This window comes from Cetorhinus maximus, chromosome 20, assembly GCF_964194155.1.
Source record: "Cetorhinus maximus chromosome 20, sCetMax3.hap1.1, whole genome shotgun sequence".
NCBI lineage: Eukaryota > Metazoa > Chordata > Chondrichthyes > Lamniformes > Cetorhinidae > Cetorhinus > Cetorhinus maximus.
The window spans coordinates 1193524-1263950 of record NC_135898.1 but is presented as its reverse complement, the minus strand read 5'-3'; the positions used below and the strand labels follow the sequence as shown (position 1 = coordinate 1263950).

At 47.5% G+C, this 70427-nt stretch overlaps 1 protein-coding gene across 4 annotated transcripts; it reads left to right on the top strand.

Annotated features, from left to right (window-relative positions):
• The first annotated feature begins 11401 nt into the window (after positions 1-11401).
• Positions 11402-37022, top strand: npy8br (neuropeptide Y receptor Y8b). Of its 4 annotated transcripts, XM_078565354.1 has the most exons (5): positions 11402-11674; positions 13163-13220; positions 30858-30931; positions 33342-33437; positions 34043-37022. In XM_078565354.1, the coding sequence occupies exon 5, from the start codon at positions 34208-34210 to the stop codon at positions 35300-35302; it is 1095 nt and encodes a 364-aa protein (XP_078421480.1). In that variant the 5' UTR covers positions 11402-11674; positions 13163-13220; positions 30858-30931; positions 33342-33437; positions 34043-34207; the 3' UTR covers positions 35303-37022. The 4 variants fall into 4 exon arrangements, with proteins under 4 accessions (XP_078421480.1, XP_078421478.1, XP_078421479.1 ...); XM_078565352.1 differs by lacking the exon at positions 30858-30931; XM_078565353.1 differs by lacking the exon at positions 33342-33437 and having other exon boundaries at positions 34034-37022.
• Positions 37023-70427: the final 33405 nt, after the last annotated feature.

Here is a 70427-nt window from a genome sequence, read left to right as displayed (position 1 = left end):
GTGAATGTGTGAGTGTGTGTGAGAGAGAGGGAGAGGTGTGAATGTGAGTGTGTGTGTGTGAGAGAGGGAGAGGGGTGAATGTGTGTGTGTGTGTGAGAGAGAGAGGGAGAGGGGTGAATGTGTGTGTGTGTGAGAGAGAGGGAGAGGGGTGAATGTGAGTGTGTGTGTGTGTGAGAGGGAGTGGGGTGAATGTGTGTGTGTGTGTGAGAGAGGGAGAGGGGTGAATGTGTGTGTGTGTGTGTGTGAGAGAGAGAGAGGGGTGAATGTGAGTGAGAGAGAGGGAGAGGGGTGAATGTGAGTGAGAGAGAGGGAGAGGGGTGAATGTGTGTGTGTGTGAGAGAGAGGGAGAGGGGTGAATGTGAGTGAGAGAGAGGGAGAGGGGTGAATGTGAGTGTGTGTGTGTGTGTGAGAGAGAGGGGGAGAGGGGTGAATGTGAGTGAGAGAGAGGGAGAGGGGTGAATGTGAGTGAGACAGAGGGAGAGGGGTGAATGTGAGTATGTGTGTGTGTGTGTGTGTTGTTATGACCCAGCAGTTGGGATAGCTCAGTTATGTAGGAATCCCAGAGGGAAACTTTAAACAACTGTCATAACCTATATTTTCAAGTGGTATGTTTGAGATGCAGCTCTAACTTCTGGAGTAAGACCACCAGTTCTCGAGAGGTTTTTAAATCAAACTACATGCGACTTTATTAATTTACACAAGTTAAACATATACACATGGTTACAAATTACTATCATAGCTTTTTAACAAATTCCCAAATTTATCTCCACTAAGGCAACAACAACCCATAGGCTTTAAGCAGACACCAGGCAAAGCATTTTCACCTTAGAATTTCAAAATCAGGTTCCTTTCACTTTGGTTCCTTTGCAGACAGTTGTAGCCTTACAGCTGCTTTGATGTTACATGCCTCTGCCTTGCGCAGACAACTGCTTTCTGTTATGCCCAGCACTCCCCTTTGAATGCAAATTCTCATTGTACCAACAGGCCCTTTGAACTCCACCTCTTCTAACAATAAAACCCCTTTCATAGTACCAATTTTATTAGTAATATAAACATTGATTGGTCTCATCTGGCGAGGTGCAAGATTTCACCCCTAGTCTTTCAACGCTCTATTCAACCAAAGGCAAGTGTCCTCTACCTCTGTATTTACATCTCAAAACTGCTATACATCAAAGCTCCCAGACTAGCTGGCTTTAATCCAGTTAAACCACACACACAGACTAAACCTCTATTTTAAAAAAAAATCCAATAACATTATATATATTAACGGCTTCATGACATTGAGGTATAGTCCATAGTATGGGTGCATTGAAATAAGCAACCAGTGTCACTGGAGTTTGCCCATTGGTAACGTGTAAGAGAGTTACAGTCTGTGACAGAAACAGTGCACACAAAGGTTGTGCTTACAAGGCTCAGTCCAGCAGCAGATCTTTTCCTCACTGTCAATGAGTTATATATTTGGATCCTTTAGTCACTTCATCAATTGCCTTTACTCCTAGCTCTTGTTTTCCAGTCATAACCAAGTGCTTAACTGTTAATGGCCTCAGGACAACAAGTGATGGGCACGAAATGTGGCCTTGTCAATGTTGGCCACATCCCAAGAACAAAAAACGCAAAAGGTGAGTGTACACTTCTTGGACTCAAAATGTGAGGGGGTTGGTGGTGTCCTTATTTTTCCTTCACTGATGAATGGGATATGGTCATCTCTGGCAAGGCCAGCATTTATTGTCCACCCCTAACTGCCCTTGAGAACTGCCTTCTTGAACCGCTGCTGTCCATATGGTGTAGGCATACCAACAGTGCTGTTCAGGAGGAAATTCCAGGAGAGGGTTTATAGAGAGAGTAAGAGGGTGTGGGTGAGGGTATGGGAAAGAGGGTGGGAGAGAGGATGGGAGACAGGGTGGGAGAGAGCGTCTATAGAGAAAGTAAGAGGGTGCGAGAGAGAGAAGGGAGAGAGTGTGAGAGAGTGTGTGTGAGTGAGAGAGAGGAGAGAGAGTGTGTGAGTGAGAGAGAGGAGAGAGAGTTTGTGAGTGAGAGAGAGGAGAGGGTGTGTGAGTGAGAGAGAGGAGAGAGAGTGTGTGAGTGAGAGAGAGGAGAGAGAGTGTATGAGTGAGAGAGAGGAGAGAGAGTGTGTGAGAGAGAGGAGAGAGAGTGTGAGTGAGAGAGAGGAGAGAGAGTGTGATAGTGAGAGAGAGGAGAGAGAGTGTGTGAGAGAGAGGAGAGATAGTGTGTGAGTGAGAGAGAGGAGAGAGAGTGTGTGAGTGAGGGAGAGGAGAGAGAGTGTGTGAGTGAGAGAGAGGAGAGAGAGTGTGTGAGAGAGAGAGGAGAGAATGTGTGAGTGAGAGAGAGGAGAGAATGTGTAAGTGAGAGAGAGGAGAGAAAGTGTGTGAGTGAGAGAGAGGAGAGAGAGTGTGTGAGTGAGAGAGTGTGTGTGAGTGAGAGAGAGGAGAGAGAGTGTGTGAGTGAGAGAGAGGAGAGAGTGTGTGAGTGAGAGAGAGGAGAGAGTGTGTGAGTGAGAGAGAGGTGAGAGTGAGAGAGGAGAGAGTGTGAGTGAGAGAGAGGAGAGAGAGTGTGAGTGAGAGAGAGGAGAGAGAGTGTGTGAGTGAGAGAGAGGAGAGAGTGTGTGAGTGAGAGAGAGGAGAGAGAGTGTGTGAGAGAGAGGAGAGAGAGCGTGTGAGTGAGAGAGAGAGGAGAGAGAGTGTGTGAGTGAGAGGAGAGAGAGTGTGTGAGTGAGAGAGAGGAGAGAGAGTGTGTGAGTGAGGGAGAGGAGAGAGAGTGTGTGAGTGAGAGAGAGGAGAGAGAGTGTGTGAGTGAGAGAGGAGAGAGAGTGTGTGAGTGAGAGAGAGGAGAGAGTGTGTGAGTGAGAGAGGAGAGAGTGTGTAAGTGAGAGAGAGGAGAGAGAGTGTGTGAGTGAGAGAGAGGAGAGAGAGTGTGTGAGTGAGAGAGAGTGTGTGAGTGAGACAGAGGAGAGAGAGTGTGTGAGTGTGAGTGAGAGAGAGGTGAGTGAGAGAGAGGAGAGAGTGTGAGTGAGAGAGAGGAGAGAGTGTGAGTGAGAGAGAGGAGAGAGTGTGAGTGAGAGAAAGGAGAGAGTGTGAGTGAGAGAAAGGAGAGAGTGTGAGTGAGAGAGAGGAGACTGTGTGAGAGAGAGAGGAGAGTATGTGTGTGTTTGAGAGGGGTGAGTGTGTTTGTGTGTTTGAGAGGGGTGAGTGTGTTTGGGTGTTTGAGAGGGGTGAGTGTGTGGGTGTTTGAGAGGGGTGAGTGTGTGTGTGTGTTTGAGAGGGGTGAGAGTGTGTGTATGTTTGAGAGGGGGGAGTGTGTGGGTGTTTGAGAGGGGTGAGTGTGTGTGTGTGTTTGAGAGGGGAGAGTGTGTGGGTGTTTGAGAGGGGTGAGTGTGTGTGTGTGTTTGAGAGGGGAGAGTGTGTGGGTGTTTGAGAGGGGTGAGTGTGTATGTTTGAGAGGGGTGGTTGTGTGTGTGTGTGTTTGAGAGGGATGTGTGTGTGTGTGTTTGAGAGGGATGTGTGTGTGTGTGTTTGAGATGGGTGGTTGTGTGTGTGTGTGTGTTTGAGAGGGATGTGTGTGTGTGTTTGAGATGGGTGGTTGTGTGTGTGTGTGTTTGAGATGGGTGGCGTGTGTGTGTGTGTGTGTTTGAGATGGGTGGTTGTGTGTGTGTGTGTTTGAGAGGGATGTGTGTGTGTGTGTTTGAGAGAGGGTTGAGTGTGTGTGTGTGTGTGTTTGAGAGGGATGTGTGTGTGTGTTTGAGAGAGGGGTGAGTGTGTGTGTGTTTGAGAGAGGGGTGAGTGTGTGTGTGTTTGAGAGAGGGTGAGTGTGTGTGTGTGTTTGAGAGGGGTGGTTGTGTGTGTGTGTGTGTGTGTGTGTGTTTGAGAGAGGGTGAGTGTGTGTGTGTGTGTTTGAGAGGGATGTGTGTGTGTGTGTTTGAGAGAGGGGTGAGTGTGTGTGTGTTTGAGAGAGGGGTGAGTGTGTGTGTGTTTGAGAGAGGGTGAGTGTGTGTGTGTGTTTGAGAGAGGGTGAGTGTGTGTGTGTGTTTGAGAGAGGGTGAGTGTGTGTGTGTGTGTTTGAGAGAGGGTGAGTGTGTGTGTGTGTTTGAGAGGGTTGTGGGTGTGTATGTGTGTTTGAAACAGGTGTGTGTATATGTGTTTGAGAGGGGTGAGAGTGGTTATGTGTGTCTGTGTTTGAGAGGGGTGAGGGTATTTGAAAGGTGTGTGTGTGCTTTTGAGAGGTGAGTGTGTGTTTATTTGAGAGGATTGGGTGAGTGTATGTGTGTCTGAGAGGGGTGAGTGTATGTATGTCTGAGAGGGGTGAGTGTGTGCGTGTGAGAGGGGTTGAGTGCGTGTGTCTTTGTGAGAGAGGGGTGAGTGTGTGTGATAGAGAGGGTGAGTGTGAGTGCCATGAAGATATTAATGTATATGATGTTATTGGAATTTATTTTAAATTGGACTTGTATTCGAGTCTGTGTCGGTGGCTGTGAGCATGTGTGTGTGTTAATTGGATTCAAGCCAGCCAGCCTGGGTGCTTTTATGTAGAATAGTTTTGAGATGTTAAACAGTAAGGTAGCGGGTACATTTGCATCTTGTTGAATAAACTATTCAAGGACTTGGGGGGGTGACATCTTGTACCTTGCTGGGAGACACCAAGCAATATGTTTGTATTACTAATAAAATTGGTATTATGAAAGGGGTTTTATAGTTAGAAGAGGTGGAGTTCAAAGGGCCTGGTGATACAATGAGAATTTACATTCAAAGGGAAGGCTAGGTATATACAGAAGCGTTTTGTGTGTGGAAGTCAGAGGCATGTAAGATCTAAGCTGCCTGTAAGGCGACAACTGTCTGCAAAGGAACCAAGTTGGAAGGAACCTCATTTTGAATTCGTAAGATAAGATGTGCTTTGCCTGGTGTCTGTTTAAGTCTATGGATTATTGTTGCCTTGGTGAGGATTTACCTGGGAGTAATTCATTTGGGGATTTGTTTAATAGTTATTATGGTATTATGTATGGTAGTAATTTGTAGATGTGTATGTTTTTAATTTCTTGTTAAATTACTAAATCTTTAATTTATATAAAAAAACCTCTTGAGGCTTGGTCGTTTCATTTCTGAATTTACAGAATCAGAATCACAGAATTACAGTGCAGAAGAGGCCCTTCGGCCCATCGAGTCTGCACCGACACATGACCTACTTACCTATTCCCATTTACCAGCACTTGGCCCATAGCCTTGAATGTTATGATGTGCCAAGTGCTCATGCTTTTTAAAGGATGTGAGGTAACTCACTTCCACCACCCTCCCAGGCAGTGCATTCCAGACCGTCACCACCCTCTGGGTAAAAAAGTTTTTCCTCACATCCCCCCTAAACCTCCTGCCCCTCACCTTGAACTTATGCCCCATTGTGACTGACCCTCCAACTAAGCTGCTCCCTATCCACCCTGTCCATGCCCCTCATAATCTTGTACAGGAGCTGCATCTCACACATACAACTTGAAAATGTAGGTTATGATAGTTGTTTAAAGTTTTCCTCTGCGATTGTAAATAGCAGCCTTTGCCAACTGCTCTGTCATAACAGTGAGTGTGTGTATGTTTGAGAGGGGTAAGTGTGTGAGAGAGAGAGGGGTAAGTGTGTGTGAGAGAGAGGGGTAAGTGTGTGTGAGAGAGAGAGGGGTAAGTGTGTGTGAGAGAGAGGGGTAAGTGTGTGTGAGAGAGAGGGGTAAGTGTGTGAGAGAGAGGAGTAAGTGTGTGTGAGAGAGGGGTGAGCATGTGAGTGTGTGTGTGTGTGCGAGAGAGGGTTGAGTGTGTGTGTGCCTGAGAGGGGTGTGTGTGTGAGAGAGGGGTGTGTGTGTGAGAGAGGGGTAAGTGTGTGTGAGAGAGGGGTAAGTGTGTGTGAGAGAGGGGTAAGTGTGTGTGAGAGAGGGGTAAGTGTGTGTGAGAGAGGGGTGAGTGTGTGTGAGAGAGGGGTGAGTGTGTGTGAGAGAGGGGTGAGTGTGTGTGTGAGAGAGGGGTGAGTGTGTGCGAGAGAGGGATGAGTGTGTGTGAGAGAGGGGTGAGTGTGTGTGTGTGTGAGAGGGGTGAGTGTGTGTGTGTGAGAGAGAGGTGAGCGTGTGAGTGTGTGTGTGTGAGAGAAGGGTGAGTGTGTGTCTGTGAGAGGGGTGAGTGTGTGTGTGAGAGAAGGGTGAGTGTGTGTGTGTGAGAGAGAGGTGAGCGTGTGAGTGTGTGTGTGTGAGAGAAGGGTGAGTGTGTGTGTGTGTGAGAGGGGTGAGTGTGTGTGTGTGTGAGAGAAGGGTGAGTGTGTGTGTGTGAAAGAAGGGTGAGTGTGTGTGTGTGAGAGGGGTGAGTGTGTGTGTGTGTGTGAGAGAAGGGTGAGTGTGTGTGTGTGAGAGGGGTGAGTGTGTGTGTGCCTGAGAGGGGTGAGTGTGTGTGTGCCTGAGAGGGGTGAGTGTGTGTGTGCCTGAGAGGGGTGAGTGTGTGTGTGCCTGAGAGGGGTGAGTGTGTGTGTGCCTGAGAGGGGTGAGTGTGTGTGTGCCTGAGAGGGGTGAGTGTGTGTGTGCCTGAGAGGGGTGAGTGTGTGTGTGCCTGAGAGGGGTGAGTGTGTGTGTGCCTGAGAGGGGTGAGTGTGTGTGTGCCTGAGAGGGGTGAGTGTGTGTGTGCCTGAGAGGGGTGAGTGTGTGTGTGCCTGAGAGGGGTGAGTGTGTGTGTGCCTGAGAGGGGTGAGTGTGTGTGCCTGAGAGGGGTGAGTAGATGTGTGCCTGAGAGGGGTGAGTGTGTGTGTGCCTGAGAGGGGTGTGTGTGTGTGTCTGAGAGGGGTGAGTGGGTGTGAGTTTGAGAGGAGTGAATGGGTGTGAGTTTGAGAGGGGTGAGTGTGTGTGTGTTTGAGAGGGGTGAGTGTGTGTTTGTGTGTGTGTGAGAGAGAGAGAGAGAGAGATGAGTGTGTGGGTGGGAGAGGGGTGAGTGTGTGTTTGTGTGAGAGAGTGGTGAGTGTGTAAGGGTGGGAGAGGGGTGAGTGTGTGTTTGTGTGAGAGAGGGGTGAGTGTGTGTGGGTGGGAGAGGGGTGAGTGTGTGTTTGTGTGAGAGAGGGGCGAGTGTGTATGGGTGGGAGAGGGGTGAGTGTGTTTGTGTGAGAGAGAGGGGTGAGTGTGTGTTTGTCTGAGAGAGGGGTGAGTGTGTGTTTGTGTGAGAGAGAGGGGTGAGTGTGTGTTTGTGTGAGAGAGAGGGGCGAGTGTGTGTTTGTGTGAGAGAGAGGGATGAGTGTGTTTGTGTGAGAGAGAGGGGTGAGTGTGTATGAGTGGGAGAGGGGTGAGTGTGTGTTTGTGTGAGAGAGGGGTGAGTGTGTATGGATGGGAGAGGGATGAGTGTGTGTGGGTGGGAGAGGGATGAGTGTGTGTTTGTGTGAGAGAGAGGGATGAGTGTGTGTGGGTGGGAGAGGGGTGAGTGTGTGTTTGTGTGAGAGAGAGGGGTGAGTGTGTATGGGTGGGAGAGGGGTGAGTGTGTTTGTGTGAGAGAGAGGGGTGAGTGTGTGTTTGTGTGAGAGAGGGGGGTGAGTGTGTGTGGGTGGGAGAGGGGTGAGTGTGTGTGTGTTTGAGAGGGGTGAGTATGTGTTTGTGTGAGAGAGAGGGATGAGTGTGTGTGGGTGGGAGAGGGGTGAGTGTGTGTGGGTGGGAGAGGGGTGAGTGTGTGTTTGTGTGAGAGAGAGGGATGAGTGTGTGTGGGTGGGAGAGGGGTGAGTGTGTGTGTGTTTGAGAGGGGTGAGTATGTGTTTGTGTGAGAGAGAGGGATGAGTGTGTGTGGGTGGGAGAGGGGTGAGTGTGTGTTTGTGTGAGAGAGGGGGGTGAATGCGTGTGTCTGTGTGTGTGAGGGATGGGTGAGTGTGTATATGTGAGTGTGGGAGAGAGGAGTGTGAGTGCCTGGCTCCAGTCTCAGGGTTCTCATTCACCCTCACCCCGACACACCGAAAGGCACTCTCGCACTCACCCACAGTGAGAGTGGATGAGTGAGTGAGTACCCAAGACTGAGAGTGAGCCGGACACATGCCCCCTTTCACACTCTAATGGTCATCTTTATTTATCACTCATTCTTTATAAATTCGCAATTTATTGTTTTGACATTTTTTTTTGCTCAGTAAGTTGTTTCTATTCATAGGGCAGCTTTTTAAAAAAATTCATGTTTAATGTTGTGCCAAACCTTACCTTAGCAAAAGTTGCTCATCACCCTCTTGAGGGAGAAAAAAATTGAAATGTGGCCTCCCATGGGGAAAACGTTAGACAACCCTGGTGTAGCGGGAGCTTTACTCTGTATCTAACTGGGACACAGAATAAGTCTCCCTCTACACCAGGCTTGTCCAACATTTTCACATGCGGGGCCATGTTTCCATTTTTCTCTCAATCAAGGGGCCATTGAGCAAATTTCAGTTCTGCACAGAGTAAAGACTCTGAATCTCATCAGTGTTGTCTGCCTTCAGTCACTTGTATTTCAAACATTGTTGGCAATACAGAAATTGTATGTTTATCTAGATGTTTATCTCTGGAGACTGTTTCTGAAACGAGAAACTGTCAACAGTCAGATACAGAGCTAACACAAAAATTAGAACATCCCACACAATCTACATTTGGCCTTTGTAAATAAAATTATGAGAGGAGATAACTGGAAGAAATGGAGATAAATGCGTCTGTGTGAATAGCTCTTGGAAATGGAAGAGGATGGAACTGCAGGAAAGGATCAGTGCTTATGATCAAGATTTTGACAGCTGCCATCAAATCATGAGCATAATTTTAAGATAATAAGATGTTCATTTGACGAAAAGTTGAATAGAGACATCTCTCTCAGCTCAGCACCAGAACCCATGGAACAGCCTGTCAGTCCTAATAGCTGGTAAATGATGATTTTTTTTTCTCTTAATTATGTGGTACACTATACAGCAAGGAGGTATGTCAGTACCATTGTCATTCTTTTATCACACACACTGTCCTTGTTACAGGCAGGAGGAATGCCACAGCCTCGAGGCTGTGTTTCAGCTTGGCTCAGCGAGTAGAGTCTAAGTCAGCGGGTTGAGAGTTCAAATCGCACTCCAGAGGTTTGAGTGCGTAATTCAGGCTGATGCTCCAGTTTCTTGCTGAGGGATTGCTTTACCATCAGGTTTACAATCATATTTACAATCTATATTAATGACTTAAACAAAGAGACGGAGAGTATTTTATCTAAGTTTTCTGATGATACAGAAGTAGGTGGGAATGCTAGTTGTGAGGAGGCCACAAAGAGGGTGCAAAGAGATATAGAGAGGTCAGTGAGTGGGCAACAAGTTGGCAAATGGAATATCACCGTGAGGAAGTGTGAGGTTATTCATTTTGGCAGTAAGAATAGACAAGCAGTTTTTTTTGAAAAAGGCGTGAAACTTACATATGCTGATCTTCAGAAGGACTTGAGTGTACTTGTACAAGGAGTGCAGAAAGTTAGCATGCAGGGGCAAAAAACAATTGGGAAGGAAATGGCATGTGGCCTTTATTGCAAGATCAAGGAAGTCTTGCTACAATTGTACAGGGCTTTGGTGAGGCCTCACCTGGAACACTCTGCATAGTTTTGGTCTACATATTTAAGGAAGGATCTACTTGCCTTGGAGGCAGTACAGCGAAGATTCACTAGATTGGTTCCTGGAATGAGAGGATTGACCTCTGATCAAAGACTGAGTAAATTGTGTCTACATTCTCTGGGATTGAAGCATAGAAGTTTCTGAAGGGGCTTGACAGGGTAGACACTGAAAGGTTGCTTCCACTGGCTGGGGTTCTAGAACACAGGGACACAGCCTTATGATAAGGGGCCGATCATTTAGGACTGAGCTGAGAAGAAATGTATTCACTCAAAAGGTTGTGAATCTTAGCAATTCCCTAGCCTGAGGTTTGTGGATGCTGCATTGTTGAATATATGTAAAGCTGAGATTGTCAGCTTTTTGGTCTGTCAGGGAATCAAGGGACATGGGGAGTGGGTAGGAAAGTGAAGTTGAAGCTGAAGATCAGCCATGATCGTGTTGAGTAGCAGCGCAGGCTTGATGGGCCACCTGGTCCATTCCTATTTCATATGTTCTAATAATGAAAAGTTATAACATTGATGGGTCTTGGTACATAGATTATTAAAATGTCATGAACTGGTATTGAAAATAATCAGAAAGGCTAATGGAATTCTGGACTTTATGTCTCGAGGAATAGAATACATGCGGGTAGAAGTCACGCTTGATCACACAAAGCCTGGTGAAACCACATTTGGAGCACTGTGAACATCCTTGGAAGGATATGTTAGCCTTGGAGGGACTGCAACGAAGATTCCACCAAATGATTCCAAGACTCCCAAGGTTTAAACTTTGAGAAAGGTTACAGCAAGTTGGTTTGTATTTCCTGGAATTTAGAAGGTTGAGGGACGATACGACCAATGTTTTAAGATATTGAGGGGAACATATAGGGTCAACAGAGAGAAACTGTTTCACTGGCTGGGGAATCCAGGACTGAGGGCAGAGGTTTCAGGAGAGAACTGAGGAACCACTGCTACACACAAAGTGTGTTAGAAGTTTGGAACTCTCTTCCACAAATGGTTAGATCAATTGTTACTTTTCAATCTGAGATATATTTTTGTTAGCAAAAGTTGTGAAAGGATATGGGACAATGGCAGTTACAGGTGTAAATACAAGCGAAATATGCTGGAGATCTGAAATAAAACCAGAAAGTGCTGGCAAAACTCAACAGCTCTGGCAGCATCTGTGGAGAGAGAAAAACAGAGTTAACGTTTCAAGTGCACTATAATTCTTCAATAGACTTTTAATATGACCCTGTATGGCTCGTTCCAAAGAAGTCAGATTGGAGTGGAAACATTGACTCTGTTTCTCTCGCTACAAATGCTGCCAGACCTGCTGCGTTTGTCCAGCACTTTCTGCAGACATAGGGAGGAAGGTCACCGATCACCTGTGTCTTCTGGAACAGTAGAGTAGGCTTAAGGATCTGAATGGCCTACTCTTGTTCCTGTGCTCCGATTTGAGATACTAAATAGAGGCTGCCTTGGGTGGATGTCAACATTTTCGTGGCAACTGTGGCACTGTTCAAAACAGAGTCCTCCTCGCTGGTATCTGTAGCATCATCACATTGCTGTTTGTGAGATCTCCCTGTGAGCAAATTGGCTGCTTTGATTGCTACAGTGATTCCACATTTAAAATCATGTCCTGGATGTAAAATGCTTTGCGGCGTCCTGAGGTTGTGCGAGGCGCTATATAAATGCAAGTTGTTCCTTTGAGTCTGCATCACAGTGCCCGGAAAGGCCACTGAACAGGGGATTGGAGAACTGCTGCTCCCAGGAGGTGGGAGCAGGGGATGGGCTTGTGCTGGACCCCAGTGTCATTATTTAAGCGCAGTACACGATGTCCATCACAGCCCAGTGACATCCTGCACCTCAGCGTTGGAAAAAACACTGTTGCTGCACATTGATTTTGCTCTAATTACCTGCGAGCGAAATCCCTTTCGAGCCCAGAGTCTGGGCTGCTTTTCTAACCTATCACAGCACATTGCGGAGTTGCACTCAGACGGAGGCTAGGGACTGCAGTATATTGCAATGAGTATGAAATCCATGCAGGAGAAAAATCTCGGCAGCAGCTGAAGGAACTTTCCCACTGGCTGCGATCAGCATGAACTGGAGGAGAGGTAGGTCATAAAAAAACAGCTCTCGGCAGAAATAAGCCAGGCTGCTGCTTTCTGCTGACACTTGCTGTCGCTTTGTGTATGTGTATGTGTGTGAGAGAGAGAGACTGGAGATTGCATCGCGAAGATGGGCTGAGGCCTTTCGGACCAGTCGCCTCCCCCCTGCATCTGAATAGACGTCAGCTCTTGGCAGTTCTACAACTGGAAATGCAAAGAAAGAAGCCACAGCAATATCATCCCTCCCGCCATGAGTGTCAGAGACAGACAGCAGGGCAATTAAATCAACAGACCTGTCCAAACAAGACGGTGAGAATCGCAGCTGTTGCTCTGTGACGGACTCCAGGTAAGGGCCATGCTTCAGTACACGGACACTCTGCGCTTGGCAGCTTCTGAATGTAGTGCTCGTCGGCCAGTGGCTGTTTCCTATTCATTGAATGATTTCTTCTCCGGCCAGTGACTGCATGTGGATCTTGTTTAGCGCTCTGCATGCCTCTGATTTGTCAGGTCCTGGCGATGAGGACAAGGAAGAAAAGTGTGTATGCTAACGAGAGAAATTTAAACAGCGCATTCTCATCTTTTGAGCAGTTTAAAAACCCCAGGGCTTGCCTGTGTGTGATTTTGTTTTGGTTTCTTGTAGTGGTTCTGATGATTTTTTTTCCTGTAAACTTTACCACAGAAAGAACAGATTGTGAAACTCAGGTGTAGCAGGAACAAATCTCAGCTTTGTGCACAAGGTAGTTGAGAATTTGGAGGTGTTTTGTGCAGGTGATGGCTTGAGTGATTTAATAGCATCACAGAATCTTACAGCACAGAAGGTAGTCACTGTGGGCCCATGGCTTTGCTGGCTCTTTGAATTCAATTTCACCTGCTGTTTTCCAATAGCCCCGAGCACCTACAGAACTGTTCAAGCGAGTAAGACTGTGGATGATTGAAGTGCTTAAAATGATCAGGGGATTCCGTTGGAACGAGAGAGAAAAAACTATTTGGTGGGGTGGGGTGGGGGGGGGCGGGTGAGAAGGAGATTTTTTTTCACATAGCAAATTGTTGCATGGAGCTCACTGCCTGAAAAGGTAACGGACGTAGATACAATCGTCACTTTCAAATGGGCATGGCTTGTATTTACATACACCTGTCATGAGCACAGATCACTTTTAAATGCTTTACAAGTCAACGAAGTACGTTTTGAAGTGTAGTCACTATTGTAAGGTAGGAAATAAGGCAGTCAAATTGTGCACAGCAAACTTCCACAAACAGTAATGTGATTTATGAACCTGATGTAATGAGATAATCTGTTTTCACAACGTTGATTGAGGGATAAATATTAGGCAGAATATGCTGTATAGTTCCCCTGCTTCTTCCCTGGAGGGGAATAAATTGCAGGGCAATGGGGAAAAGAGCAGGGGAGTGGGAATTATTGGATAATTAAGAAGCTGTCTCAGGTTCAGTGGGCTGAATGACCTTTTTCTGTCCTCTATGTTTCTCTGATTTTAGAAAATAGCTCCCTGGTGGGAAAAGAGCAGAAGAAGGAGGCATCATCTTTAAAATACAGGTATGTCAATCAGGAATGAAATTGCAAAGAACTTTAAAATCTAAAGAGACTCTTGTCTCCAACAAATTGTGGATGCTGGTGTTCAATTGAAATTTTCGTGACTAAGACTGATAGATTATTATTGGATGATTGTATCAAGGGATGTTGAGAAAAGGAGGGTAAACAAAGTTTAGTAACCAATCCTATGTCATCTGATTGAATGGGAGAACAGGCTCGAGGGACTGGCTGGCCCCTTCTTGTTCCTACAATGCTGGCTCAAGGTATTGAACTTCTGTCCCTGTGTAACTGCCTGAAAGGCCATGCCCACCTCTGTGACACCCTTCGATCATACTTCCAGCTGAGATCTCTGGATTGCTCTTCCTCTGTCACTTTGTCTCACTATTAGCGGCTGAGCCTCAGTCTTCAGCCATCTAGTTGGTAGGTAGTGGACTTTCTTCACATAACATGTCCACCTTTCCACCTCTCTGTCCTCCTTTTAAGATCCTCCTTAAAACCAACTGTTCGATCAAATTTTTGGTTGTCTATTATAAGAATTCTGATGAAAGGTCACAGACCTGTTATGTTAACTCTGTTTTTAGTCGTTTGGTGGTACAGAACTTGAGTATTGCTGGAAAAAGTAGACATTTTTGTCAAAGCTTTTCATCTTGCACTCATCAGGACAATTTGCAAGAAAACCAAATGTAAAGGGAACAACAATTTATACCATATGAAAAGAGGGTGCTTCTGATTGGTAGAGGCGTTGCCATGGAGAATGCAGCAGTTGATAATGATTGACAGTTAACTGCCAAGCATTGTTTGACATTTAAGCCAGGCAGCTTGACTCTGACTGGTCAAAGCATTGCCCTGAGGAATGAACCAGTGAATGGCTGTCACTTATTTTATTTAGCTGAAACAGGCGCAATGTGCGGACATGTTCTTTCTGCCTGAAAAGAGCAAGGCCCCGTGTATTAATATATGTATCTTCCAGTAGACACAATGAGCCACACTGTGAGCACGACTGACAAACTTAAATTGGTTGTCAGCGTAATTCTTAGCACACTGAGGATTATTTAGCAAATGTTGTCCAATCGTGGAATCACTTCTAATGTTGGGACACTGTGTTTTGAGTTTTGCAAGCATGGGCTGGTTAGGTATGGTTCGTACCTTGCCCATTGCGACAGCGAAAGGGACGTGCTGTTGATCTGATCCGCCAGTCTTTGGGACGTACAGCCTACATACCCAGCATCACACTGGCACTGAAATTCATACACCACATTACTCATTTGTGTGAAAGGCAGAATGTATTTTTGGCTTGACGGCAGCATGGTTAGTGACGAACACCACTCATGTTGCTACTGCATAGTAGCAGTATGAAACAGTTAGCTTCACCCATGGCTTAAATATTTGAGATACCTACCGTGCCCTTCCAGGGTAAGCTGAGGTAAACTGGGCACTTTTCAGGGCTGAAAGTGACAGCCTTATGCCCTTTCATGAGTTTACGTGGTATACAGCGTAAAATGATCTGATCAGCGTAGCCATTATCCTGCAGGATGCCTTTGATACGCCTTCTTTCAGCATCAAGCTTGCATGGTGAACAAATGGATCGGGCCTTGTTTACATGGTTGCTGATATGGCCAATCTTATACAGCATGGAACTGTAAGAATCCCAACGCGTGGATTGACCAGTGAAGGTAGGCTTGCGGTAGACCATGGTAGAGAATCCCCTGGCAAATTTCTCAACTAGCACATCAAGGAAAGTGAATTAATTTGACTGCTCCATTTCAAAGGTGAATTTGAGTGCAGGATGGAGCCCATTAAGACGTCATGAAATTGTGACATGCAGCTGCAGTTTTAGATATAACAAAATATAGCCAGCTCTGTTTTTTTTCACTCCTCAGATGCTGCCTGACTTGCTGAGTATTTCCAGCATTTTCTGGCTATATGTCACATTTTCAGTATCTGCTTAATTTTGCTTTTGCTCTAATAGTTCCTTGGCTTCTGTGACAATGTCTTATGCCTATGTCAAGTGCTATGACCTCTTTTGTAAGTTGAAGAGGCTATATAAATGCAACTGTTTGTTGTTGGGGTTAAGTCATATTTTATAAGATGGAGAGAGAGACTGTGAATCAGCATCAGTTCAGTATTGGTTGCTTTGTGGGTGGCTATCGATTCAAATAGTAGCCATTTCCACTTTTTCTTTGTATAAGTCTGCTAAGGAGAATTCCGCAAACAGCCATTACATCGGATTCGATGAGTACAAGATGCACTGTAGGAATTCACCAAGGCTCCTTCGACAACACTTTCCAATCCCATGACCACTACCATCTAGAAGGACAAGGACAGCAGACCCATGAGAACACCACCACCTGGAAGTTCCCTCCAAGTCACTCACCATCCTGACTTGGAAATATATCCCCGTTCCTTCACCGTCGCTGGGTCAAAATCCTGGAACCCCCTTCCTAACAGCACTGTGGGTGTACCTACACCACATGGACTGCAGCAGTTCAAGAAGGCAGCTCACACCAAGGGCAATTAGGGATGGGCAATAAATGTTGGCCCAGCCAGCGAAGCCCTCATCCCATGAATGAATAAAAAAGATATACAGCTCAGAAACAAGCCTTAAAGCCCAACCAGTCAATGTCAGCTTTTATACTCCCATTGAACCTCCTCCCATATTTCGCCTTCTAAATCTATCATTCTAATCCTTTATACCCCTCTCCCTCACATGCTTGTCTAATTTTCCCTTAAATGTAACTGTACTATTTGCTTCAGCCGCTCATTGTAGTTGCAAGCTCCACATTCTCACCACTCTTGGGAGAAAGAAGTTTCTTCTTAATTGCTGATTGGTTTTCTCAGTGGCTATCTTACGTTGATAGCTTCCAGTTCTGCTCTTCCCTACTCTTTGCATCCATTGTGTCAAAACCTTTGGTAATTTTGAACACCTCTGTTAGGTCACCCCTTAATATTTTTTCAAGAAAAAATAGACTCAGCAATTTCTTGCATATCTGGTCTTATCCTTGTAAATATTTTCTCTACCCTCTCCTGTGCCTCTATATCCATTTCACAAAATGGCAAGCAGAATTGCATGCAGTGCTCTAAGAAGAACAGTTAAAAACTGCAGATGCTGGAAATCTGAAACACAAACAGGAAATGCTCAACATTTAGCAGGTCTGGTAGCATCTGTGGAGAGAAAAATAGAGTTACCTTTCAGGTCGATGATCAGGTTCTGATGAAAGGTCATCAACCTGAAGCATTTACTCTATTTCTCTCTCCACTGATGCTGCCTGAGCTTCTGAGTATTTGAAGCAATCTCTGTTTTTATTTGAATTTTACCTCTGTATTCTTAGTGTGACCTAATCAAGGTTCACTATAGGTTTAGCATTATTTGCTTACTATTCAATTTTATCTCTTTAAAAATAAAGCCTAGTGTCTGGTTTTATTTTTCTTAAGGCCTCACTCACCTGTGATGCAACTTTAGTGATTATTATATTTGCACTCCATTGTTCCTCTCCCACATCTAGACTGACATCTTCATGTACAGACACTTCCCTATTCTTCCTACCAAACTGTACTTCCTCACACTTAACTTTGTTAAACTTAATTTGCCAATTATTTACTCACTCTTCACGTGTATTCACGTCCTCCCGTAATTTGTTGGAAGTCCTTCTCAGTATTAACCATCTCCCCAATTGATGGTGTCACATGTAGGTCAGACCCGGATGGCAGATTTCTGATCCTAAAGGACATTAGTGAACCAGGTGAGTTTTTATAACAATTAACAATGGTTTCACAATCACTATTATTGAGACTAGTTTTCAATTCCAGATTTTATTAATTGAATTTAAATTCTATCAGCTGTCATGGGGATCTGAACTCATGTCCCCAGGATTTCTAGTCCAGTGACATGACCTTGATGCCACTGTCTCCCTTATTATGGAGCACCTTATCGAAGGTCTTTTGAAAGTCACATCTGCTGCATTACCATTGTTTATTCTCTTTGTTCCCTATTCAAAAGGTTCAGTAAGGTTGGTTAAGCAATGTTTTTATTTCTGACATTCATGCTGTTATGAAGTGGGCTTGTTATATTTTTCTTTTCTTGTGTTCTTTCCTTTAGTAGAGTTTCCATTCTTTTTCCCACCACTGATCAGTGTATAATTTCCTGGGCATGTTCTATCCCCTTCTTAAATATAGGATTTGTGTTAGCTATCCACTAATCCTCAGACAGAACACGTTTTTCTAATGAATTATTAAACATGTCTCATAATCCTTCCACTATCTCTTCCCCAGATTATTTTAAAATGCATTGATGCACTGCATCCAGTCAAGGGGTTTTATCCTATTCGAGTTTAGTTATTTAAAAAAAAAACTTTAAAGAAATGTGGGCATCACTGACAAGGCCAGCATTTTTTTCACATCTTGAATTGCCCTTGAGAAAGTGGCGGTGAGCCGCATTCTTGAACCACTGCAGTCCATCTGGTGCGGGAGCTCCTTCAGTGCTGTTCTGGAGGGAGTTCTAGGATTTTAAACCAGCAGCAGTGAAGGAACTGCGACACATTTCCAAGTCAAGATGGTGAGTGGCTTGGAGGGGAACTTGCAGGTGGTGGTGTTACCATGTGTCTGCTGCCCTTGTCCTTCTAGATGGTAGTGGTCATGGGTTTGAAAGGTGTTGTCTAAGAAGGCTTGGTGAGTTTTTTTTATTCATTCATGGGATGTGGGCTTTGCTGGCCGGGCCAGCATTTATTGCCCATCCCTAGTTGCCCTTGAGGTGGTGGTGAGCTGCCTTCTTGAACCGCTGCAGTCCATGTAATGTAGGTACACCCACAGTGCTGTTAGGAAGGGAGTTCCAGGATTGTTACCTGCAGTTCCTGCAGTGCATCTTGAAGGTGGTACACATTACTGTCACTGTGCGTCAGTGGTAGAGTGAGTGAATATTTAAGTTGGTGGATGGCTTCCGATCAAGTGGGCTTCTTTGTCCTGGATGGTGTCCAGTTTCTTGAATGACGTTGGAGCAGCACTCATCCAGGCAAGTGGAGAGGATTTAATCATACTTCAGACTTGTGCCTTGCAGATGGTGGACAGGTTTTAGGGAGTCCAGAGGTGAGTTAGTTGCCTCAGAATTCCCAGCCTCTGACCTGCTCTTGTAGCCACAGTATGGCCGTGGGGCGGGTGCATTTCAGTTTCTGGCCAATCGTAACTTTTGATAGTGGAGGATTCAGCAATGGTAATGCAATTGAAAGTCAAGGAAACATGGTTAGATGCTCTCTGATTGGCAATGACCATTGCCTAGCAATTGTGTGGTGTGAATGTTACTTGCCACTTATCATCCAAAGCTTGAATGTTGTCCAGATCTTGTTGCATTTGGACATGGACTGCTTCAGTATCTGAGGAGTTGCGAATGGTGCTGAACATTGTGCAATCATCAGTGAACATCCCCACTTCTGATCTAATGAAGGTCATTGATGAAGCAGCTGAAGATGGTTGGGCTTAGGAAACTAACTGAGGAAATTCTGCAGTGATGTGCTGGAACTGATATGACTGACCTCCAACAACCACGAGCATCTTCCTTTGTGCTAGGTATGACTCCAACCAGTGGAGAGTTTTCCCCCTGATTCCCATTGATTCCAGTTTTGCTAGTGCTCCTTGATGCCACTCTGCCAAATGCTGCTTTGATGTCAAGGGCAGTCACTCTCATATGAACATAAGTACATAAGAAATAGGAACAGGAGTAGGCCATTCGGCCCCTCGAGCCTGCTTCACCATTCAGTAAGATCATGGCTGATCTTCTTGTGTTTCGATTTCCACATTCCCATCTAACCCTGATAACCTTTGATTCCCTTGCCTAACAAGAATCTATCTCCCTCTGCCTTAAAAATATTCAATGACCACCTTCTGAAGCAGAGAATTCCAAAGTCGCACAACCCTCTGAGAGAATAAAATTCTCCTCATCTCTGTCCTAAAGGGGCGACCCCTAATTTTGAAACAGTGCCCCCTAGTTCTGGATTCACCCACAAGAGAAAATATTCTTTCGGCGCCCACCTTGTCAAGGCTGTTCAGGATCTTGTATACTTCAATTAAATCACCCCTCACTCTTCTAAACTCCAGTGGAAACAAGCCCAGTCTGTCCAACCTTTCCTGATAAGACAACCCACTCATTCTAGGTATCAACCTAGTAAACCTCCTCTGAACCGCCTCCAGTGCATTTACATTCTTCCTTAAATAAGGAGACCAAAACTGCCCACAGAATTCGAGGTGCAGTCTCACCAATGCCCTGTATAACTGAAGCATAACATCCTTACTTTTATATTCAATCCCTCTCATAATAAAGGATAACATTCCATTAATCTTAATTACTTGCTGTAATTACTTACTCTCACCTCACCTCTGGAGTTCAGCTTTTTTGTGCATGTTTGGACCAAGGCTGTAATGAGGTCAGGAGCTGAGTGGCCCTAGCGGAATCCAAATTGAGCGTCAGTGAGCAGGTTATTTGTGAGTAAGTGCTGCTTGATAGCGCTGTCAAGGATCCCTTCCATTTCTTTGCTGATGCTAAGTCCATAGCTGAATTTAACTCTTGAGATTGATAGATCTTTTTGGTAACCCAATGTGTGCAGAGAGATGGTGTTAAGTCACAGATCACCCCAGAACAACTGAAAATGCGGAACATGATTTCCCTGTGTAGAAATTTTCAAAGCAAGATGCTGAAAAATATATGTACCTTTGGTCATTCTTTTGGCTGATTTGGCCTCAGACTTGCGCGTACCCATATAGCTAAGGCACAGTTTTACAAAGCCCATCTGAAGTGCATGTCATGTTGGCGATGAAAGCGTCCACAGGAAGAGCTTGATAAGTTGTGACCACAGTTCATCAGGTTAGGAATTCCCAACCCATTCGACCAATGATATCCAGCATTATTGGTAATAGTGAGTCAATTGTCTTTGAATCCTGGAGCACGGCCTGTCCTGGGTATCAGACTGATGTAAAACTACACAAAAGTCACTGAGAATGGAAGCAAAATGAGAACAAACAATAGGTTCTTGAGCTCTCAGGATATCCAGAAGGATCTTACAGCAAGTTATTTATTTTAGAAGGCTCATTTCTGCTTGCTTTTGTTATTGACAATACAAGACAGTTAATTTGTGCATAGCAGCGTTCCACAGCAAATGTCGAGTTACTTTTTGTTTCTGTGATGTTGATTAAGCAACAAATGTTAGCCAGGACATTGAGGAGAGCTTACATGCACTGATTCAAAATAGTGCCTATGGACTCTTCAGCATTCATGTAAACAGGCAGACGAGGCATCGGTTTAATGTCTCATTACAAGATGGCTCCTCTGACAGTGCAGCACTGTCTCAGGTAATCCTGGATTTTGTGGAGTGGGGCTGAAACACTTAACTTTCTGACTCAGGTGTTACGGACAAGAGGAGGGGGTTTAATTTAAACAGCCCTGATTTCTCCTGTCTCCACCCGTCCGTAAACAGAATAGTTTGGATTTCCCCCTTTTTTACATAGTGGCGTATTTCCCAACCCCTTAGTTTTGGCGTGATCCAACTTCTATTAATAACCCCACAGCAAAGTCAAGCTACTGTAAAGTGAGAGGGGTAGTTTATTCTCACAGTCAGACATGAGAAGAGGGGTGCAATGTAGCTTCTTTTTTCACTCATACAATAAAAGAGGAGGGATAGAGAAGGAAAGATTTACGGGCAAAGATCACAGAATAAAGAATTATTGTTTCACCTGAGCCTAGAATCCAATGGTGTACTCTTTCACAGAGGTTGGCAGGTTGAAGATGGATGCTGGATAATTCACTTTTCCAGTAGAGATGACTTTGTGATGGAATAAGCATGTAGAGATGAATTAGTCTTGTAGGCATTGGTACAGAAGTTCAGGAGTTGCAGTAGAAACAGTGTCGATGGATGCCAGGCATTCAGTTGGACTGAGTCCTTGTTCTGAGCTGCTGCTTGCTAGATGGAGGATGTCAGACTGATTGGCAGTGCAGTGTTATAGGTTCCTCCAGCTAGGGAGTCATGTCACAGGTCTTCCATCTGTCCACTTTGGCTTTGACAAAGGATGTATATTCCTTTGTCTGGATACTTGAGATTGTTAATATTTCGACCATTAAGAATTTGAAAGGGGGTTGTAGGGTCCTTTGTCCTGGCAGGCTAGTAGTCTCTATTGGCCAGGCCTGGCTTAGGAAATGTAGATGGCCTGTGTATAATTCTCTTTTTAATTTGACCTAATATATGAGAATTTTGAGACATGGTGTGTGGTGACTGTACAGTGTTTGGGAGGAATAATTGACTCTCGACTTAAGATTCTCAAAGCTGACCACCACTGACCTCATGTCATGGGGCTGACACATCTAATTGATAGAGATTGATCACTGTCATTGGCCAACAACTCCCATTATCATTGTTGAATTGAATCATAGAATCCCAGCATTCTCGGTCACTATGTGAAAGAGGATTCTCCTAATTCCCCCCCTCCCTCTTGGTCTTTCGCTGGTTTTCTCAAATCTGTGTCCTCTGGTTAATGGCTCCTCTGGCAGTGGAACCAATTCTCTTTATTTAGTCTATTACATCTCCTCATGATTTTGAACACTTCTTTCTAGTTTAGAAGAGTAAAAGGCACCTTGACTGAAACATATAAGATCCTGAGGGGATTGACATGGTGAATGTGATGAGAATGTTTCCTCATGTGGGAGAATCTGAAACTAGGGGGTCACTGTTTAAAATAAGGGGTCACCCATTGAAGACAGAGATGAGGAGAATTTTTTCTCTGAGGGTCGTGAGTCTTTGGAACTCTCTTCTTCAAAGGATGGTGGCAGTAGAGTCTTAATTTTTTTAAGGCAGATGTAGTTAAATTCTGGATAAGCAAGGGGGTAAAAGGTTAGCAAGGATAGGCGGGAATGTGGATTTGAGGTTCCAATCATATCAGCCATGATCTTATTAAAAGCAGGCTCGGGGGACCGGGTCACCTAATCCTGCTTTTACATCGTATAATTCATGTATAAAAAAAATCAAATCTCCTCTTATCTTTCTCTGCTCTAAGGAGAACAGTGCCAGTTTCTGCAGTGTTTCCTTGTCTCTGAAGTCTCTCATTCCTCTGACCCTTCCAGTGAACCTGCTCTGGACCCTCTCTAATGCCTTATGTTAGAATCATATATCTCAGGGTTAAGATTAGGGTTAGGGTGAGGTTTTCTTTTATGAAATGGAAGAATTTGGCATGATTTGGACATGTGGATACTAACCTGGGATTTTTTATAAGATCGTAAGCTCATCTTGGAACTGTCAACAAGCAAGCCTTTTCCAAGAAATCACCTGACCTACATGGTATTTGAGAGGGAGTTGTTTGTTGGTGTTGAACTGCAGAGCACTTCAATTAATGAAGCTGGGAGACAAAAAGGCAATCACATGGGAGAGAAGAAAAACTTAAGTTGTGAACCTGCTTGTTTTGAAGGCAGTCTTGTTAGAGAACAAGCTGAGAAAGGAAGGCTACCTTGACTGGTTCCCTCTCTCTACCTTGCTTTAAAATTGTCTGTGGCTATCAACCTGTAGCCACAGAACCCTCATCTGAGTGCAACTAGCCTGCACTAGGACCTGCAAAGCTGAGCCAAGCTGGTGAGACCTTCCAGGCATCTACCGGGACCATCAGCCCGTCTGCACACAAGAGAACTCCAGGTCGACAGCGTCGAGATCATGCAGACTTTATCCTTTATAATGCCCATCCTTCAAAGCCCATCTCTGCAGAGAGAGTCCATCTGTTGTCTGTCTGTGTGTGTGTGTGTGTGTCTGTCTACGTTTGTGCTGGGGGAAGAGATAGATTAACCATTCTGAGTATTTGAAAGAAGCCTGGTCAATCTCTCTTCTTCTGGGCTATAGAGGTATGGGTACACAATTGGCCATTTCGGTGAGAAAATTAAACATTTAAATTAATGTTAAGGCCTGCAGAGTACTGGGGTTTGATAATTTGTGCACTCCTCCAATCCCGGTCGTAACACTTACTAAAATCCACTGCCTAGAATTGAACACAGTAATCTACCTGAGGCCTAACCAGAGATTGAGATGAATCTCGGATTTTCTCTATTGGGTAATTCACTTTCTTAGACATCAGTCTTTGATCTTTGGTCCCAGCTCTCAGTCCCACTTGGGAGCTGACAGTGGTTGATGTTGACTTTTGCCACTTAACGGGAGAGCATGCTAGTGTCACTTTTGAAGCTCTCCTGCTCTCAGGTGGCTGAATGAGCCACCCTTCTGGCTCTCGCCACTCTGCAGCCTGGAGGATGGCAGCTGGCTGAGACAGTGGCAGTGGACAGAGGAGATGGTGGATGTGCCGAGGCGGGGGAGGACTATGTTCGTGAAGTGCTTGTGCCTTGAGCTCGGCCACATTATGCAATGGGAAATTGGTCATTTGGGTCCTGGGTTTACACTGGCAAGCTAGCAACTCTTCTTACAGAAGGAAGAGTGAAAACAAGCAACTACGGCCAGTTAACCAGTTAGTCAGGAGAGTGATGGAATGACTTGTTAACAAAGCCTTACCAATACACATTGAAAATCAGAGCGTGATCAGACAGAGTCAACTTATTTTTTTATCAAAGGAAAATCATTTTTGACAAAAGTATGAGAGTGTTCTGAGGATGTAACTTCTAGTTTGGATAAATGCAAACCAGAGATGCAGTATACTTGGATTTCCAAAAGACATTCGCGAAGGTGCCACACAGGAGGCTAAAATGCAAGATGAGCTCATGGATTTGGGAGTGATATATTATCATGGATAGAGTATTGATTAACAGACGGGAAGCATAGAGTGGTGATAAACGGAGCACATTCAGGTTGGCAAGCTGTAACTAGTAGAGTGCCGCAAGGATCAGTGCTGGTACCTCAGCTATTTACAATCTATATTAATGACTTAGACAGAGTGTGTACCTAAATTTCCTGATGTTACAAAGCTAGGTGGGAATGCAATCTGTGAGGAGGACACAAAGAGGCTGCAAAGAGATATATACTGGTGAACTGAGCAGGTAGCAAGATGGCAGATTCATTATAATGTGGGGAAATGTGAGGTTCTTCACTTTTGTCATAAGAATTATTACGATCCTAGCTCATGTTACGACTGGACAAGTCAGATCCCGGAGTGAAACCTGGCTTGATAGATCGTAACTTTTTTTTTAGAAACCGTGGAGGTAAGTTACTGAACAAATTCACAAGAGTCTGCTGATGAGCTTTTAACATGAAGAATAAAACATTTATTAAACAACAAAAGTGAACTGTATTACACCAGGCAAAAAGATAGCAAAGATCTCAATACAAATACAAAAAAACAGCGAGACTTTGGGACAGAGAGATTAAAGCAGCGAAACTTCGGTACAGAGAGGTTAAAACAGCGAGACTTCGTGACAGAGAGGTTAAAACAGCGAAACTTCGGGACAGAGAGATTAAAACAGCGAAACTTCAGGACAGAGAGATTAAAACAGTGAGACTTTGGGACAGAGAGATTAAAACAGCGAGACTTTGGGACAGTGGGGTTAAAACAGCGAGACTTTGGGACAGAGGGGTTAAAACAGTGAGACTTTGGGACAGAGAGATTAAAACAGTGAGACCTCAGGATAGAGAAGTTAAAACAGCGAGACTTCAGTACAGAGAGGTTTAAACAGTGAGACTTCGGAGTAGAGAGGTTAAAAAAGCGAGACTCAAGTAGGAGTAAGGGTAAAATAAGAGCAAGGGCTGATATTCTATTTCGTTGAGATATGTCTGGAGAGCTCAGTCCTGTGATTTGAACATCCTGTGCTGTATGGGAAATCCTAGACGCTCCTGGCAGTCTGGATGACCATGTGTGCAGGAGGTGCCTCCGATTAAGACCATAAGACATAGGAGCAGAAATTAGGCCATTCGGCCCATCGAGTCTGCTCCACCATTCAATCATGGCTGATAAGTTTCTCAACCCCATTGTCCCGCCTTCTCCCCGTAACCTTTGATCCCCTTACCAGTCAAGAACCTATCTATCTTGGTCTTAAATACACTCAATGACCTGGCCTCCACAGCCTTCTGTGGCAATGAATTCCATAGATTCACCACTCTCTGGCTAAAGAAGTTTCTCCTCATCTCTGTTCTAAAAGGTCTTCCCTTTACTCTGAGGCTGTGCCCTTGGGTCCTAGTCTCTCCTACTAATGGAAACATCTTCCCCACGTTCACTCTATCCATGCCTTTCAGTATTCTGTAAGTTTCAATCAGATCCCCCCTCATCCTTCTAAACTCCATCGAGTATAGACCCAGAGTCCTCAAACGTTCCTCATATGTTAAACCTTTCATTCCTGGGATCATTCTCGTGAACCTTCTCTGGACCCTCTCCAGGACCAGCACATCCTTTTTTTTTGATTGGAGCAACTTGAGCTCTGGCTTTTGGAGCTTGAGCAGCAGCTGGGGGCACTATGGTCATTCACGTGGCTGAGAGGTTCGTGGATAGCACATTTCAGCACATGGTCACCCCGCAGCTTAAGGAAGTGCAAGCAGAGAGAGAATGGGTGACCGCCAGACAGAAGAAGGGGACCAGGCAGGTAGTGAGGGAATCCACCCAGTGCATCTCACTCTCAAACCATTTATCGGTCTTGGAAAACGGTGAGAGTGAGGGTTCCTCTGTGGAGGCCAACCAGAGCCAAGGCCGTGGTACTGTGGGGTCCAGCTGCTCGGGGAGGGAGGAAGAAATGTGGAAGGGCAATAGTGGTAGGGGATTTGTTAGTAAGGGGAGTAGACAGGTGCTTCTGTGGCTCATAAATGTGATTCCAGGATAGTGTGTTGCCTCCCGGGTGCCAGGGTCAAGGATGTCACGGAACAGCTGCAGGACATTCTGAAGGGGGAGGGTGAACAGCCAGAGGTCATGGTCCGTGTTGGACCAATGACGTAGGAAGAAAGAGAAATGAGGCCCTGCAAGCAGACTTTAGGGAGCTAAGTAGGAAATTGAAAAGCAGGACTTCAAAGATAGTAATCTCCGGATTACTCCCGGTGCCACGCAGTAGTGAGTATAGGAACAGAAGGATAGAGCAGATGAATGCATGGCTGGAGAGATGGTGCAGGAGGGAGGGCTTTAGACTCCTAGGCTTTGGGACTGTTTCTGGGGGAGGTGGGACAGGTTACATCTGAATAGGAAAGGGACTAACATCCTCGCAGGGAGGTTTGCTAATGCTGTTGGGGCGGGTTTATATCAAATTGGCAGGGGGATGGGATCCTGAAAGGTAGTTCAGAGGGGAGAGAAGCTGAGATGGAATTAGAAGTTAAAACACTAGTAAGTGAGTCTGGAAGGCAGAGGAAACATAGGCTAGATAAGAAAGAAGTGAGTTTAGCAAGGCTAAATGGAATATATTTTAATGCAAGGAGCCTGAGGAGTAAGACAGACGAGCTGAGGGTACAGACAGGCACACGGGAATATGATATCATAGCTATGGCCGAGACGTGGCTAAAATAAGTACAGGATTGGCAGCTCAACATTCCTGGTTATAGGATATTCAGACGAGATAGAGAGGGGGATAGAAGAGGAAGGGGGTTCTCAATATTGATCAAGGAATCAATTATAGCAGTGAGGAGGGATGATATCTTGGAAGGATCATCAAATGACGCCACAGGGTGGAAGTAAAAAACAGAAAAGGGGAAAACACACTATTGGGTGTGTCCTCTAGGCCCCCAAACAGAGAGAGATAGAGGATCAAATATGTAATCAAATTTCAGAGAAGTGTAAGAATAATAAGGCAGTAATGGTAGGGGATTTTAACTACCCGAATATTAACTGGGATAGTTTTGGTGTGCAAGGTAGGGAGGGAGCAAAATTCTTAAGTTGCATCCAGCAGAACTTCTTTAGCTAGTACATAGAAACAAGGGAGGGGGCAGTTCTGGATCTAATATTCTGAAATGAGCCCAGGCAGGTGGGAGGCTTATCGGTAGGGGAGCATTTTGGAGATAGTGACCATAACTCAGTTGGAATTAGGATAGTTATGGAAAAGGATAAGGTTGGGCCAGGAATAAAAGTTCTAAACTGGGGAAAGGCTAATTTTACTAAGATGAGATACAATTTGACCCAAGTGGACTGGGAGCAGCTACTTATAGATAAAACTGTGTCAGAGCAGTGGGAGGCATTCAAGGAGGAAATAGCGAGAGCAAATATGTTCCTGGAAAGACAAAGGTGGGGTGACAAGTCAGGAGAACCCTGGATGTCAAAGGACATAAAGGTTAGAATGCTCAATTATGCAAAATCCCTAGAGGAGTATAAAATGTGCAGGGGGTAACTTAGGAAAGCTAAGAGAGTGCTTGAGAAAGCATTGGTGGGTCGAATAAAGGAAAACCCAAAGGGGTTAATTAAATATAAAAAGAGCAAGAGAATAACTAGGGAAAGAGTAGGGCCAATTAGGGACCATAGAGGTAATCTGTGTGTGGTGCCGGAAGACATGGGCACAGTCCTCAATGAATACTTCACATCGGCCTTCACAATGGAAAAGGACGGCACAGGTATAGACATCAGGGTGGAGGGCTGTGAAATATTAGAGGATATTAACATAGAGAGAGAGAGGAGGTACTAGCGGGTTTAGCAGCCTTAAAAGTGAATAAATCTGCAGGCCAGGATGAGATGTATCCCAGGCTGTTGAGGGAGGCAAGGGAAGAGATAGCAGGGGCCCTGGCAGTAATTTTCAAATCCTCTCTGGACACAGGTGAGGTACCAGAGGATTGGAGGACTGCTAATGTTGTCTCAATATTAAAAAAGGGGGGAAGGGATAGACCAGGAAATTACAGGCCAGTCAGTCTAACTTTGGCGGTGGGCAACTTACTGGAAAGAATTCTGAAGGACAGAATATAACTGCACTTGGAGATCGCGGATTAATCAGGGATAGTCAGCATGGATTTGTCAAGGCAAGGTTGTGTTTGACAAATTTGATCAAATTTTTTGAGGAGGTAACCAGAGTGTTGATGAGGGTAATGCATTTGATGTGGTCTACATGGACTTTAACAAGGCTTTTGATAAGGTCCCTCATGGCAGACTGGTCAAGAAAGTAAGAGCCCATGGGATCCAAGGCAAAGTGGCACGTTGGATCCAAAATTGGCTGAGAGGCAGGAAGCAGAGGGTGATGGTAGAGAGATGTTTCTGTGACTGCAAGTCTGTTTCCAGTGGGGTTCTGCAGGGCTCGGAACTGGGGCCCTTGCTGTTTGTGGTGTACATAAATGTAGGGGGTATGATCAAGAAGTTTGTGGATGACACGAAAATTGATAGGGTGGTAAATAGTGAGGAGGATAGCCGTAAACTGCAGGAGGATATCAATGGACTGGTCAGGCGGGCAGAGCAGTGGCAAATGGAATTCAACCTGGAAAGGTGAGAGCTAATGCACTTGGGGAGGGCTAACAAGGCAAGGGATTACACTATGAATGGTAGGACCCTGGAACGTACTGAAGAACAAAGGGACCTTGGTGTGCATATCCACAGAAACCTGAAGGTAGCAGGGCAGGTAGATAAAGTGGTTAAGAAGGCATATAGGTTACTTGCCTTTATTAGCTGAGGCATAGAGTACAAGAGCAGGGAGTTTATACTGGAACTGTATAAAACGCTGGTTAGGCCACAACTGGAGTACTGTGTGCAGCTGTGGTCACCACATTATAGGAAGGATGTGATTGCACTGGAGACGGTGCAGAGGAGTTTTACCAGGATGCTGCCTGGGCTGGAGGCCAGGTCCGATCTATGAGGAAAGATTGGATAGGTTGGAGTTGTTTTCCTTGGAGCAGCAAAGGTTGAGAGCAGTCCTGATAGAGATGTATAAGATTATGAGGGACATAGATAGGGTGAATAGGAAGGCACTTTTTCGATTAGCAGAGGGCTGAATAACTAGGGGGCATAGATTTAAGATAAGAGGTAGGAGGCTAAGAGGGTAGTTGAGGAGAAATGTTTCCACCCAATGGGTGGTGGGAGTCTGGAACTCACTGCCTGAAAGGGTGATTGAGTCAGAAACCTTCGTAACATTTAAGAAATATTTAGATATTCACTTGCGTTGCCACAGCCTCCAGGGCTATGGGTCAAACGCTGGAAAATGGGATTAGTGTGGTCAGATCTTTGCTGACTGGTGCGGACATGATGGGCGGAATGGCCTCCTTTTGTGCTGTAAATGTCTATGAGTCTATAAAATGATTCAAATATTCATTATTCCTCCAGCACAGCTGTATCTGTCCAAACACATACAAATTTGGAAAGAGAGAACAATCTACCATGTCTATCTTCTACTCTCATATTAAGGGTAAGTATGTGGTAGATATGAACCAACTCGCGAACTGTGGTCAGTTCAACTCCAAAGTAAATGACAGATGCGACCAAAGCTCACCCAGACGCTTGTCACACGCTGAACCAATCAGTTTCACTGAGATTCTGTCTTTCTCACAAGGGTTTCTAATCTCCGCATTTGAAGATTTCACCTTTGAATTCTCTTCAAACATCGCCTCCACTGAGACAGCTTCAACAAGGATCCACCTCCAGGGTTTCAATCTCGCCTTCCAAGATTCCTTTCCCTTGGATCTTCGCGTAGACTCACGTTTCACCTTCCAAGCACATTTTCAGATCCTCGCTGTGGCAAGCAGAACAACATTGCTCCAAAAGGGTACCTTTTGGTAACACTGAGTCACCAACCTTCAGCTGCCCTCTCAGACCTGCAGGCCTTCTGTCAAGCCCACTTTGCTTCAAGTCTACTCCCCGCAGCTCTTTCTTTAGCTTGTCGCATTTTTCTCTGCTTCTCTTGTTTATCTTGACTCCATGGGATTTATGGCTCATTCTTGTCTTTGTCCATGCCTGGGACTTTCTCTGGGACCTCTTTCTGTCCCACTCCCTTCTTCTTGGTTTGGGACCTTCACCCTGTCCACCACCCTGTGCCCTGCTCCCTGAGACACCTTCTCTTGAATGGCGCTCCTGTTCAGGTCACCTGACCTCCAGTTTTGTGCTGTTTTGCCTTTTTTCTTCTTCTGTGCATGTGTGTTGAGCTGGTTCCCAGCCTAAAGATGGTGAAATCAACGAACTGCACATGTGTGGCCATTCTCCTGCCAGCACATGCACACTAGTCCCGAGGCCCACTGGGAGCTGTAGCTCCTAAACTCTGAGCTCATGATTTAGCTAAGTATTTTTGGGTTTCCTAACAGAATGGAAAAGCAGAATATATTTTCAATATATTTGTCCCTGCTACAGTTGTACAGAGCTTTTTGGTCAGACCACATCTGGAGTACTCTGCTCAGTTTTGGTCTCCATATTTAAGGAAGGATATTCTTGCATTGAAGAAGCTCCATGAGAGGTCACCTCATGGAAGCATAAAAGATTATGAAGGGGCTTGACAGGCTTGACACTGAGAGATTTTTTCCTCTGGCTGGGGATCCAAGAGCACAGTATCAGAATAGGGTCCGATCATTTAGTCTAAGATCAGGAGGAATTTCTACACTTTAAGTGTTGTGAGTCTTTAGAATTCTCTGAGAGTTGTGGATGCTCCAACATTGAATATGCTTGAGGCTGAATAAGACAGATTTTTGATCTCCCAGGGAATCAAGGGATGCTGGGAGTGGGCGGGAAAGTGGAGTTGAAGCTCAAGGCTGGCCATTATTGTAATGAATGGCAGAGCTGGTTCAGCGTGGCTGTATGGTGTCCTATTTCTTATGTTCTTAGGTCTGGCTGCCCGGAGATCGATTTCTGGGCAAGTGTGAGTCTGCTCCTGTTCGGGGCTCATGAGATCGCCTAAGGTGAGACATCCCATTGTTAATCTTCACCATCCCACCCCCTACTGTTAAGCTGAAATTTCCAATGTGTGAAATCTGCCGCAGGGTGTCCAGGTCAAATGGAGACTTGAGGTGACAAGGATGGTTGGACAAGGTTTTCATCAAGTCCTTGAGCAACTTTTGACCTCAGCAACTTAGGTGTCCATTATTAAGGAAGCAGTAATGGGGCATTTGGAAAGTCAAAATGCAATCCATCAGAGTCAGCATGGTTTTATGAAGAGTAAATTTGTGTTTGACTAATTTGCTAGAGTTCATTGAAGATGTAACAAGCAAAGTGGATAATGGGGATCCTGTAGATGTAGTATATCTGCACTTCCAGAAGGCCTTTGATAAGGTGCCGCACAAAAGATTAATACACAAGATAAGATCACATGGAGTTATGGGTAATATATTAGCTTGGATAGAGGATTGGCTAACCAACAGAAAGCAGAGAGTCGGGATAAATGGGTCTTTATCTGGATAGCAAGCTGTAACTAGTGAGATGCCACAGGGTTTGGTCCTTGGGCCCCAACTATTTATAATCTATATTAATGACTTGGATTCAGGGATAGAAGGTACTGTAGCTAAATTTGCAGATGACACCAAAGTAGGTGGGAAAGTAAGTTGCAATGAAGAAATAAGAAATTTACAAATGGATATGGACAGGTTAGGTGAATGGGCCAAAATTTGGCAGATGGAGTTTAATGTGGATAAGTGTGAGATTATCCAGTTTGGTCGGAAGAATAAAAAGGCAACTTATTATTTAAAAGGAGAGAAACTTCAGAATGCTTCAGTGCAGAGGGATCTGGGTGTCCTGGTGCATGAATCGCTGAAAGCTAGTATGCAGGTAATAAGGAAGGCAAATGGAATTTTGGCATTTATTGCTAAAGGAATAGAGTATAAAAATAGGGAAGTGTTGTTGCAACTGCACAAGGCATTGGTGAGACCGCACCTGGAGTACTGTGCACAGTTTTGGTCCCCTTACTTGAGGAAGGATGTAGTTGCACTGGAGGCGGTTCAGAGGAGGTTCACTAGATTGATTCCAGAGATGCGGGGCTTGTCTTATGAGGAGAGATTGAGCAGTTTAGGCCTATACTCGCTAGAGTTTAGAAGGATGAGAGGAGATCTAATTGAGGTATATAAGATGCTAAAGGGGATAGACAAAGTCGACATGGAGCAGATGTTTCCCTTCTGGGACATTCTAGAATGAGAGACCATAGTTTTAGGCTAAGGGGTGGTAGATTTAAATCAGAGATGAGGAGGAATTACTTTTATCAAAGGGTTGTGAATCTGTGGAATTCACTATCTCAGAGTGCAGTGGATGCTGGGACGCTGAATAAGTTTAAGGAGAAGATAGACAGATTTTTAATTAGTAATGGGTTGAAAGGTTATGGGGAGAGGGCGGGAAATTGGAGTTGAGGCCGAAATGAGATCAGCCATGATCGTAATGAATGGCGGGGCAGGCTCGAGGGGCTGAATTGCCTACTCCTGCTCCTAGTTCTTATGTATGCATGAAGCAAACTGCTAATGCCATATGAAAGCATAATTTATAAAGTTTTAACACATCACAGTTCCAATTTATAGGCTTCAACATAACTGTAATGCATTGTTTTTTCTGCTTTCCCAACTCATTGAAAATACTCAGCAGTTGCTGCTGAGCAATTTGTGGATTGCGTTTGTGTTCTTGACCTTAGGTTCCTTCAATGAACCTAATAGTTTTGCTGAGGAACCAACAGTTTTAACCCGACCCCATTAGCGGTAATGCATTGGGACAGGCCATTTACACGCGTTGTAGAAGGGCTTTATAAACACACTGTACAGTGTAATTCAATGCCACTTTCCTGCGTTATTTTTATATCTGCATTGTTATTTCCTGTGCTCAGTAATCACTGGGGATAGTGCGCTGTAATATCTCGAGCCCTGACAAAGGTGAGAAGTTTCACCGAACCACTAGATTGCCCCAAATCTACCCAACTGTTTAATTTAGGCTAATAGAATACAAGCACCAGGTTTGTAAACTTAATAAGTAAATTACTGTTTATTGAACAAATTTTGTCTTTAACTAGTGGCAAAAGGAAGAAGTATGAACTGCCAGCTTCTAACTCAATAAATTAAGCTCCACCCCTTCTTAAACCTCTATACACAAACACATCCACACATATACATAAGACACACAAGACATGGATTTTAAGGATGAGGTAAAACAGTTCAATAACACCAATCCAGGATACAGGATTAGATGGGTTGATTTTGATTGATGTCTTCCAAACTCCTTGCAGTTTGTTGTTGATGACATGAGGTTGTCTTCTAGCACTTTCAGTCTGTGGTTGACTGGTTGAAAAACTTGCTTTCCAATGTCTCTACTGGTGATTTTTCCCCCTTTTCCTCTTGACAGGGGTTTTCAGAGAATGAAGGTTACAGAGATGCGAGAGATAGCCAGCTAGCCATTATGGCAGAATTGCTGGAAATCTTACAAACACAGGAGAGAGAGGTTTCAGATGTTCCCTCTTTGCAGGCTAGGAGCTGTTCTGCCGGCACTGTTACCACATCAAACCCTGGTCACCTAGTCAAGAGCCAATTAAAATGCTGTCGTCAGGTCATTCCCCTTAGTCCAGAACCCCTGTTCTCTAATGGCACCCTATGTTTCAGGATAGCAATATTGTAGATATTCCTAATCCTGCTCCAGTGAAAATGTTTTTTTTAAAGCCGCAGCCCAAGAAAAATAAAAAATAGGTTCTTCACAATAATTAGACCTGTCTACCAGTGGTAGTGGTTAAAATATAGTGTGACAGGTTAAGGGAGGAAATGTCCATTAAAAACAAGAACGGATGAATTTGTAATAGGAAAAGTTGATTGTAGGTGCACAAAGAGGCTAGACTTTTAATATAAAGGAAGACTTATATTCATACAATGCCTTTCACGATCGCGTAACATTATAAAATGTGTTCTTGGCGATGTAGTATGTTTTGCAGTGTAGTCACTGTTGGAATGTAATGTGGCAGCTAATACAACGCGTGTGAATCATGAAATATGCAGTTGCAGATGTGTAAATTCTGAATTGACTTGCATTCCTTATTTTCCATGCAGGGGAACCAGATGGTGCACAGAAAGCCAAGGGAATACTGAGCGCTTCTACCCAGTTCAAATCATGATGGAGAAAGATCACGAGATGGGTTGAAGGAGATCTTTGTCCGACTAAAGCTCGCTCAGAACTCGCTTCTTGGGTAATAGTGAGGCAAAGACTGGCCAGTCCGCTGAAGAATGGATCCGAACTTCACCCGTTCCATGAAATTTCATCCCGCCTCCTGGCCCAACATTTCACTGCTGGCAGAGCAGTTCCAGTTCTGCTCCGAGTCAGTGAGTAGTACCACCTTCCTCATTGTGGCCTACAGTGCAGTGATGGCGGTAGGTGTGATCGGCAACATGTGTCTGGTTCTGGTCATCATCAGGCAGAAGGAGATGCGCAACGTGACCAACATCCTGATTGCCAATCTGTCGTGTTCTGACATCCTCATCTCCACCATATGCCTACCGGTGACGGTGATCTACACCATGATGGACCGTTGGATCCTTGGGGCTGCACTTTGCAAGTTGACCCCATTTGTTCAGTGCATGTCTGTCACAGTGTCCATCCTGTCCTTGGTCCTGATTGCTTTGGAGAGACACCAACTAATCATCAACCCAACTGGCTGGAAGCCAACGGTGGGACATGCATACTTGGCAGTATTGGTCAGTTGGCTGGTGGGATGCTTCATCTCCTTGCCCTTTGTGTCCTCCAACATCTTGACCAGTGAGCCCTACGCAAATGTCTCCTTTCTACTGGACATGTTCGAGGACCACGCAGCTTGTATTGAGCGCTGGTCTTCAGAGCGACAGAAGCTGGCCTACACCACCTGCCTCTTGATCTTCCAGTATGGTTTGCCACTACTCCTGATGCTGACCTGCTACTTCCGTATCTTTCTGCGACTCCGAAGGCGTCGGGAGATGGTGGACCGGGCAAGAGATGGCAACCACAGGGTCAGCCACAGTCGGAGGATCAACGTCATGTTGGCATCCATCGTCGCTGCCTTTGGCCTTTGCTGGCTGCCGCTCACCGTCTTCAACACAGTCTTTGATTGGAACCATGAGGCCATCTCCATCTGTCACCACAACCTGATTTTCTCCCTCTGTCACCTGACAGCCATGCTGTCCACTTGCGTCAACCCCATCATTTATGGCTTCCTCAACAGCAATTTCCAGAAGGAAGTGAAGGCCATGCTGTACAGGTGTCGCTGTGGTGGGGCCTCAGACAGTTATGAGAGTTTCCCTCTTTCCACGGTCAACACCGAGCTGTCAAAAGCTTCTGTGCGCCATTAATAATGTCTAACCTCAGCTGCGTTGTGCCTTTGAGGATCATCTGACACTTGTCTCTCTTGCTGTTTCTACCCCCAGTGATGCTATTCTCCCCTCATGCCTGGTTTTACTATTGATATTTATGTAGATCTGTGTTAATGTGGTATATCTCTAATGGCTGCCTGATGCAGTCATGGATTACCTTGGTCGATAGCCAATGTTTTGAAAATCTGCGTCTCCCGAAATGCACCTTCATAGTGAGGCAGAAGTGAGGGAGGGTAGTGAGATACAGTGCGGTTGACCTGAGCTTAATGTGACATTGACAATGAGTATGGTTCCCATTTGTGTGACCATGGTTGTGGACTCGGTGCTGGCTTGGGGCTGAGTTAGCTATGTGCTTTGGGTTGCCTGTGTGGCTTATTTGGGTCCTGGCTATCTAGTCTGCTGATATCAGATGGTCCTCAACAATGACTGCACTACTGAGCCAGGGCAATGCCTCTGCTTGGATTGAAGGTGCGGGTGGGAGGGGTGGGGGCCTTAGGGGTCGTGCTCCTGGCATCTCATGACAATGCCAGAATAATGCCTGAAGCATCTTTGCAGGCAGAGCAGATCTTCAGGTTGGGTAATGCTCAGTTTCAGGGTGAGAATGCAGGATTTGGACAATGGATGTAGTATTTATGAATAGAACCTTGCACCGTTTTCCGATTGTTAGTAATTGTTTTGGATTATTTCACAAAACTGCCACATAAATGAATTGGATACACTTTGCAACATTGGAGTTGCTTCTTGCAAGTAGCATTTTATCAGCTAATGGAACATTTCATTGAGCTTGATTGGCCTAGTTTCTTGCTCTTCGGCTTGCCAGTTTCATTTAAATAAGCACACTTGGGGTTGAGTTGATTTCCAAGCCTATTTCTTTGTCACTGACCATGCAAGGGAGTCTTCTCCTGTCATTTGGGCTGAAACGTGGACCAGGGGAACTGAGGGAAAAGGTTTTTAAACCCATGTTCCATGGTAGTGTGTGTAGGCGCTGCACAGTCAGAGGGGCCTGGCAGCAAGACTCAATTACTCACTGCCTATGTAACTGAGCCACAGGGAGAACTCTGAACATATAAATTACAAAATTGGATAACTGTAAAAGAACAAATAGCATCCTAAGGCTGGCTCTAAAAGTAACCTGAGGACAAGACAAAAGCTATTGAGTGCTGGGGAAACTGAAAAAGGAATTCTGTTTTTTTAATATGTATTTGCATAAAAATGCATGAGATTGTTTAATATAGACTCTGATGTTGTGCTTCCATATTCTTCTGCCAAACTTTAGGGGCCATAAATCTTCAGCAGGGAAGCAGGGGTTAGGGAGGAGGGGGCAGGGTCTGGCACCAGCAAGCTGAGGTCTTTTGCTTCTGCAGGTCAGTGAATAAGGCTGTGAGAATAATGTTTTGTGGGGACACACTCCTCAGCTGTAAATCTACCCATGTCGATATACTGCCTATGATATAAACTGCCCTGATTTTCTTTCTGCTAAATTGAATGTAAAAGAGAATGGGCGGGGGTGTCAATTTGTAAGGGTGGGTTTATCCCCATGGGCCAGCCTCATCTGAGCTTCTTCACTCTCTGTTCCAGTCGCTTTGTAAATATTTCAAATTGCTTTCTGTTTTACCTCCAGAAAAATGATGTTTTGATGTAACTCATTGAATGTATTGCTGGGGTGAGATATTCCCTAATAAAATTTATAAGATTGAGTCATTTTAATTTATTGTTATTCAACATTTTAAGACTTCTCTCATTTCTTCATGGACTGTTGCACTTCAGCAGAGAAAATATTTCAAGTATTTATGCATCAGATTTTTCGAGCCTTTTGTGTTCTTTCAGGTGAAGGATTTCATTGTAAGGAAACATTATTTTCTTTGCACTTTTTCATGTCCTCTGTCAGCATAAAAACCTCTGAGGACAGGCACAGCATGAGTGACATACAAACTAAAGTTCCCTCTACATCATCAGGGGCTGTCCCTTGATTTGAGGATGATGTCTACTCAGGATTGTGAGTTCCTGCCATGGGTCTAATGTGACTGAACAGGATGATTCTACAGCTGCAGATCTTAGGGCATCCCATGAGGTAGTAGGACCTGGAGTGGAGGATTTGCTTCTTTTTCTTTGCTTCCTCCACACTATCCCATCAAAGGGAGGAGAGTGCTCTACGTGGGAACCAACAACATTGGAAGGATTGGGGTTAATGTGCTGCAGTCAGTAACATGATTAGGGTGGAAGTTAAAAAGCAGGACCTCAGAGGTTGTAAGAACAGTAAGTCAAGATAAATCAAGACCTTACTGGAGCAATCATGCGGGACAGAGAGCTTCAGTTTCTTGGGACATTGGGGACAGTTCTGAAGGTGACTTTAAACTCAGGAAAGGAGACACAAGGTGCAAAGGGAACTGATTGAGATTAAAAGTTAATGCAGAAATAGGTGTTTCTATATCCATGTTCCCTGTTTTCCATTGTCGTTTGGTTCAGATTGGGGTTGAACTTCAGGTTGGGATTGGTGAGTCAGGAATAAAGATGTGGATGGGATCTGGGTGCATTCAGATTTGGCTTGTAGGTTTGGTCTGGAGTAGAAGGTTTAGCTTTAGGATCAGGGTTGGGTCTAGGGAAGATGGACTAGGGTTGGGGTCATTAAAGTTGTTGATGTTTGGATAAGGTTTGTGATTGGAATCAGGGGTCACTAGGATTAAGGTTGTCTTTGGAGTTGGGCCAAGGGCTAGAACCACTGCAGTCCCTGTGGTGCAGGTCCATTCACAGTGCTGTCAGGGAGGAAATTCCATGTTTTTGACCCAGTGACAGTGAAAGAACGGCAATTTTAGTTCCAAATCAGGATGGCGTGTAGTTTGGAGGGGAACTTGCAGGTGGTGGTGTTCTCACATCTCTGCTGCCCTTGTCATTCTGGGTGGTAGAGGAATAGGGTTTTGGAAGGTGCTGTTGAAGGAGCAATGGTTAGTTGCTGCATTGCATCTTGTAAATGATACACACTGCTGCCACTGTGTGTTGGTGGTGGAGGGAGTGAATGTAGTGTACAGGGTACCCACCAAGTGGGCTGCTTTGTCCTGGATGGTGTCAAGTTTCTTGAGTGTTGTGGGAGATTGTTTAATATAGACTCTGATGTTGTGCTTCCATATACCAGGCAAGTGGAGAGTATTCCATTTTCATATTCCAAGGGCACAGCTTCAGAGTAAAGGGAAGACCTTTAGAACAGAGATGAGGAGAAACTTCTTTAGCCAGAGAGTGGTGAATCTATGGAATTCATTGCCACAGAAGGCTGTGGAGGCCAGGTCATTGAGTGTATTTAAGACGGAGATAGATAGGTTCTTGATTGGTAAGGGCATCAAAGGTTACGGGGAGAAGGCAGGAGAATGGGGTTGAGAAACTATTCAGCCATGATTGAATGGTGGAGCAGACTCGATGGGCCAAATGGCCTAATTTCTGCTCCTATGTCTTATGGTCTTATTCCATCACACTCCTGACTTGTGCCTTGTAGATGGTGGACAGGCTTTGGGGAGTCAGGAGGTGAGTTACTTGCTGCAGGATTCCCAGCCTCTGACCTGCTCTTGTAGCCACAGTATTTATATGGCTAGTCCAGTTCCGTTTCTGGTCAATGGTAACCATCAGTGTGTTGATATTGGGAGATTCAGCGATGATAATGCCACTGAATGTCAAGGGACGATGATTAGATTCATGTTGGACATGGTCATTGCCTGGCACTTATGTGGCGTGAATCTTACTTGCCACCTAGCAGCTAGGCCACAGTGTTGTCCAGGTCTTGTTACATTTGAACATGGAACATTCGAGTATCTGAGGAGTCGTGAATGGTGCAATCAGCAGTGTACATCCCCGCTTCAGACCTTATGGTGGGGGGAAGCAGCTGAAGTTGGTTGGGCCTAGGACAGAACCCTGAGGAACTCCTGAAGCGATGTCCTGGGAGTGAAATGATTGACCTTCAATAATCAATACCACCTTACTTTGTGGTTGATATGACAGCAACCAATGGACAGACTCTAGTTTTGCTAGGGCTCCTTGGTGCCACACTCAGTCAAATGTTGCTTTGATGTCAAGGGCAGTCACTCTCACCCCGCCTCTTGAGTACAGCTATTTTGTCCGAAGGCTTTAATGAGAATGGCTGAGTGGCCCTGGAGAACTGAAACTGAGCGTTAGTGAGCAAGTTTTTGCGGAGTAAGTGCCGTTTGATGGCACTGTCTACCACACCTTTCATCACTTTCCTGATGATCGAGAGTACACCGATGTGGTGATAATTGGCTGGGTTGGATTTGTCCTGCCTTTTGTGGGCAGGACCTGCTTGGGTGATTTTCCACATAGCTGGATAGATGCCAGTGTTGTAGCTGTACTGGAACAGCTTGTGTAGGGGAATGGAGTAGACATGTCATAATTTTGATTGTTTCTGTCAACCTTAACCTTATCTGCTATAAAGACAAAAAACTACAGCAGCTCAATCTATCCATGTGCTCCACACAAGTCCCTCATCCATGGCACCATTCTCATGAATCTTTTCTGTACCAGAATTGGACAACTACGGTTGAGGACAAAACTATTATAGAGGATCATTGCAAATTTCTTGCTTTTGTACTCTATGGCTCTGTTGATGAAGTGCAGGACCCTGATGCTTTTCTTAACAAATTTCTCAATCTGCCCTGCCATCTTTGACAATTTGTGCATAAATTCCCCCCAAACCCGCTTCCCTCCTGCCCAATCTCTGCTTCATCACCTTCTTTAAAAATGTACCCTTAGGTTTACATCACTTCTTCTCATTTTTCATACCTAACCTCACATTTCTCTCTGTTAAATTTCATCGACTACATATCTTCCCATTCGACCAGCATATCAAGTGCTCTTTTAGTCTATCGCTCTCTTTTGCATAGTTCATTATATTTCCAAATATTGTGTCAACTGCAAATTTGGACATTATGTCCTGTGCACCCAAGTTTAAGTCATTAATGGATGTCACAAACAGCAATGGCCCTGGGACTGACCCCTGGGGAACCCCACTGTTACAGCACTCTGCGAAACACCCTTTCACCATTACTCTCTGTTTCCTCTAACTCAACCACTTTGTATTAATACTGCCATTGTCCATTTTGTTCCACGGCTTTAAGTTTGGTGCGTAATTATATTGCATGTAGTCGAATGCATTTTGGAAGCCTGTATCTACCCTCATTAACCTTCTATAACCTCTTAGATATAGGTGAAACAGGAAGCACTCTAAGGAATAGCCTAAAGGACACCTCAGTAGCATTGGAACAAGAAATGAAAACAAAAGCCATCACCCAGACATTTCATGGTAGGTTGGGTCTGATCCCTGTAAATTATGCTTAAAATTAGGATTAAAGCCAGTATGAACCAGACATGACCACAAATGAAAAGGAGAGAGAGAGACTGGGTTTCAAAATCAGAAAGCCAGTCACCAAATTGTCTGAATCAAATATAACATTCGCGCCACACAAGTTCCAGGCAATGACCATCCCTAACAAGACAGAATCTAACCATCGCCCCTTAACATTCAACGGCATTACCATCGCTGAATCCCCTGTTATCAATATTCTTGGAGGTTACCATTGACCAGAAACTGAACTGGACTAGCCATATAAACACTGTGGCTGCAAGAGCAGGTTAGTGGCTAGGAATCCTGTGACAAATAACTCACCTGCTGACTCCCTAAAGCCTGTCCACCATCTACAAGGCACAAGCCAGGAGTGTGATGGGATACTCCCCATTTGCCTGGATGAGTGCAGCTCCCACAACACTCAAGAAGCTTGACACCATCCAGGACAAAGCAGCTCACTTGTCTGGTACCCCATCCACAAACATTCACTCCTTCCACCACTGACACACAGTGGCCACAGTGTGCACCATCTACAAGATGCACTGCAGGAATTTACCAAGGCTCCTTCGACAGCACCTTCCAAACCCATGAAGGACATGGGCAGCAGATAGATGGGAACACCACCACCTGGAAGTTCCCCTCCGAGTCACTCACAATCCTGACTTGGAAATACATCACTGTTCCTGGGTCAAAATCCTGGAACTCCTTTCCTAACAGCGCTGTGGGTGTACCTACACCACGTGGACTGCAGCGGCTCAAGAAGGCAGCTCATCACCACCTTCTCAAGGGCAACTAAGGATGGACAATAAATGCTGGCCCAGCCAGCAAAGCCCACATCCCGTGAACGAATAAAAAAAAAGCAGAAAAACTATTATCCCGACCCTAGAGTTAAAATACTCCAAAAAAGCCTCTGTTGGGCATGATCCTTAAGCCCTATTCAAAATGAAATCTATTATTTTACCCTGACTCTAAAGTAACTAAAAGTGAATTCACAGTTGAATAACATTTTATCATTGTTGCGGACAGGACGGGGGATTAATTTAAACAGCCCTAATTTCTTCTCTTGCTGTGGGGGGGGAGGAGTGGGAGGGGGTTCAAACCTCCCAATGAGCAATTGGCAAAAGACCAAAACCAACAAATATATCACATTAAATTAATAATATTACTCATCAAATTAATAGTTACACAAAGTAAATTAAGTAAAATCACTCACAAAATTGCATCGTTTTATGAATTAAATCACATGAAAGTAAAACTATATTTGGTTAGATTGATTTAAAGTGACGTATTATTTATTAATTTAATGGATTTATTCAACATTAATTCAATTTTATTAATTTTACATATTAAATTAAAGCAACATTGCATCATTTTTAAAAACAGTTTCACATTAAGTTATTACATATAAGTTATCTCAATCACAGAACCATGGAATTTCAACGGCACAGAGGGAGGCCATTCGGCCCATCGTGTCTTTACCGGCGCTGCCACAATAAACACAATCACATCACTTTAAACTAATAAGCAGTTGCATCGCATGAAATGAACAAAATTAACTCACATCAGAATGAAGAAGTTACAATTCGTTAAATTAATACATGAAATGTCATTTTAAATTAATCAAGCAAATTAAATGATAAATGAATGATTAAAATTATACCTCATTAATTCATTGGGAAATATTGCATCACATTCAATCTCTAAAGATATTTCACAGTGAAATCTGACACATTGAGCAGCTCCTCATTAGGGGTAGCGGCTACAGCGATGGGAGGCGGGAAGCTTCGAGCACCTTCATTGGCGGAGGGCAAATCCAAGCATCCAATAAGGGACGGGGTATTTAAATTTCTACCTAACTGCTACCATCACCTTCATGATGAGTTTACAAACTCCCCGCATCTGAGTTTTGGAGGTTGGGAATTGTGCGCCGAGAAGAAAGGAATGGCTTTCAAAATAGTTAAACCCTTGTTCAGAAAGGTTCTAGAGATAAGCCCAGCAAAAGCAGGCCTGTCAATTTTGGTCGAGAAACTTTTAGCAACAATAGTTAAGGGACCAAATTATTAGTCACAAGGACAAACGTGGCTTAACTAAAGGCTTTCCAGAGAAAATCATGTTTAACTGGTTGGATTTTCTTTTTGAAGAGGTAACAGAGGGTTTGATGATGGCGTTGCCTATATTGCCTCAGTGGTGCATCTGGGCCTCCAAGAGACATTTGGTACAGTGCTGCAGAAGGACCTGTGAGCAAAGTTATATCGAATGGAATAGAAGAGATAGTAACAGAATGTACCTGGAATTGGCTGAGTAAACAAAGCAGGAAGTAGTGGTTAATGAATGGATTTTTTGGGGGCTGGAGCAAGGTTTGTAGTCGAGTTCCACAGCGATCAGTGTTGAGACCTTTGCTTTATATATTAATGACCCAGAACTTGGCAAACGGGGCACAGTTTCAAAGCTTGCGGGTGATGCAAACCTCGGAAGTATTGCGAACTGTGGGGATAGTGTAGAACTTCAAGAGGACATCAGCAGGGTGACAGAATGAGTGGACAGGACTCATATGACGTTCAACTTGGAGAGATGTCCAGTGATTCATTTTGGTCGGAAGGATATGGCGCCGCAATCTAATCTAAAGGGGGTGCAGGAGCTGAAGGACCTGGGTGTATTTGTTTATTGAAGGTCGCAGGACAGGCTGAGAGTACTTAAAGCGTAGTGTGTGTCCTATGTTTAATTATAGGGGGATAGAATACAAGAGCAAGGGGCTATGCTGAACTTTTACAAGACACGAATCTGGCCTCCGCTGGAGTATTGTCCAGTTTCAGACACCACACTTGAGATAAGATGGGAAGTCATTGGAGAATTTGTGGAAAAGATTCAGAAGGATGGTTCCAGGAATAAGGAATTTCAGTTAGGAAGGTGGAGAAGTTGGGACGTTGGTGGATGAGAGGATATTTGAGAGAGGTGTTCAAAATCATGAGGGTTTTGGATAGAAAAGATGGGGAGAATCTGTTCCCATTCGTCAAAGGATGGAGAATCAACAGATTTTCAAGTAATTTGCAAAAGAAACAAAAGCAATACGAAAAGTTTGCCTCTCAATGAATGGTTCAGGCCTGGAATGCACAAGTTGAATGATGGAGGCAATTTCAACCTAAGCGCTCAAAAGGGGGAACTAGATTCCTATATCAAAAGGAACAATGTTCATGGTGATTGGGGCGGCGCGGAGTGGGGGTGGGGGGGTGGGTGGGGTGGAAGAAAGGTGGGGTAATAGCTAAGTACTTGGTTAATTCGGAGCCGGTGCGGACATGATGGGCGGAAAGGTCACATTCTGCGCTGTTAAAATCGAGACATTGGTAGATTCAGTTCTGTGCAATTTAACCCCAGTCTCGAGGAATTTGGATGCCTTCCATGTGTGAAATGTTATGGGACAGGGTGGCGATAGAATGACAGAAACCTCAAATTGTCTCAGTCCCAATTGCCCGGTGCTAACACACCCTCAACATTCCCCAAAGGATGGTGGGCAAGGAAAAGGCTGTTCGCCTCGGGAGAAGCAAATGTCTGTGCTTTGGTAGAGATACATTTTGTTCTTGAAATCAATACGTTTTGTGAAACTCAGGCATGGTAACTGGATTATGGTCTATTCATCTGAATAAGTTTGCGTAGCACGTTGCATATCGAAAACTTCTAGAAATTGTAAAAAAAAGATCTGCGTTTGTGGATTAAGTCCGTTTGTAAAGCGGGATGTGCCCTTGGCTGAAACGGCCCCGTTCCTGTGCCCTGGGTTTGGGAATGAGTCGCCCGTATTATCCAGCCAGGCCCTAGCTGAAGAATGTTTATGAAAGACGCTGTTAATGAGTGAAATGAGCCCTTGGGAGCTGCAGGTCAGAGCCGTGCAGAGTGCAGCCTGCTTCGCCATTATTCATCTAGATCCGTGTTGGAAGTGAATGAATGAACTTGCCACAATGTGGATAGATCCCACCAGCAGGTCACCTGGCCTTGTCCAGGTGTCTGATTCTTCCTGTATTTTCAGGTACAGGGAGATGTGTTGCACTTGTTCGACCTGATGATTTTTTGCATTTTTTTGGACTCCATACCCTCCCATTCAATGTGCAAATTATTCACTTTGTTTGGCTTCAGCCAGTTAAATAAGTTTGAAGCCTTTGCGCTTCAAAAGAGTTACTTGTCAATGATATAACTGTTAGTTTTGGTTGTTTCCTTAAGCGGCTTTGTTTTCACTTTGTTTGTCTTTACTTCTGCGGGTTGATTTGGGATTCTCATAGGCTCTTTTTATTTGGACAAGACTTATATCCTGGTAAATTTATCGGGCTGTTCAGTCTCAGTGCTGTTCGAGGGTTTTGGGCCGGACAGAGGGGAAGGGTCACCATACTTTCCAGGTAGTACTCCGGTGGGGGGGATTCCATCACGTAACTCTGTTGCTTTTCGCGCGGCTCACCCCCACATTCCTTGCCCGGTGCAGTTTCTTGCCTTCCTCTCTTCCTCTTGGGTTCCGCCCTGATTCATCCTGCTGTCCTTCTGGGCTTCCTCCGTTGTCTCTGCAGAGGGTTACGCGGCGTCTTTTGGGGCTTGCTTGTCCTAGAGGGTTGGGGAGAGGGTCATAGAGTCATAGAGGTCTGCAGTACAGAAAAAGGCCCTTCGGCCCATCGAGTCTGCGCCGGTCAAACAAGTACCTAACTATCCTAACCCCATTGTCCAGCACTAGGCGCATAGCCTTGTATGCCATGGCATCGCAAGTGCACATCCAAATACTTCTTCAATGTTATGAGGGTTCCAGCGTCTTCCACCCTTTCAGGCAGTGAGTTCCAGATTCCCACCCCCCCTCTGGGTGAAAAGATTCTTCCTCACACCCCCTCTAAACTTCCTGCCCCTTACCTTAAATCTATACCCCCTGATTATTGATCCCTCCACCAAGGGGAAAAGTTCCTTCCTGTCTACCCTATCTATGCCCCTCATGATTTTGTACACCTCAATCCTGTCCCCCCTCAATCTCCTCTGCTCCAGGGAAAATAACTCCTGAAATGAGAATGTCTGCTGCCTGTAGGCGGAGAGCCTATAGACTCACAATATCCATGCACAAAGCACGCATGCAAGGAAGGTATGCGATTTTCAACGCTAAAAGTGGGCTGTTATCGCATCATTTTCAGTTTAGGTTTAGGGTAACTCTGCATTAGGGTTAGGGGTTGGGAATTGGGGATTAGGGGTCAGCCATTGATTCTGCATTAGGGTTAGGTTTAGGGGTTGGGTTCAGGGTCAGTGTTAGGGTTAGCCACTGACTGTATTGGGGTTAGGGGTTAAGGGATGAGAGGGTGGGTGAAGGGATGGGAGGAAGGGTTGGGTCAGGGTTAGGGATGGAGGGTTAAGGTTTAGGATTTAGGGGTTTGGGGTTTAGGGGGTTGGGGGTTAGGATTAGGGTCAGTGTTAGGGTTTGCCACTGACTCTGCATTAGGGTTAGGTTTAGGATTTAAGGATTAGAGTTAAGGTTAGGGAGGGTTGGGGGTTAGGGTTAGGGTTAACCACTGACTCTGCTTTAGGGCTAGGTGTTAGGGATAGGGTTAGCCACTGACTCTGCATTAGGGTTAGGGTTAGGTTCAGTGTTAGGTTTAGCCACTGACTCTGCATTAGGGTTAGGGAGGGAAGGTTAGGGGTTAGGGTTGGGGAGGGAGGGTTAGGGTCGGGTAGGATTTAGGGCTTAGGGTTTCACGGTTAGGGGTTAGGGTTAGCCACTGACTCTGGGTTGGGTTTAGGGGTTAGGGTTTAGAGGTTAGGGTTTTGGGGTTAGGGTTTAGGGGTTTTGGGGTTAGGGTTGGGGTTTTGGGGTTAGGGCTTTGGGGTTGGGGTTTTGGGGTTAGGGTTTTGTGGTTGGTTTGGGGTTTTGGGGATGGGGTTTTGGTTAATTTTGGGGTAAGGGGATGAGGTTCTGGTTAATTTTGGGGTAAGGGGAAGGGGTTCTGGTTAATTTTGGGGTAAGGGGATGGGGTTTGGGTTAATTTTGGGGTAAGGGGATGGGGTTTTGGTTAATTTTGGGGTAAGGGGATGGGGTTCTGGTTAATTTTGGGGTAAGGGGATGGGGTTTGGGTTAATTTTGGGGTAAGGGGATGGGGTTTCGGTTAATTTTGGGGTAAGGGGATGGGGCTTTGGGTTAATTTTGGGGTAAGGGGATGGAGTTTGGGTTAAATTTGGGGTAAGGGGATGGGGTTCTGGTTAATTTTGGGGTAAGGGGATGGGGTTTGTGTTAACTTCCGGGTAAGGGGATGGGGTTTGGGTTAACTTCGGGGTAAGGGGATGGGGTTTGGGTTAATTTTGGGGTAAGGGGATGGAGTTTGGGTTAAATTTGGGGTAAGGGGATGGGGTTTGGGGTAATTTGGGGGTAAGGGGATGGGACATGGCTTAATTTTGGGGTAAGGGGATGGGGTTTGGCTTAATTTTGGGATAAGGGATGGGGTTTGGCTTAATTTTGGGGTAAGGGGCTGGGGTTTGGGTTAATTTTGGGGTAAGGGGATGGGGTTTTGGTTAATTCCGGGGTAAGGGGATGGGGTTTGGGTTAATTTTGGGGTAAGGGGATGGGGTTTCGGTTAATTTTGGGGTAAGGGGATGGGGTTTGGGTTAATTTTGGGGTAAGGGGATGGGGTTTGGGTTAATTTTGGGGTAAGGGGATGGGGTTTGGGTTAATTTTGGGGTAAGGGGATGGGGTTTGGCTTAATTTTTACAGTAAGTGGATGGGGTCTGGCTTAATTTTGGGGTAAGGGTATGGGGTTTGGCTTAATTTTGGGGTAAGGGGGATGGGTTTTGGCTTAATCTTGGGGTAAGGGGGATGAGGTATGGCTTAATTTTCGGGTAAGGGGATGGGGTTTGGGTTAATTTTGGGGTAAGGGGATGGGGTTTGGGTTAATTTTGGGGTAAGGGGATGGGGTTTGGGTTAATTTTGGGGTAAGGGGATTGGGTTTGGGTTAATTTTGGGGTAAGGGGATGGGGTTTGGTTTAATTATGGGGTAAGGGGATGGGGTTTGGGTTAATTTTGGGGTGAGGGGACGGGGTTTGGGTTAATTTTGGGGTAAGGGGATGGGGTTTGGGTTAATGTTGGGGTAAGGGGATGGGTTTGGGTCAATTTCGGTGTAAGGGGATGGAGTTTGGGTTAATTTTGGGGTAAGGGGATGGGGTTTGGGTTAATTTTGGGGTAAGGAGATGGAGTTTGGGTTAATGTTGGGGTAAGGTGATGGGGTTTGGGTTAATTTTGGAGTAAGGGGATGGGGTTTGTGATAATTTTGGGGTAAGGTGATGGGGTTTGGGTTAATTTTGGGGTAAGGGGATGGAGTTTGGGTTAATTTTTGGGTAAGGGGATGGGGTTTGGGTTAATTTTGGGGTAAGGGGATGGGGTTTGGGTTAATTTTGAGGTAAGGGGATGGGGTTTGGGTTAATTTTGGGGTAAGGGAATGGGGTTTTGGTTAATTCCGGGATAAGGGGGTGGGGTTTGGGTTAATTTTGGGGTAAGGGGGATGGGTTTTGGCTTAATTTTGGGGTAAGGGGGATGGGTTTTGGCTTAATTTTGGGGTAAGGGGATGGGGTTTGGGTTAATTTTGGGGTAAGAGGATGGGATTTAGCTTAATTTGTACGGTGAGGGGATGGGGCCTGGCTTAATTTTGGGGTAAGGGGGATGAGTTTTGGCTTAATTTTGGGGTAAGGGGGATGGGGTTTGGGTTAATTTTGGGGTAAGGGGATTGGGTTTGGGTTAATTTTGGGGTAAGGGGGATGGGGTTTGGGTTAATTCTGGGGTAAGGGGATGGGGTTTGGGTTAATTTTGGGGTAAGGGGATGGGGTTTGGGTTAATGTTGAGGTAAGGGGATGGGTTTGGGTTAATTCTGGGGTAAGGGGGATGGGGTTTGGGTTAATTCTGGGGTAAGGGGATGGGGTTTGGGTTAACGTTGAGGTAAGGGGATGGGGTTTGGGTTAATTTTGGGGTAAGGGGATGGGGTGTGGGTTAATTTCGGGTTAATGGGTTGGGGTGTGGGTTAATTTTGGGTTAGGGTTAGCGAGGGAGGGTTAGGGTCAGTGCTAGGATCAGTGTTAAGGTTAGGGAAGGATGGTTAGGGTTACGGGTTGGGGGGAGGGTTAGCGATTAGGGTCAGTGGCAGGGTTAGGGTTAACCACTGACTCTGCATTAGGGTTAGGGGTTAGGGATAAGTTTAGGGATAATTGTTAAGTTTCGGGGTTAGGGGTCAGGTTCAGGGCCCGGGCCAGGGTTAATGTTTGGCAGGGAGGGTTTGGGGTTAGAATTTGGGTTAGCCACTGATTCTGCATTAGGGTTAGGGTTACGGTTAGGGAGGGTTAGGGTTAGGTGTTAGGGTTTCGGGGTTAGGGGTTAGGTTTAGGATTAAGGTTAGTGTTTCGGGGATAGGGTTTCAGGGTTCGGGTTCTGGTTAGGATTGGGGTTGGGGTTAGGATTGGGGTTGGGGTTGGGGTTAGCATTAGGGTTGGGGTTAGGATTGGTGTTAGGATTAGGATTTGCGTTGGGGTTAGGATTGGGGTTGGGGTTAGGATTCGTGTTGGGGTTAGGATTCGCTTTGGGGTTAGGATTCACGTTCGGATTAGGATTGGCGTTGGGGTTAGGATTTGGTTTAGGGTTAAGGTTAATGTTAAGGTTGGGGTTATGATTAGGAGTTAAAGTTCGGCGTTAGTTTTGGGTTTGGGGTTAGTTTTGGGGTTAGGGTCAGTATTAGGGTTAAGGTCAGCCACTGACTCAGCATTAGGGTTAGGGTTAAGGTTAGGGAGGGTTAGGGTTACCGTTTAGGGGTTGGGGTCAGTGTTAGCCACTGACTCTGGATTTGGTTTAGGGTTAGGGTTTTGGGGTTAGGGTTAGCATTTGGGGTTGGGGTTGGGGTTAGAGTTAGTGGTTGGGGTTGGGATTAGGGTTAGTTTTGGGGTTAGGGGTTAGTTTTGGGGTTTGGGGTTAGCGAGGGAGGGTTAGGGTCAATGTTAAGGTTAGGGAGGAAGGGTTACGGGTTATGGAGAGAGGGTAAGGGTTAGCCACTGATTCTGCATTAGGGTTAGGGTTACGGATTAGGGAGGGAGGGTTAGGGGTTAGGGTTTGGGGTTAGGGGGTTAGGGTTAAGTTTAGGGGTCAGGTTCAGGGTCATGGTCAGGGTCAGTGTTAGGGTTTGGGGGAGGGTTAGGGGTTAGAGTTTGGGTTAGCCACTGACTCTGCATTGGGGTTAGGGTTTCAGGGTTAGGGTTAGGGGTTGGGGTTTGGGTTAATTTTGGGGTTGTGGTTGGGTTTTGGGGTTAGAGGTTTGGGTTTCGGGTTTATGGTTTTGGGGATAGGGGCTAGAGTTTCGGGGTTAGCTTTAGCAGTTAGGGTTTGGGGTTAGGGCTACGGTGAGGGGTCAAGGTCACTGCTAGGGTTAGCCATTGGGTGTGGGTTAGGGGTTGGGGGTTAGGTTTACTTTTGTGGTTGTGTTTGTGGTTGGGTTTAGGCTTAGGGTTAAGGTTAGGTTTTAGTGTTAGAGTTGGGGGTCATGGTTGGGTTAGGATTAGGGGGTTAGGGTTGGGGGTTAGGGTTGGGGTATAGGATTGGGGGTTAGGGGCTAGGGTCAAGGGTTAGGTGCTAGGGTCAAGGGTTGGGGGTTGGGGGCTAGGGTTGGGGGTTAGGGGCTAGGGGTTGGGGGCTAGGGTTGGGGACTAGGGGTAGGGGCTAGGGTTGGGGGCTAGGGTTGGGGACTAGGGGCTAGGGTTGGGGGCTAGTGGCTAGGGTTGGGGGCTAGGGTCTAGGGTTAGTGGCTAGGGGTTAGGGTTAAGGGTTAGGGTTTGGGGCTAGGGTTTGGGACTAGGGTTTGGGGCTATGGGCTGGGGCTAGGGCTAAGGGCTAGGGCTAGGGGCTAGGGCTAGGGGCTAGAGTTAGGGGCTAGGGTTAGGGGCTAGGGTTGGAGGCGCAGGTTGGTGGTTGGGGGCGAGGGGCTAGGCTTGGTGGCTAGGGGCTAGGGGCTAGGGTTAAGGATCAGGGGCTAGGGCTAAGGGTCGGGGACTAGGGTTTAAGGGTTTGGGGCTAGGATTTAAGGGTTAGGGGCTAGGGGTTAAGGGTTAGGTGCTAGGGCTAGGAGTTAGGGGCTAGGGGCTAGGGTTTGGGGCTAGGGGCTAGGGGCTATGGTTGGGGGCTAGGGGCTAGGGGTTAGGGTTGCGGGCTAGGGGCTAGGGTTAGGGGCTAGTGTTGGGGGATAGGGGTTAGGGGCTAGGCTTAAGGGTTAGGGTTAGGGTTAGGTTTGGGGCGCTAGGGGCTAGGGGCTAGGGGTTAAGGGCTAGTGTTAGGGGTTAGGGTTGGGGGCTAGGGGCTAGGGTTGGGGTATTAGGGGCTAGGGGTTGGGGGTTAGATGCTAGGGGTTATGGGTTAGGAGCTAGGGGTTGTGGGTTAGGGGCTAGGGGTTGGGGGCTAAGGGCTAGGGTTGGTGGCTAGGGCTAGGGTTGAGGGTTAGGGTTAGGGGCTAGGGTTAGGGGCTAGGTTTAAGGGTAAAGGGTTTAGGGGCTAGGGTTAGGGGTGAGGGTTAAAGGTAAGGGGCTGGGGTTAAGGGTTGTGGGCAAGGGTTGGGGGCTAGTGTTGGGGGCTAGGGTTGGGAGCTGGGGGCTAGGGGCTAGGTTTGGGGGCTGGGGGCTAGGGTTCAGGGCTAGGGGCAGGGTGCTAGGGGTTAGGGGCGAGGGTTAAGATTTAGGGGCTAGGGTTAAGAGTTAGGGGCTAGGGTTAAGGGTTAGGGTCTAGGGCCCAGCATTGGGGGCTAGCGTCTAGGGGCTAGGGTTGGGGGTTAGGTGTTAGGTGCTAGGGTTAAGGGCTAGGGTTGGGGGCTAGGGACTAGGGTAAGGGTTAGGGGCTAGGGTTAAGGGTTAGGGGCTAGGCTTGGGGTTGGGGGCTAGGTCTGGGGGCTAGGGTTGGGGGCTAGGGGCTAGGGTGTGGGGCTATGGGTTAGGGGCTAAGGTTAGAGTTAGGGGCTAGGGTTAGGGTTAATCTGCTTACTTGCTATCCCTATGTAATGATCATGCTAGGGTTGGGGGCTAGGGGCTAGGGTTAAGGGTTAGGGGCTGGGTTTAAGGGTTAGGGGCTAGACCTAGGGGCTAGGGCTAGGGGCTAGGGGCTATGGTTAGTAGCTAGGGTTAGGGGCGAGGGTTGGGGCTTGGGTCAAGTGCTAGGGGCTAGGGTCAAGGGCTAGCAGCTAGGGTCAAGGGCTAGGGGCTAGAGGCGGGGGCTAAGGTTAAGGGTGAGGGGCTAGATTAAGGGTTAGGGTTAAGGGTTAGAGTTAAGGATTAGGGTTAAAGGTTAGGGGCTATGGTTAGGGATTAGGAGCTAGGGTTAGGGGCTAGGACTAGGGACTAGGGTTAGGGGCTAGGTTTAGGGGCTAAGGTTAAGCGCTAGGGTCAAGGGCTAGCGTTAGGGTTAGGGTTAGGGTAAATGATCAGGGGCTAGGGTTAGGGTTAGGGTTAGGTTTAGGGGCTAGGCTTTCAGGGTTAGGGTTAAGGGCTAGGGCTAGGGTTAGGGGCTAGGGTTAAGGATTAGGGGCTAGGGTTAAGGGATAGGGGCTAGTGTTGAGGTCTAGGGTTAGGAGCTAGGGGCTAGGGTTGGGGGCTAGGGGCTAGGGTTGGGGGCTAGGATTGGGGGCTATGGGTTAGGGGCTGGGGATAGGGGCTGGGGTTAAGGGCTAGGGTTAGTGGCTGGGATTAGGGGCTGTGGTTAGGGGCTGGGGTGAGGGGTTAGGGGTTAGGTGCTAGGGTTAGGGGTTAGGTGCTAGGGTTAAGGGTTATGGGCTAGGGTTGAGGGTTAGGGGCGAGGGTTGAGGGTTAGTGGCGAAGGTTGAGGGTTAGTGGCGAGGGTTGAGTGTTAGGGGCGAGTGTTGATGGTTAGGGGCGAGGGTTAAGGGTCGTGGCGAGGGTTAAGGGTCAGGGGGCGAGGGTTGAGGGTCATGGGGTGAGGGTTAAGGGTCAGGGGGCGAGGGTTAAGTGCCTGGGGCGAGGATTAAGGGCCAGGGGCGAGGGTTCAGGGCCAGCGGTGAGAGTTAGGGGCCATGGCCGAGGGTTAGAGTCTAGGGGCTAGGGTGGGGGGCTCGGGGCTAGGGTTGGGAGATAGGCGCTAGGGTTGGGGCTAGGGTTTAGGATTTGGGTCTAGGGTTTAGGGTTATTGTTATAGGCTAGTGTTAGGGGCTAGGATTAGGGGCTAATGGCTAGGGGTAGGGTTGGGTGCTAGGGGCTAGGGTTGGGCTTTGGGGTTAGGGGCTAGGGTCAGGGGCTAGGGTTAGGGGCTAGGGGGCTAGGGGATAGGGTTGGGGGCTAGGGGCTAGGGTTAGGGGCTAGGGTTGGGGCTAGTGGCTAGGGTTAGGGGCTAGGGTTAGGGCCTAGGGTTGAGGGCTACAGTTGGGGGCTAGGGGCTAGAGTTGGGAGCTGGGGGTGAGGGTTGGGGGCTTGGGTTGGTGCAATGGTTGCGGCTAGTGGCTAGGGTTAAGGGTTAGCACTAAGGGTTAGGTTTAAGGGCTAGGGGCTAGGGCTAGGGCTAGCGTTTGGAGTTAGGGGCTAGGGTTAGGGGTTAGTGTTAGGGGCTAGGGATGGGGCTAGGGTTAGGGGCTAGGGATGGGGCCTAGGGGTTAGGGTTGGAGCAAGGGTTAAGGGTTAGTGTTAGGGTTAAGGGTTGGGGTTAAGGGCTAGGGGCTAGGGGCTAGTGGTAGGGGCTAGAGCTAGGGGCTAGCTGTAGTGGCTAGAAGCTAGGAGCTAATGTTGGGGCTAGGCTTAGGGGCTAGGCTTGGGGGCTAGGCTTAGGGGTAGGCTGAGGAGCTAGTGTTAGGGGCTAATGGCTGGGGCTAGGGGCTAAAGTTGGGGGCTAGGGTCTATGGTTGGGGGTTAGGGGCTAGGATTGGTGTTTAAGGGCTAGGGTTGGGGGCTAGGGTTAGGGGCTAGGGTTGGGGGCTAAGGGCTAGGGTTGGGGGCTAGGGGCTAGGATTGGGGGCTAGGGTTAGGGGCTAGGGTTGGGGGCTAGGGGCTATGGTTGGGGGTTAGGGTTTGGGGTTAGGGGATTGGGTTAGGGGCTAAGGTTGGGGGCTAGGGTCTAGGGTTGGGGGCTAGGGTTAGGGGCTAGGGTTAGGGGTAGGGGCTAGGGCTGGGGGCTAGGGGCTAGGGTTGGGGGCTAGGTGCTAGGGTTAAGGGTTAGGGGTGAGAGTTAAGGTTTAGGGGAGAGGGTTAGGTTTAGGGGCGAGTGTTAAGGGTTAGGGGCGAGGGTTAAGGGTTATGGGCTAGGGTTTCAGGGTTAGGGGCTAGGGTTTCAGGGTTAGGGTTAAGTGCTAGGGCTAGGCTTAGGGGCTAGGGTTAAGACTTAGGGGCTAGGGTTAAGGGATCAGGGCTAGGGTTGGGGGCTAGGGTTGGGAGCTAGGGGCTAGGGTTGGGGGCTAGGGGCTAGGGTTGGGGACTAGGGTTTGGGGCTAGGGTTTAGCGTTATCGTTATGGGCTAGGGTTAGGGGCTATGGTTAGGGGCTAATGGCTAGGGGTAGGGTTGGGTGCTAGGTGCTAGGGTTGGGCTTTGGGGTTAGGGGCTAGTGTTAGTGTCTAGGGTTAGTGGCTAGTGTTAGGGGCTATGGTTTAGGGGCTAGGGTTGGGGGCTAGGGTTGGGGCTAGTGGCTAGGGTTAGGGGCTAGGGTTGAGGGCTACAGTTGGGGGCTAGGGGCTAGAGTTGGGAGCTTGGGGCTAGGGTTGTTGCAAGGGTTGAGGCTAGTGGCTAGGGTTCAGGGTTAGGGTTAAGGGTTAGGTTTAATGGCTAGGAGCTAGGGCTAGGGCTAGGGGCTAGTGGTCGGGGCTAGGGTCTAGGAGCTAGGGTTAGGGGCTAGGGTTGGGGTCTGACGCTAGGGTTTGGGGCTAGGGACTAGGGTTGGGGCTAGGGTTAGGGTTTAGGGGCTAGGGTTAGGTGCTAAGGTTGGGGGGCTAGGAGCTAGGGTTGGGGGCTAGGGGTAGGGTTGGATTTAGGGTTAGTGGCTGGGGTTGGGGTCTATGGGTTAGGGGCTAGAGGCTAGGGTTGGGGGCTAGGGGCTAGGGTTAAGGGTTACGGGCGAGGCTTAAGGGTTAGGGGTGAGTGTTAAGGGTTAGGGGAGAGTGTTATGGGTTTGGGGCGAGGGTTAAGGGTTAGGGGCTAGGGGCTAGGGTTTCAGGGTTAGGGGCTAGGTTTTTAGGGTTAGGGTTAAGGGCTAGGGCTAGGGTTAGGGGCCAGGGTTAAGGCTTAGGGGCTAGGGTTAAGGGATAGGGGCTAGGGTTGGGGGCTGGGGGCTAGGGTTGGTGCAAGGGTTGGACCTAGTGGCTAGTGTTAAGGGTTAGGGTTAAGGGTTAGGTTTAAGGGCTAGGAGCTAGGGCTATGGCTAGGGCTAGTGGTCGGGGCTAGGGGCTAGGAGCTAGGGTTAAGGGCTAGGGTTGGGGTCTGATGCTAGGGTTTGGGGCTAGGGATTAGGGCTGGGGCTAGGGTTAGGGTTTAGGGGCTAGGGTTAGGGGCTAAGGTTGGGGGGCTAGGAGCTAGGGTTGGGGACTAGGGGTAGGGTTGGGGTTAGGGTTAGTGGCTAAGGTTGGGGTCTATGGGTTAGGGGCTAGGGGCTAGGGTTGGGGGCTAGGAGCTAGAGTTAAGGGTTAGGGGCGAGGGTTAAGGGTTAGGGGTGAGTGTTAAGGGTTAGGGGCGAGGGTTAAGGGTTAGGGGCTAGGGTTTCAGGGTTAGGGGCTAGGTTTTTAGGGTTAGGGTTAAGGGCTAGGGCTAGGGTTAGGGGCTAAGGTTAAGGCTTAGGGGTTAGGGTTAAGGGATAGGGGCTAGGGTTGGGGGCTGGGGTTGGGAGCTAGTGGCTAGGGTTGGGGGCTGGGGCTAGGTTTGGGGTCTATAGGTTGGGGGCTGGGGATAGGGGCTGGGGTTCGGGGCTGGGCTTAGGGGCTAGGGTTAGGGGCTGGGGTTAAGGGTTAGGGGCTAGGGTTAAGGGTTAGGGGCTAGGGTTAGGGCTTGGGGTTAGGAGCTGGTGTTAGGGGCTACGGTTAGGGGTTAGGTGCTATGGTTAAGGGTTAAGGGCTAGGGTTGAGGGTTAGGGGCTAGGGTTAGGGGCGAGGGTTGAGGTTTAGGGTTGAGAGTTGAGTGTTAGGCGTGAGGTTTGAGTGTTAGAGGCGAGGGTTGAGGGTTAAGGGCGAGGGTTAAGGGCCAGGGGCGAGATTTCGGGGCCAGCGTTGAGGGTTAGGGGCCAGGGGCGAGGGCTAGGTTCCAGGGGCGAGTGTTAGGGTCCAGGGGCGAGGGTTAGGGGACAGTGGCTAGGGTTAGGGTCTATGGTTGGGGCCTGGGGGCTAGGGTTGGGGGCTAGGGTCTAGGGGCTTGGGTGGGGAGCTAGGGGCTAGGGTTGGGAGATAGGTGCTAGGGTTGGGGCTAGGGTTTAGGGTTTGGGGCCAGGGTTTAGGGTTATGATTATGGGCTAGGGTAATGGGCTAATGGCTAGGGGTAGGGTTGGGTGCTAGGGTCTAGGGTTGGGGGCTAGGGTTGGGGGCTATGGGTTAGGGGCTGGGGATAGGGGCTGGGGATAGGGGCTGTGGTTAGGGGCTAGGGGCTGGGGTTGGGGCCTGGGGGCTAGGGTCTAGGGGCTAGGGTGGGGGGCTAGGGGCTAGGGTTGGGAGATAGGTGCTAGGGTTGGGGCTAGGGTTTAGGGTTTGGGGCTAGGGTTTAGGGTTATCGTTATGGGCTAGGGTTTTGGGCTAGGTTCGGGGGCTAGGGTTCGGGGTTAATGGCTGGGGTTAGGGGCTAAGGTTGGGGGATAGGAGCTAGGGTTGGGGGCTAGGGGTAGGGTTGGGGGCTAGGGTTAGTGGCTAGGGTTGGGGTCTATGGGTTAGGGGTTGGGGGCTAGGGGCTAGGGTTAAGGGTTAGGGGTGATGGTTAAGGGTTTAGGGTGAGTGTTAAGGGTTAGGGGCTAGGGTTAAGGGTTAGGGGCTAGGGTTAAGGGTTAGGGGTGATGGTTAAGGGTTTAGGGCGAGTGTTAAGGGTTAGGGGCTAGGGTTTCAGGGTTAGGGGCTAGGCTTTTAGGGTTAGGGTTAAGGGCTAGGTCTAGAATTAGGGGCTAGGGTTAAGGCTTAGGGGCTAGGGTTAAGGGTTGGGGGCTAGGGTTGGGGGCTAGGGTTGGGGGCTAGGTTTGGGAGCTGGGGGCTAGGGTTGGGGGCTATGGGAAGGAGGTCTTTCAGAGGTCAAATGAAAAGCACAGAGGCCATTTTATTTCAGTTTTATTCAGGGGTGTGAATTTTAAGTCCCTGGTATTTTGAACTTAAATTGTCTTTTGTTCATTTGAGAGTTTAACCGTACATGCAACAGGAGACAGTTTGGTGATGTAAGGCAGGAAATTTTAATCAGTTATAAATAATATCTAACACAGCGGGCCAGTGACTTTCCAGAGGGACTACGGTCCTTGCTTCCCGGTTCAGCTTTGGTCGTAAGTCGACACTCGGTCTCTGTTCTCTCTCCCTCACTTCTGTGGTCTTCTGTTTCCCTGTGGACAGCAGGCTCTGCAAACTTCAGTTTCCTACTTGCAGCAAACCTTGGACAGTGAAAGCTGCTGTTTCCTAACCCTTTCCAAACCACAACCCACAGCGTGATCAATGATGTCATTGCATTCTGATTGGCCAACTCAAGGCGAGGTCATGCCATAATTAGCTTTAGGGTTTGTGATCAACCTGTAATTGGCCCCCAGGGGTGATGATCATCAACTGATGTCATCTCCAGTATCCTTCTTCCTTAACAGAGTTTTTCCACCCACGGTGGTTGACAGGGCCCTCAACCGTGTCCGGCCCATCTCCCGCACCTCTGCCCTCACACCTTCCTCTCCCTCCCAGAACCATGATAAGGCCCCCCTTGTCCTCACTTATCACCCCACCAGCCTCCGCATTCAAAGGATCATCCTCTGCCATTTCCGCCAACTCCAGCATGATGCCACCACCAAACACATCTTCCCTTCACCCACCCGCTGTCGAAATTCCATAGGGATCGTTCCCTCTGGAACACCCTGGTCCACTCCTCCATCACCCGCTACACCTCAACCCCCTCCCACGGCACCTTCCCATGCAACCGCAGAAGGTGCAACACCTGCCCCTTTACTTCCCCCCTCCTCACCGGCCAAGGGCCCAAACACTCCTTTCAAGTGAAGCAGCATTTCACTTGCACTTCCCTCAATTTAGTCTACTGTATTCGCTGCTCCCAATGCGGTTTCCTCTACATTGGAGAGACCAAACGCAGACTGGGTGACCGCTTTGCGGAACACCTTCAGTCTGTCCGCAAGCATGACCCAGACCTCCCTGTCGCTTGCCATTTCAACACTCCACCCTGCTCTCATGCCCACATGTCCGTCCTTGGCCTGCTGCAATATTCCAGTGAAGCTCAACGCAAACTGGAGGAACAGCACCTCATCTTCCAACTAGGCACTTTACAGCCTTCCGGACTGAATATTGATTTAAATAATTTTAGATCATGAACTCTCTCCTCCATCCCCACCCCCTTTCCGATCCCCCTTTTCCCAATAATTTATATAGATTTTTCTTTTCCCACTTATTTCCATTATTTTTAAATGTATTTCCATCGATTGTTTTAACTCTACCTTTTAGCCTATTTCGATCCCTTCGCCCCGCCCCACCCCCACTAGGTCTATCTGTACCTTGCTTGTCCTGCTTTCTACCCTTAATTAGCACATTCCTTAGATAATATCACCACCTTCAACACCTCTTTGTTCTTTTGTCTGTGACATCTTTTGGTTATCTCCACCTATCACTGGCCCTCTATCCAGCTCTACCTGTCCCACCCTCCCTTAAACCAGCTTGTAATTCACCTCTTTTCTAATTTTACTTAGTTCTGTTGAAGAGTCATATGGACTCGAAACGTTAACTGTGTTCCTCTCCGTAGATGCTGCCAGACCTGCTGAGTTTTTCCAGGTATTTTTATTTTTGTTTTGGATTTCCAACATCTGCAGTTTTTTGCTTTTATCCCAGTATCCTTTGACTGATTCTGAAAAATATCAATGACTTATGGTGCTACCCTGCTCATTAATGGTTCTTTATGTTATTTACCATCACTGAACATCCCATTATCTATATCCTGTGGGTTACCATTAAGCAGAAACTGAACTAGACCAGCCACATAAGTACTGTGGCTACAAGAGCGGGTCAGAAGCTGGGAATCGTGCGACGAGTGACACAACTCCTGACTCCCCAAATCCTCTGCACCATCTATAAGGCACACACCGGTCATATGATGGAATGCTCCACAGTTGCCTGGATGAGTGCATCTCCAAAAACACACAAGAAGCTTGATACCTTCCAGGTCAAAGCGGCCTGGTTGCTTGGCACCCCATTCACGAAGATTCACTCCCTCCACCACCGACACACAGTAGCAGCAGTGTCTACCATCTGCATGATACACTGCAGGAATTCACCCAGGACAGCACCTTACAAACCCACAACCACTGCCACCTAGAAGGACAACGGCAACAAATAAATGGGAACACCAGCACCTGGAAATTCCCCTCCAAGGAACTCACCACCCTGACTTGGGAATTATATGACTGTTCCTTCACTGTGGTTGGGTGAAAGTGCTGGGACTCCGTTCGTACAGCGCCGTGGGTGCAGCTACATGACATGGACTGCAGCGGTTCGAGAAGTCAGCTCTGCACCACCTGATCAAGGGAAATTAGGGATGGACAATAATACCGGCCCTGCCTTCGAAACCCACATCCCGCGAATTAATATAAAAATGAGATTTTGCTCAGATAAAAGAATATGTTTTATAGCTTCCTTGACCATTTGCTCAGGATTGGGGAAGCACGGTGTAATGCCCTCATGAGTGATACCTTGAGCTCATCATCTCAGACTTTGTTAAATGGTGCAGGTCCCTCATTAAATCAAAACCATTATCAGTGACCGTTTTCGAGGCCATTTGCACAGTCAGTGTTTTCCCTCTGTGGCTGCTCTTACTTGGAATGAGTTTCTTTTATAACAAAGGATTGGATGGTTAAGTTGCTTATAACATTGAAACTATGTAGGCCTAATGCAAAGGATTGTGGAGCACTGAGGGAAAAGTTTACAAAATATTTTTTTTTTTTGCAAAAATATCCTTTATTCACAAAATATCTTCAACAACATTTCAAACCATTTCAAAATCACCATCACAAAAATACAATCAGGTTCAACTTTTACAACGTGTATCACGAAATGCATCAGTACAAACAATGAATATTACAATCATTTGCAGACATTCATTTTGAGCTGTACAGCCCGAGGGGATTTAAACAGTTCCCAGTCCCTCGGTGCACTGTGGCAGAAAGGTCTTAGACAGCGACCCTTCCCCATTGCGCCTTTGCGCCCCTGCCCCAAGCTTTAGTGCGTCCCTCAGCACGTAGTCCTGGACTTTGGAATGTGCCAGTCCGCAACACTCGGTCGGGGACAACTCTTTGTGCTGGAAGACCAACAATTTTCGGGCAGACCAAAGAGCGTCTTTCACCGAGTTGATGATCCTCCAGCTGCAGTTGATGTTTCTCTCGGTGTGTGTCCCTGGGAACAGCCCGTAGAGCACAGAGTCCTGTGTCACAGAACTGCTCGGGATGAATCTCGACAGAAACCACTGCATCTCTCTCCAGACCTTCTTTGCAAAGGCACAATCCACAAGGAGGTGAACAACGGTCTCTTCCCCACCACAGCCACCTCGAGGGCAACGTGCAGAGGGGGTGAGACTCCTGGCGTGTAGGAAGGATCTGACGGGGAGGGGGCCTTTCTCACCACCAGCCAAGCTACGTCTTGGTGCTTGTTGGAAAGTTCTGGCGATGAGGCATTCTGCCAAATGACTTTGACAGTCTGCTCGGGGAACCATCCCACAGGATCCACCCTCTCCTTTTCCCTCAGGGCCTCTAAGACGTTACGTGCTGACCACTGCCTGATGGACTTGTGGTCAAAGGTGTTTCTCTGCATAAATTTCTCCACGAGGGACAGGTGGTACGCCACTGTCCAACTACTTGGAGCGTTCCGCGGCAGCGTGGCCAGACCCATCCTTCACAACACCGGGGACAGGTAGAACCTCAGCACGTAGTGACACTTGGTGTTTGCGTACTGAGGGTCTACACACCGCTTGATGCAGCCACTCACAAAGGTGGCCATCAGTATGAGGGCGATGTTGGGCACGTTTTTTCCCCCTTTATCTAGAGGCTTGTACATCGCGTCCCTGCGGACACGGTCCATTTTTGACCTCCAGATAAAGCGGAAGATGGCTCAGGTGATCGCCACCTCGCAGGAGTGTGGAATGGGCCAGACCTGCGCCTCGTACAGCAACACCAAGAGTGCCTCACACCTGATGACCAGGTTCTTACCCGCAATGGAGAGGGAGCGTCGCTCCCACATGCCCAGTTTCCTTTGCACCATAGACACTCGCTCCTTCCAGTTTCTAACGCATGCCCTGGTCCCTCCGAACCATATCCCCAGAACCTTCAGGCCGTCAGCCCTGACAGTGAAGGGGACAAAGGATAGGTCAGCCCAGTTCCCAAAGAACATGGCCTCGCTTTTCCCACGATTTACCTTGGCTCCCGAGGCCAGTTCGAACTGGTCGCAGATGTGGATCAGTCTGCGCACTGACAGCGGATCCGAGCAGAAGACGGCGACATCGTCCATGTACAGGGAGGCTTTGATCTGAGTGCCTCCACTGCCTGGGATCGTCACTCCTCTTATGCCCGGATCCTTCCTGATGGACTCAGCAAAGGGTTCTATGCAACACACAAAAAGAACAGGCGAGAGAGGACAGCCCTGCCTGACTCCAGATTTAATCGGAAAGCTATCTGATTCCCACCCATTGATTGAGACTGTGCTACTGATGTTAGTGTAGAGCAGTTGGATCCAATTTCGAATTCCCTCCCCAAACCCCATTTTGGAGAGCACATCCACCATGTAGGTGTGCGATATTCTGTCAAAGGCCTTCTCCTGATCCAGGCTGATGAGGCAGGTATCCACACCCCTGTCCTGTACATAGGCAATCGTATCCCTGAGCAGCGCGAGGCTGTCAGAGATCTTCCTGCCCGGCACAGAGCAGGTCTGGTCAGGGTGGATCACCAATTCCAGAGCAGATTTGACCCGACTGGCGATGACCTTGGACAGAATCTTATAGTCCACATTCAACAGTGAAATGGGTCGCCAATTCCTAATTTCCTCCCTTCCCCCCCTTGTGCTTGTAGATGAGGGTGATAATGCCTTTCCTCATGGATTCTGACATACTGCCGGCCAGGAGCATACTCTCGTACACTTCTAGCAGCTCTGGGCCCATCCAGTCCCACAGAGCCGAATACAACTCCGCCGGCAAGCCATCGCTTCCGGGAGTTTTACTCTTCTCGAAGGACTCGAGGGCCTTAGTCAGTTCATCAGGAGTTAGCGGTTTGTCCAGGCTCTCCCGTGTACTGTCGTCTAAGACCTCCGTGATAGAGGACAGGAAGGACTGGGAGGTCATGCTGTCTGTGGGCTTCACGTCATACAATCCGGCATAAAAGGATTTGCTGATCCTCAAAATGTCGGACTGCGATGACTTTACTGAGCCGTCTTCTTCCTTCAGGCTGCTGATCACAGAGCGCTCTCTGTGTACCTTTTGGAAGAAGAAACGTGAGCACGTCTGATCCTGCTCCACGGAGCGGACTCTGGACCGGAAGATGATCTTGGAGGCCTCCGAGGCAAAGAGTGAGGCTTGCTGGCTCTTCACCTCTTGGGGTTCCTCCTTGACATCGACCCCCATCGACTGCAGCCGGAGCAGGTTCTGCATGTTTTTCTGGAGTCGGGACATTTCCTTCTGTTCCTTTCTAGCTTTCTGGGTGCCTTTGAGGATGAAAAACCTCTTGATGTTTCCCTTGATCACTTCCCACCAGTGTGTCAGGGACTCAAAGAGGGGTTTCATGGTTCTCCAACCTTTGTAATCCCTCTTGAGCTCCTCAATGTTCTCTGGGGTCAGCAGTTGCACATTTAGCTTCCATGCCCCCCTGCCCACCCTCTGGTCTTCCTCTAAGTGACAGTCCGCCAGCAGGAGGCAGTGGTCAGAGAAGAACACCAGCTTGACGTCGGTATATCTGACTGTGAACGCACGGGACACAAACAGGAAGTCTATCCTGGAGCAAATGGACCCGTCTGGCTGCGACCAGGTGTATCTACGCTGCGCTCCGTCTGCAGGGTTGCTGAAGACCTCGTGCAGCTTGGCATCCTTAACTGTTTCCATCAGGGATCTGGACGTAGTGTCTAATCTGCTGCCGGCCCTGCCGGATCGTCCAGCCGCATCGATGATGCAGTTGAAGTCACCGCCCAGAATGACCGGTCTGGAGGTCGCCAGCAGCAGTGGGAGCTGCTGAAAAACCGCCAGCCGCTCGGCCCCTTGTGCCGGGCCATACACGTTAATTACCCGGAGTGGAGCGTTCTTGTACATTACGTCTGCTACGAGGAGGCACCCGCCCACCACCTCCTTTACCTCAGAGATGGTGAAGTTGCCTCCCCGCAGCAGAATACCCAGGCCGGAGGAACGAGAGTCGTTTCCACCCGACCAGATCAATGGCCCATGGGACCACCATCGTGACCATTGCCTGTAGGAGCTGAGGTGCGGTATCGCACACTCCTGCAGAAACAACAGGTCAGCTTTGACCTTGGCAAGGTAGTCCAAGGTCGCAACACATCGCGTAGTAGATTTAATGCTACGCACATTTATGGATACAATCTTTACACCCATTTTAAAGCATTTATTCTCTTACCAAACCTGTTGTCTCTGAGAGTCCCAGACCTTCATACCCGTAGTGAGCTCAAATTCCTTCACTTTGGATGGGCTGAGGAAATTTTCCTGAAACTCCCCATTGGCGGTGTTCTGCTCGGGTGGCATCTCGGGGTCCGTGCAGAGAGCGGGATTTGAAATGTCCTCTGTTGGAGAAGCTTCTCCAATCCTCACCCTGTCTGGGGCATTGCTGCTCCCGGCTTCCCAGAGCTGGGGTGCGCTGATCACCTCACTGCTCCCAGATTCCCGGAGCTGGGGTGCGCTGATCACCTCACTGCTCCCAGATTCCCGGAGCTGGGGTGCGCTGATCACCTCACTGCTCCCAGATTCCCGGAGCTGGGGTGCGCTGATCACCTCACTGCTCCCAGATTCCCGGAGCTGGGGTGCGCTGATCACCTCACTGCTCCCAGATTCCCGGAGCTGGGGTGCGCTGAGCGTCTCACTGCTCCCAGATTCCCGGGGCTGGGGTGCGCTGAGCGCCTCACTGCTCCCAGATTCCCGGAGCTGGGGTGCGTTGATCACCTCACTGCTCCCAGATTCCCAGAGCTGGGGTGCGCTGAGCGTCTCACTGCTCCCAGATTCCCGGAGCCGGGGTGCGCTGAGCGCCTCACCGCTCCCAGATTCCCGGAGCCGGGGTGCGCTGATCGCCTCACCGCTCCCAGATTCCCAGAGCTGGGGTGCGCTGAGCGCTTCACCGCTCCCAGATTCCCGGGGCTGGGGTGCGCTGATCGCCTCACCGCTCCCAGATTCCCGGAGCTGGGGTGCGCTGATCGCCTCACCGCTCCCAGATTCCCGGGGCTGGGGTGCGTTGATTGCCTCACCGCTCCCAGATTCCCGGGGCTGGGGTGCGCTGATCGCCTCACCGCTCCCAGATTCCCGGGGCTGGGGTGCGCTGATCGCCTCACCGCTCCCAGATTCCCAGGGCTGGGGTGCGTTGATCGCCTCACCGCTCCCAGATTCCCGGGGCTGGGGTGCGCTGATCGCCTCACCGCTCCCAGATTCCCGGGGCTGGGGTGCGCTGATCGCCTCACTGCTCCCAGATTCCCGGGGCTGTGGTGCACTGGCCTCTTCGGGTTGCAGGCAAAGTTGGGGTGCGCTGGTCTCCTCGTTGTCTCCAATGTTCTGGAGCTCGGGTGTCTCGTCCTCCAACTCCCTAGAGCTTTGCCGCTTTTTCTGTCGGTGCCGCCCTGGCACTTCATCATCTGAAGAGCTGCTGCCTTTGTCATCCGTGTCGGATGGGAGACACCTCTTGCCACTTGTCTGGAAAATGGCTTGGTCCCTTCTTCGCTCCTTCTTCCTTTTGGCTCTCTTCACCATCTCCCACTCCCCCTGCTGCTTTTCCACTGCTGCCTCCTCCTCCATTGATTCGCTGTCCTGAGGACTGGAAGGTTCCGGGGGTAGTGCTGTTGATTGGCTGCCTGCTGCCTCAATCTCTTTCTCCACCTTGTCTCTCTCTGTGTCCTCCTTTGTCCCGTTGAGCTCCCTGGGGGCCTTGGTGGTTGGAGTGACACGAAGCATTTCTTCTGCTTCCCCCTCGTTGGCTTTGGCTGCCTGTGCGTAGGTACGGCAGCGTTTGGGGCAGGTCCTGTAGAGGTGACTTGCCTCGCCACACAGGTTGCAGCACTTGGCCTGTTTGCAGTCTTTTGTCTGGTGCCCTTCCTGTTTGCAGTTCTTGCAGAGGGCAGTGCTGCAGTTGGCCGCCACATGACCAGACTTGCCGCATGAGCGACAATGTTTGGGTTGCCCAGGGTAGACCAGGTAGCCACGGCTTCCCCCGATAGCGAAGCTGGAAGGAGGGTGGAAAGTAGCTACCTTACCGTCGGTCTTTAGCGTGACCTTAACCTGGTGTTTGCCTGTCCAGATCCCCAAATCGTCTCGAATCTCGGTGCCGCTCCCCACCTTATCGAAGTACCTGGTGAGGAAGGTGAGCACATCGGCGAGAGGGACGTAGGGGTTGTACACATGCACCGTCACCACCCGGTCCCGTTGCAACGGCAGAGCAAAGAGCGGCTCCGCCGTCAGTATCTTCATCTCCGGCAGGTCTCTCTTCTCCTCGAACACCCTCAGGAGCTGGAGGCAGTCTGACACTCGCTGGAACGTCACATCAAAATATCCAGCGCTGGGGAAGTCCTGCAGGGTGTAGATCTCCGCAGTTTCAAAACCACACACCTTTAGCAGGATCCTCCTGGTGGAGAAGGCTCGATCCATAGATGATCCTCCTCCTTCGCAGTCCTTCACCGTGACTCGGACGGTGTTAGATACCCCATGGTATGGGGTTCGATTGGTTATAGCCAATGTTTGATGACCTTTCCCTGGCAGAATCTGTGATCGAGGTCTCTCCCCTGCCAGGAAAAGTTTAGAAACAAGTAGTATAAAGTTATACAAAGCATGAATAAAATATAAGTGCAAAGCAGTGATCAGTATTTAAATATAAGGAGTTGATCTCACTTTTTACATTCAGTTAATACATGGCCTTGAGTGATTAAAACAAGTCTAAAAGGATTACACGGTTACAATATTAGCCGCCCACTATTACAGCAGTTAACTTTAATACAAAGAATGCATTGAGACAAATGTTTTCCCTAAATCACTGCTAATTAAATCGAACTTTATGTAGAGCACAGCTGTTTTTATTCTTCATCCTATTACATGCTGAAGTCCTCTATTGGTTACGTTTTATAACGATAATGTACTGTTAATTTAATTCATTAATATACTTTGTTTCTGTGTAAAGTGAACGAAAGCTAATCATTAGACACAAATTTCCCTGCAGAATTTAAAGTTTGATTTTGAAGGTGCAGTCGCTATTTTAATGCTGCCCGCCTCTCTGGTATTTATCCCAACTGAGAGAAAGGAAGGGAGAGAGACACAGAAAGGGAAAGAGAGAGAGAGGCAGCTAAAAAGAGAGGCAGATGAATGCATTGAAAGAGGGAAATTGACAGGATAAAGAGAGAGACAGGAAGTGTGTGTGTGTGAGAGAGAGAGCGAGATAGAGAGCGAGAGAGAAGAGTTAGAAAGGTAAGGTGTGAGAGAGGGAGAGGGAAAAAGAACAAACAGAGAGGAACAGAGAAAAGGAGCAAGGGGGTCACTGAGAGAGAGTCAGATAGAAAAAGAGCCAGAGGGAGAGAGAGACAAAGCGAGAAAAAGAGAGTAAGATGAAAAGAGAGGAAGACGGGAGGGTCAAAGAAATCTAAATCAGAAACCCAGAAAAGTGAATTTTGAAAATGTGGCCTGTCTTGTGATCTTGTTTGTGTAGAAATGACTTACAGCAGTCATTGGGCAGAGAGTTGACTTTGAGGGGTAAATGGAATGTGCACAGCGGCCATTTCAATCCATTTTGCTGTGTTACTGATCATGCATTTCTGTCTTTGTGTCTCTCTCTGTCCCTCCACCTTGTGAGGTGTGTGTGAGAGAGGGAGAGGGAGGGAGAGAAGTGAGAGTGAGAAAAGTCAGAGGAATCAGAGGGACTGAGTGAGTGAGAGTGAGAGAGAATGTGAGGAAGACAGGGACTGATAGAGAAAGGGGAGGGAGTCAGGACCGAACAGGGGGAGAGGGAAAGAGGCGAGGGTACTGGGGAAACGAGGGAGAGGGGGTCGAAAAAAAGAGTGAGGGGAAAAGAGAGAGAGGGAGAGCGATAGAACGGGGAGTCAGAGAGGGAGAAACAGGGAGAGTGAGAAAGCGAGAAAGAGACAGAGAGGAATGGGAATGAGTGGAGGGTTAACAGGGGGAGAGATGGAAAATGGAGTGATTTGTGGGTGGGGTGCTGAAGAGAGACAGGACCTTGGGGATGTCCAGTGTGTAGTCACAGCCCAGCTCCAGTCACAACCTTCCAGAAATAGTGACTTGGAAGAAATAAATGTCAGGTTGGTGATATTAAGAAGTGTCCCAAATTGATCAGTTTCTTCCAGTTTAAATATGGAGTTAACCCTGTGTGGGGGTGGGGGTGGGGGTGGGGGGGTCAATTTCATCACCCACCCCAGATTTATAGGATAATGGGAAAATGACACCTGGCCAATGATGCGTAGCTGTTGGTGGGATCTTGCTGTGCACAACTTCCCTGCAGCCTCTCCTGAACATTAACCGTGGTGACACTGCCCCTAGTGAGATTTACTGAAGACCTGATTGTGGATCGCTCCCATTCCAACGTCCTTCCCTCTCCATCCCCTCACCTCTCGACATAAATCATATGTAAACAAACAGCATGGCCACAGCGTCGAGTGTCGTTATTTATAACCGCAAGACTGCAAACTCTTCAGGCTGCATTTCAATCAACATTCACCCCGAGACAGGCAGGATAAGGGATAGAGACATCCGAATGTTTATCAAGACCAGGAGCAATTGATAGATGAGCAGAGATGGAAGAGCTGGATAGATACAGAGAGAGGAGGGGACACAGAGAGTGGTAACTGTGCTAGGAATTGAATGTTTACTGTTAATTATTACTATACACACAGCACTAAGCCTAGACTGAGAAGGTACAGGGGGTGAGGGAGGGGGAAGGGTGGGGGTATGGTGGGGGTGCGGGGGGAAAGCGGTTAGTGAATGGGTGAGGGTCAATCCTGGACTGTGCGGGCACAGGGCCTGCATGGAATAGGAGAGGGACAATCCTGGACCGGGTGGGTGTAGAATGATAAGAATGGTTCGGTTGAGTGGGCAGGAAAGTGACAAATGAAATTCAAACCAGAGGAGGGTGAGGTAATGGAATCTGGGAAGATAACAAAGCAAAGTAAACACTCAATAAACTGGGAGGATATTGAGAGGGGTCGAGGAAGTGAGAGATTTGGAGTGAATGTTCACTGGTCCCTGATGGTGGCAGTACAGGTGGATAAGGTGGTAAAGAAAGCGGACAGAATGCTTTCCTTTATCGGATGAGGTATTGAATACAAAATCAGGGATGTGATGATGGAACTGTATAAAAATAATTGTTTGGGCCACAGCTGGAATTTTGTGAACAGTTCTGGTCACCACATTACAGGAAGGACATATTTGCCCTGGAGAGAGTACAGAGGAGATTTACAGGAATGTTGCCCGGGCTGGAAAATTGCACCTATGAGGAGATTGGATAGGCTGGTGTTGTTTTCTTTGGAGTGAGGGAGTCCGAGGGGTGTCGAGCTGAGGTGTGGAAGATCATGATGAGCCTTTATAGGGTAGAGAGGAAAGACCTGTTTCCCTGAGCGGAGAGGTCAATTACCAGGAGGCAAAATGTGAAGGTGGTTGGTAGGAGGATTAGAGGAGACAGGAGGGAAAAAACAAATCACCCAGAGAGTGGTGGGTGTGAGGAAATCGCTGCCTGGATTGGTGGCGGAGGCAGAAACGCTCAGCTGAAGTTCTGTAACCGACAAGGATACAGACCCGCTGCTGAATGGCAGCTTTAGAATGGACGCTATTTTATTAGCTCAGAATTAATGGGGGCCCTCGAAAGAATGAAGACCCTCATAATTAATGGGGGAGTAAAAATTAATGTTGGGGGGGGGGTGGGTGTTCCCTCAAAATTAATGGTCGCGAGGTCAGAATTAATGTGGGATAAACCGAATTCATGGTGGCCGCTTAATAAGCAGGTATGGAATGGGGTGCAAAATATTGAGGGGGCACCACTAAATTGAGGACGGGCCAATAATTGCAGCATTCACTAGTCTCCCAAAAAAATTATTTATCTTTATCTATCCCTATCTGTCTCACCTGTCTGTTTCTCACTCTCTCTCTCTATCTATCCCTATCTACCCCACTCCCCGTCACTCTCTCTCACTTTCTCTCCCTCTGTTTCCTTCTCTCTGTCTATCACTGTCTCTCTCTCTTTCCCTCACTCTTTGTCTCTCTGTGTCCCTCTCTGTCTCTGTCACAGAATTTTATCAGCAGAGGAGGCCATTTGGCCCATTGTGTCTTCACCGGCTCTCCAACTGAGTATCATGACTTAGTGTCATTGCTGTGCATTACCCCCTATCCATACACATTGTTTCTATTGAAATAATACTCTAACGCCTTCTGGAATGCCTGGAAGAGAACCTGCCTCCACCTCATTTCCAGGCAGTGCATTCCAGACCCGAACCAGTTGTTGTGTGATTTCTTTTCCTCACTTCACATTTGCTGCTTTTGCAAATCAATTTAAATCTGTGCCCTCTCGTTCTTTATCATTTTACAAGCAGTAGCAGCTTCTCCCTAACAGCTCTGCCCAGCCCTTCATGATTTTGAACATCTCTATCAATTCTCGTCTTAGCCTACTTCCCTTTAAGGAGAACAGTCACAGCATCTCCAATCCATCCACATAGCTGAAGTTTCTCATCCCTGGACCCAGTTTTGCAAAACTCTTCTGCACTGTTTCCAATGTTTTCTCATCCTTTATATAATTTGGCGCCCTGAACTTTACACACAATTCCAGCTGATGTAGAAAGAGTGTCTTATATAATTTCAGCATTGCCTCCCTGCACAGGTTCTCTGTGTCACGATTAATGAAGCCCAGGTTCCAATAGACTTTATTAACTGCTCTCTTCAGCTCTCCAGTCACCTTCAATGACCTATGCAGATATACATACAGATATTTCTTCTCCCACATTGCCTCCAAAATTTCCCCCAGGCCGTCCAATGGGAGTGTGCATGTGTTAGAAGGTGTGATCCTCTGTGCAATCCCGAAGGGATATCTTTAATAGCCAGGCAGCCCAGCCAATGGGAGGGCTGAGATTGTCGGTGTTTTCTTTCTTTCTATCCAATAGTGAGGGATATCCATGTGGGAAAGGCAGCCCAGCCAATGGGAACTCTCTGTGACTGAGTATATTTCATCATTGAATGAATTGAAGAATGATAGTAAAGGGATATTTCAGCACATTCTTCACCTGCTGTCTGAACAGAGTCTGTGTCAGGGTGTAAATCCCAGTGTTAGTGCAGCTGGCCAGGAGCTGCAGCATCAAGCCCAATTCCAGAACAAATCGATCTAACCACACAGAATAAAACCCCGAATCATACATTCGGGTCCAGATGGAATAAAACATCAACAT

What these genes read in the sequence shown, in the direction of transcription:
- npy8br (XM_078565355.1), top strand. Translation starts at nt 34,208, where the DNA reads ATGGATCCGAACTTCACCCGTTCCATGAAATTTCATCCCGCCTCCTGG.